The sequence below is a fragment of the Cibotium barometz genome, chromosome 61 (genome assembly GCF_041138505.1).
Source record: "Cibotium barometz isolate CiBa-2024 chromosome 61, ASM4113850v1, whole genome shotgun sequence".
Lineage (NCBI taxonomy): Eukaryota > Viridiplantae > Streptophyta > Polypodiopsida > Cyatheales > Cibotiaceae > Cibotium > Cibotium barometz.
The window spans coordinates 37136613-37208701 of NC_141106.1; the positions used below are offsets into that span (position 1 = coordinate 37136613).

The window sequence follows — 72089 nt, forward strand, 5'->3', positions numbered from 1 at the left end:
TCAGATCACTTGCAGAGTAAAGAACAAAGCATGATCCGGCGTGCTAGACTCACAAAAGAGAGGGCATTGCAGCACAAAGCTCACCTATCTCGGCCCTTATGCCAAGGACTTGAAGGGGAAAATGCTCCAAGAAGATATCTAGATAGATCAAGTTTGAGCGCAAAGATGTGGTTCTCCATCTTAATTGAGTGCATCCCCTTCTTGCAAGATTTCTTGGCCTCAAAGGTCGATATGGAATCTTCATCCAAGACTATGGTAAAATAAATGGACCCTTGACCACTACTAAAAAAGGAGGTAGCTTTCACATGGATGGATGAATGAATAGCTGAAAGTGGCTGAGCCAAAAGTGACCAGCTATATGTGGATCTTCACACAAGTATAAACCTCAATATGTAGCATGTACAAATGATGATGGACGCAAACATTACAAGAATATGATAGCAACAAATGCATTGAGTTATAAGGCTTGTCTTACCCCTCTTTGACCAAGGGAGAAAAAGGCTTCTATCATTAAAACTTCATCATTCTCATCGATAACCCCTCTTGAGTTATAAGGCTTGTCTTACCCCTCTTTGACCAAAGGAGAAAAAGGCTTCTATCATTAAAACTTCATCATTCTCATCGATAACCCCTCTTGAAAACATCTCTAAACAATGCCAAAGGTCATCACTACAATTGATAAAGGTAAAGCCATTAATGTGACCTTAACATTGCTAGCCCCTCTATTTAAGACCCAAGCCTCATCATTGATGTTGCCCAAAACCATAGAAGTTATGAGTTCCTCATAAGATAATTCCAAGAAAGGTACCAAACCTTTAGCCCCACAAAACCTCCTAAGCCCACATAATTTGTTGGCAAGAATCTGACAATAGTAAAGCTAGCAACCAATTTTTAGGTATTCTCATGTGACTGGCTTTCCCACTTACTAACTAGCCATCCCCTTTCCTTTCAGAAGAACAATGACCATTAAACATTCACTCAATATCCTGACCAACAACAATGCAACTTCTAAATTCTCCCCGCAGGAAAGTCTTCTACTCGATCACGAGGATGCGATCCACATCAGGGACGATCAATATTAGGAAGGGATGAATGACCGAAGAGCAACGATGCTGGCACTAATATTCCACACCAAAGAGAAAAGATAGACACACACAAGCTATGAAGCAATGGCATCCATATCTACAAATTGGACGAGAAATGAGTGATGATTCTCGATCCAAGAGCGTGTGGTAGCAAGCTAGGATGAATCCCTTAACAATGTACTTCATGGAGGTAGTATAACATTAAGCATTTTATAAGCAATAGACCACTTATAATCCATGGGCACCTCATTGACCATATTTTAAGTGTGTAAGGCCTTGTATATAAGTCAACTTTTCTCATAATGCAAAAATACTTTCCCATTGTACAATTGAGTCTTGCTTTTACCCTAAGTCTATTGCTAATCCTCTTTCGCTTGTGTGAGATGAGAGAAGGGACAAGAAACTAGTCCAACATGCTAGAAGAGAAGCTCCCATGGGGGAGCCATTAGAGTGGTTCTTGGCCACGCCTTGGAGGAGACTATGTCGGCCCTTATATAGCGATAAAAATACATACCTGATTTGTATTTTTAAATGGTGGGAAATCGCATACCATCAGCCCATATAGCTAGGGGCACATGGGTACATAATACCGAATGGAAGCCACGTTAAGGTGCAGGGTCAACTTGAGCTGCAGGGGTCAAAGCTAAAACAATTGAGAAAGAGAATACATAATGTATTGCGCGTTCACTCCTAGGTGTTCACAAACCTATAGATTTTTGATGCAGTGTGTGACTGCTCTCGTCTCACGGGAGGCGACATAGCCTTAAACTTTTTACCAAGCTATTGCCAATTGACTTTGACAGGGACAAGAAACTAGTCGAGTACGCCAGTGTGACAACGCTCTCGTCTCACGGGAGCGACATAGCCTTAAACTTTTCCATCAAGTTATTGCCAATTGACTTTGATAAAAGGTCGTCGCCTCTGACTAGCAGCTTGTGAACCTAGGCAATTGGGTTCTAAGTCTTGAGCAGGTCACGAACATGTAAGGGTCATTACACGTGTGATGAACGAAGCTCAAGTGTGTAACGGCCCAAAGCCAAGTCCCCTCTTCGGTATAAAACCACCCCCGCCGGTATACACGATGGGGCGATTAGACTTATTTAAGCTTGATTTGTGTCGAGATAATCTGATATTAGCCGGTCGTGAGCTAGGGGTCGATCCAGCTTCTTACAAAGAAACACACTCAAACGTCCCATGAATTAGGAGAGGGCAAACTGTGAGGGGCTTTCTACCATGGGCGACGAGGCCGAGAAGCGCAACACAGACTGCGTTTACTTCTTGGCTTCCCCTCTAACCTGCAAAAAGGTATGTGTGCACCCCGCACCCGCCATAGCGAGATTTCTCTCAGCAACACCTAATGAGGCAGACTATGAAGAATAGACGAATGAGATTTGTGGCAGAACATTGATCTTGCCTGGATTTTCTGAAGAGAAACATACTTTTTAGCAGGATTTTTTATACGTTAGAAGCAGATACTTGACAAGTGCAGCATGATTTGCATATGCCATGAGATATACTCCCCATGGGTTGAATAATAGAAAAAGCTCCATGTTATATGCAATATGAATTGCACATGCCATTGACTGGCCGAAAAAGCCCCTTGACCTATGTAGTATGATATGTTTATGCATAGGTTGAATGACAGGAAAAGCTTCAAGGCGTATGCAGCATGATTTGCTTATGGCATGGAGTGCATGCCATCGAATGATAGGAAAGGATTCACGACATATGCATCATGATTTTCTTATGTCGTTGAGTGTATGCTATCGAATGATAGCAAAAGCCTCATGATTGATTTGCATATGTTATGGGGCATATGCCTTTCGATAATAGAAAAAAGCCTCATGACATATGCAGCACGATTGCGCATGCCCTAGGATTTGTATGTCCTTGTGAAGATAGAGAAAGCCCCATGACATGGTTTGCATACGTAAACTAGTGTAGGTTATCCGTATTCAGGATCGCTTACCCATTATTTTGTTGTGATAGAGGCATATGCAGCATGTTTTGCATGTTTCAATTGTAGATGACTATGTTTTCTTGGTTTCCGCATACCAAAGGTAATGGTAGAGGAATCCATCATTATGCATTGAGATTCAAGGCATGTCATAGGTAGAGTTCTATGGGCTTTAAATCCACAAGAAAACCCTCATCATGTACATAGGCATGATTAGGGTTTTCTTATCAAGTTTTCTGTAATGATAGAGATGTAGGGGCATATATTAGGGCCAACTGTTCTGTAGGTTCAGTTATATCTTAGATCTTAATTAATTGCAGAAAAAGCCTCGTGATTTCTCCAATAGAACCATAACATACTCGTAATATGTTCTGATCTTGTAAAATTTCCCTCATATAGATATAACTTCCCATCCAAATTCAACAATGGGCTCGACAATGGCACACAGCCTTTGCAGGCAACTGTTGGGTTTCTATTATGTGTTTGACAGTTTCAGGCTGCAAAAGAGAGCTGAAACTCCACGGATCTTGTTCTCATTTGCAACTGAATTGTGTTGTTTTCAGTGGATTCTTATGACTACATTGCAACTTAATGATGCTTTCTATTGGATCATGTAACAGGGAAACGACTGTGAGTACAGGCATAGTGAAGCTGCCCGTATCAATCCCAGGGACTGTTGGTACTGGCTTTCTGGCAACTGCCTTAATGCTAACTGCTCTTTTCGACATCCAGTAAGATTGCAATATGGACCTTCCATGCACAATGCATGTTATTTCTTTAAAATTACCAAATGTTAATTTAAATTAAATGGTAATGGTTGGGTTACTCTAGGTGGTAACATAACAGAAAGTAGCTCAAGTGGAGTATAGTCAGCCAGATGCCTCAGAACTTAAAATCTGTTCATCCCTAAGCTGTTAACTACTTTCAAGTTGAAGCTTAAAAAGTAAGCATTTTTGGATGTCTTTGAAGTTTTCCTATTAGAGTGAAATTAGTTATCTCCCTTTTTATGCAGCCTCTTGATGGAAGACCAGCTGCTTCAGCATCAACTCCACTGCCAGTAACAGGAGGAAACTCTGCTGCAACGACATCAGCAGCTGCTTCTGGGATAGCATCATCATCATCAGCAGCAGCGCCAGCACCACCTGCTGCAAGCAAGTCTAGGATGCCATGCTTCTTTTTCTCTCAAGGGTTTTGTGCAAAAGGGGGTAAATGTCCTTTTATGCATGGTCCACCAGCACATTTCAGAAAAGAAGCTATGACCTACCGAAAACCTCAAGTAAGCGAGCAGCCAGCAAGCGCGGAAGGCAATGGGTTTTCAGCAACAAAACAGCAGCCTCAGGACATTAATCGTGCCTCTCAAATCAAATCTCCTGCCAAAGCCACTATCTCTTCACAGGAAGCGTGCCCTATCCCAAATAGTTCTTACAAACTTACTATCCCTGGTGGTTCTATGAGCTCGGCACCTTCTGGCAAGCACCTGGCACTCTTTGCAGGGGATAAAGCAGATCAGTTTTCTCGGACAGGTAGGTTAAAGCAAATACACAATGTGGATGGGGGGTCAAGACCGGATCAATCCGTTGAAAACAGGATACCTCAATCTCAATTCAGGGATGAGTGCTTGCAGGAGGTTCCACCTGGTGCTAAAGGCATTGTAAGAGAGCAGTTGTCACACCTTGATTTGCTCAGGGGAATTCACAAGCAAGGTAGACAAAGTAGCCTCACTTACAATATTAGAGCCAGTGAGGGGTTCATGAGCTCAGAGATGCATGAAATGGTGGTTGAACAAGAAGTTCAGCATGGTACTCGTGAGCTTCATGCTGGTGATCTTCGCAATCGCTTGGTGAAGCGTCGAAGGAATGAAAATACGTACCTGAGCCAACCAAACAGCCTCCAAGTGAAAGAGCACTCAGGGGACAGATTGGAAAGTGGGCGTTTGGCCTCTAGAGCTGTTTCAGTTTTAGAGTCAAAAGACTCTGTATCAATCAACAGTAAGAGAGCTAAACAAGACAAAGACATCTCAACTTTTACTGGACCAAAAAGTCTAGCTCAGATCAAAGCTGAGAAGAGAAAAGCTGGAGCAGAAGGAATCTTCAAAGCTGCGGAAGTGCTAGATGGTCTTAAAGACCAGACACAATGCAATTCTGATCACACTGTTGCACCAGATACTGAGACAAAGAGGGAGATACCACCAGCTTTTGAGCCTCATGACGAAATGCACACTGACGGTTCATCAAATGGGAATGGGAAGGAAAATCTGAGTTGTCATGGAATGGCTTCTGTGTCAGTTTACGAGAAGCCCAAATCTCCAAGTGTGCTGCTGAAGGTAAAACAAGTGTCAGTATCTAGTGACATAAAAGGATCAGAGGATTGCAGTCAGAAACCAGCAGTCATAAGACAAGGTTTGGCTACAAAAAACGTTGACTGGCTATCTACAGACTCAGTGTTCCCCGGGGTCTCCAAAGAAGCAGACAGTGGGCCATTTGCACGGAGTTTAGCAGTTCATCCTTCTGAGGATGCCAGGAAGCGTGATGGTCATCAGCTGGATGGAGGTCTTTCATGTAGCTTGATCTCACACGGTAAGGAAGGAAAACAATTGCCTAGGGGTTTTGGAAATGAGGGGATTGCTAAAGGGGGCACACGTTCTTATTTTGATATAGATGGTATAGAAGGTGGTGGCAATGCTACAGAAGCAAATTATACTTCAGCAGATGTTGCGATGGAAGATGGTACTGAAGCTGTTGAGAATGCCACAGATGCAGATTGTGTTTTTGATGATGATGAAGAGGATGATTTTGCAAGAAAACTCCGTGGCTTCCTCACTTAAGCTGGTAAGGTAATACTTGTTGGCTGCATCAACGGTAGACGCCTCATTTCTTGAATATCTTTTTTTATATGGGCTATAGCTGGCTCTGTGACAATAAGAGTTTGTGCTACAAATTTGCAGGTGCTTTTTGATTGGCTCATATTGATATAATGACCTTTTAAGAGATCCATGTCAACCCTGCAAAGCCAACCAGCTGATCTGTCAATAAAATCCCTCCAAGATCAATTCATCTGTGGCAAGGTGCTGATTTGTCGATAGCAACTCCCATCTCTACCCTTGCATCAGCCCCCATTGCCTGATCATACGTGTGAATGTCTTGAAGGCTATATCACCTCAGTAAGAGCTACCTCATTTGAGATGTAACCTTAGCTGCTTGAAGCTCTTGGTGTCATGAGCTACAAGTAAACTTACACATTTCTTCATTTGAGGCCACATTCTTTGTGGCCATATACCAATCAGGCCCGTCTGGATGCTTTGAGATTGTTTACCAGCTGACCTTTCAAGCCTTTATGACTGATTTTGGCATTTTTTGGTTCGGTGAAACATGGCCTTCGGTTACATCAGAGTGTGTAGGCATGTTTCGTGAGTAGACCATCATAAAGTTGCCTGGTTTTCCAGGCATGTTTTGGCAGTAGCTACACCTGCCAGGCAAGATCTCATGTTGTATTTTATTGTCGTTTTGCAGAGTTGTATTACACCTGTCTTAACAGTACAGGTGGAATAAGATGAGCAAGTTGCTGGCTATGGTTAAATGTTATTGGTGGCGCACCCAGCACAATCTGTTTTCTTCCTATCCTGGATAAACAGATAAGCAGGGGGTGATTGTCCAACGGACCACGTGAATGACATTCATGCAATGCTTTTCTCAATGACCTCTGCCAACTCCGGTTTGTGTGGTCACATGTGAATTTTGCCAAAGATTGGCTGTTGCATTAGCTAACCAAATTATTGGGATGTTGAGCTGTTCTTTGGGTTCTAAATCTTCAAGGTTGTTGCTGCTTCTTGGCTACAAATTTAGTCCTTGTCAAGCCAATGCTGCTCTTGTTCACCAATGTACGTAACATAGCCATTATTTATTTGTAGGCTGGATTTCTAGAAACGAACACCACATGAAATTTTACTAACAAGACCAGGAAGCAATGTTTTGATTTCTTTGGATCTTTGTCCAAACAAGTGTAGTGCAGCCTTCAGGAAACTCATCATTGCAAATCTCATATGTTCAGGGATTAGTAGTCGTGGCATGGTCTTAAACTTGAGTCCAGAAATTATGAACTCTGATATTGGTACTATCGAGCTTCAGATGAAGTTCTTATTTGCTAATTCTTTTGCTATGACTTTTGTTATGGACTCAGCACTGAGATGCCATTGACCCCAACAACCAGAGTTGCATTGAACTTTCAAACCTATCTTAAAAATGGATCCACGTAGGGTCTTGTCAGGCTGTGTATTTAAAGTGCTACATTTGAACCTTTTTTGGCGTGCACGTTTCTGCACTTCTACACTTCTTCGTGTCATACTTTGTGCCTTGGGGCTTCTTCTCATGTTTTTTCTGGTCTCCAAAATCTGCACTCTTCATGATCATGACTGCAAATCTTCCTTATAATAGAGGTATATGCATTACCTACTAACTCTGGACTAGTAAGCATCAACCTGCACATTGGAACTATGTGCCTCTGGTATAGATGCAACAACAGAAAGGAAGAGATGTACATGATGTCCCTGTGTCCTCTTGCAAGGACTCTGATGCACGTGATGCCCCCTTGTTTTTTATGCATCTTCATCTCAATGCCATGGAATGCGGTGACTGGAGAGTTTCCATTAAAGGACGTATGTTGAGCTATGCCAAATGCATCATCCACCGTATGGATGCATATGAAACTGGGAAAGAGATGAGGGTTTGCCATTTGTAAGCCATCATGGATGGGATATTTTCCTGGGTCATGAGTTGCCTGGCCCTTGAGTAAACCAAAAGACTGAATCATTTGAGTACCAGATCAGCCTCTGCAAGTTCTCGTATTAGTAGATCAAGATGATGGAGAATGGTATGAATAAGACATTGATAGAACAAGATGATAGATCAGCCTTTGCAAGTTCTTGCACTAGTAGAGCAAGATGATAGATCCCGTCATTGGTGGGATATTTTTCTGGATCATGAGGTGCCTGGTCTGCATCATTTGAGTACCAGATCAGCCTCTGCAAGTTCTTGAACTGGTAGAGCAAGATGATAGAGAAAGGTATGAATAAGACATTGAAGATGTCAGATATTTGGTTTTTTTTTCTTTTTTGATTTGAAAGTACAACTGCACTACTCGCACACAACTCACACTAATGCATTGCTCGCACGGGGAGAATTGAACCTGTATCCTTGGGACTCCGATCTTCAACCATACCACTGCACACTGACGTGATCTGCAACACATTTAGTTTTCCTTATTCACTGTTTCAATATTATTTGTTGAGAACTTCCCATGTTGGTAGGTGAGGAGTATCTGGTTCATCATGTATTCTAGCAGAAGTGATTATTCTTCAAAAACGGTTTTGTTTTTCATTTTTGACATCAAATTAAATATGCCCAAACCAAAAGATGGCATGATTCATACTAGAGCAGCCTCCGTGCGAATTCTTGTACTAGTAGAGCAAGACGATGGAGAAGGGTATGAAAGACATTGTGAAAATGTTGCGTAGTTAGTTTTCTTTCTTCATTGTTTCAATACTATTTTGTCAAGCAAATTCTGTAGGTGAGGAGTATGTGGTGGAAAATGCATTGTCAGGTTGTTCTAGCAGAAGTGATGTTTTCTTAAAAAAGATTAGTTTCTCTCAATCACTTTCAAGTCCATGCATGACATTGGCATCGGGTCCCAATGCCCCACGCACCCTCATCTTGTTGAGTATTTGATATACCGATATGAGAATTAAGTACGATGCTGAAGCTTTGGGCTAAAGTCTGAAAACATCACCTCACTGACCTCTCTCCTTATTGGGGTCAAGTAGCAATTGATGAAATCTTCCCCTTCAATCCAGTAGAAATTGTTTGCTGAATTTTCAGGCTTCAAGATGTGCTCCAGTTTGTTGTTGACTTGGGCTGGATTTGAATACCAAACAAGGGCCCAATATTTGGCTCTTCAGCTTGGAATAGAGATGAATGACCAATGAGTGTTCAAGGCTCTTGGAATATATGGAGGAAAGTTGGCCTATGGATATATTTTAGGCTGCTATCAATGTGGTAACACTATGCACAACATTGCACAAAGTCATGCATCATCACTGTATTTTTTTAAATTGCATTTGACTCACCATTGGGGTTAAAAAAGAAGTCCATCATGCTGGCACAACACAACATTGTTCATAAGTGTCCATAAAACGAGCAGACATTCATTCACTAGCAATGACCATGGGCCCTTTGTTGTGGTGGTGAAACTCGCAACCAACTTCCAACTGGTTGCTAGTAGTTTTTTTGGAGTGGATTTCAGCAGCAATCAACATTTGAATTGGAATTTCCATTAAGTTGATAGTGGCTGTAGTTAAAATTTAGACAGTGTGGCAATGGTAGAATGGTTTTAATTCTTGAAAATTTGAAAAAGGAACCTTTCTAGTGAAAAAAGCTTCAAAAGAGAAACATGATTTAATGATGAGGGAACTGGTTGCTCATGATTGCCCATTTGATATTTTTTGTGTTGGCTAGGGCAACTAGTGAGGAGTGCCTTAGTAGACTTACTTTTTTTTTTTGGGCTTGAAATGATTGGGCTATTCTGTTGCTTAGTAGACTTACTTGCAAATTGAATTTGTTGGAGTATGGGTTTGGATTTTAGTGAGTTGTAAGGATTCACTCTCATATGTATTTGATGTGGGTTGGTTCTCCGTTTGAGAGGAAACATGCTTTCCCTCATGAGTTGTTGATTAAGGAGAGGCAAGTGTTCTCCTGATGCATGTGATTGTTGAATGGTTCGTTCCAACAAATATTATTTGTGTGTGAAGACTTATTTAAGGAAAAAAAGAGTAGAGACATTTATGGGACACATGAGCTTGGCACATGGAAAGTGCTAGTCACATAAAAAGTGCTTCGTTAAATGATTTATGCATCACATGGCTTGCATTACTCACATGGTGTGTGTGCATGTGTGCACGTTGAATACTTATTTTGAGCTCTATATGTTATTATACTTGGGACTCTCTCAGAGACCCCCATCACTTTAACCCCAGCTCTAGCTCTCTCATGCATGATTTGGAGAAGATGATACCAAAATAGTGAAGTAAATTTTCAAAATAGAAAGTATTAGTGTGATGTTAGCCACTCCGTAGGTTAACATGGTTTCACCCGCCAGTCCTACCGTAATGCACTTTGCCATCTTACCCTCTTGAATATGTACTTTTCTTTTGTAAGACAACACTAGAACATATAAAGCGGCCTTACCTTATGCTTAATGTTAAATAGGGAAAGCTTCGTGTACATACTTGCTTAAGACTAATAGTGATCCGATCATTTTTTAAGTTTGGTCAGCCTAGTAAGAAAACTAGTCACTTGTATATAAGTCATTTTTGACAATAAGCAAGACATAATCATTCCCTTGCAATATAATACTTGTGAGATCTATCTTCCCTCTTCTTGCTTGCATGTATGCTATTAAGTCTTGCTTGCTTTGATGAGACAGTGCTGGAACATACAAAGAAGCCTAACCATATGCTTAATGGTAAATATGGAAAGTTTTAACCTTCGTGTACATACTTGCTTAATACTAGTAATAGAGGTTAGACCATTTTAAGTTTAGTCAGCCTAGTGTGAAGACCAATCACTTGTATATAAGTTGTTTTTGACAATAAGCAAGACATAATCATTCCCTTGTAATAGAATACTTGTGAACTCTTATCTTCCCTCTTCTTGGATGAGAATTCACAAGTATTTGGAGCCTTGGATGTGCTACTTTTGTTGCTTAAATTGATTTTGTTTTGAAGTTAATTTGTATCACGGCATTCTATCTTTCTATCTTGGAAAGGAAAAACCTCGGTTTCTTGATTATTTGCATGATTTTGGAGCCCAAAAGGCTTAGATTTCATAGCATTTAGTCAAGGAATAGTAATAAGCTTTAGTAAGTGTGGATTAGAATGTGATAGGTAATATTTATTTGTACATTTCATATTTTTTAAATAAATTATTTGAATTCGTAGCTTAGAAGCATGCAAAAAATACTTAAACTCTTGCATAACCATTATTAACTAGAATTAGGACCCTTAGTTACCTCTGATCAAGTATAAAAAGTCTCCAAAAACTCTAAAAACCAAGCTAGACGAGCTCTTGGGTTGGGAGATGTGAGTCCATAGTCTCGTGAAAAAAGACATGAGTTAACCTGAGCCTAGAGAAGTGAGTCGTGATCCATAAGTATGGAGATGTGAGTCAACTAAAAGTGCTTTTAGAGGTACGCATACTTAATATTATACCAACCAATTAACCTACTCATGTCTTTTAAGGATTTTCTTGTCATACAGACAATACTACTTTCAATTTTAAAGGAAATTTCTTATCCTTTGTAATTGTTAGGATATCAAAGTATAATTATTACCAATAATTGTACACTAAATATATCATAGGCCTAGTGCATAAAATTATGTATCCTAGGTAGACCTATTTCATAAAAATAAAGTATGTGAGTCTAGTTCATACAAAATGCGTGAGTCTACATACGTGAGCCTACATGTGTGAGTCAACATACGTAAGCCTAGAGATGTGAGGCTGGAGGTGTGAGTGCATCAATGAGCAGAATAGACATGTCTGAAATCAATTTCAGATCTATTAGAGACTGTTTTCACGAGTGCAACCTGATTTGTACTAATTATTGGAAACAACAATACAGTTGACTGTAGTGCATCAAACCACACTTCCTTAAGTCTACCTAGTCTTAAGTCCTAGCAAACGACTAGTGCTTTCGTGTTTAAAAGGTAAAACTCCTTTGAATCTATCTTTGGGCAAAGCTCCAGTGAAGGAGTGGAAATAGGACCATAAATCTCAAGATTCGCTCCCTCAAGAATGGACACCATAAAGTTCCAAACATTTGGTGTTGATCGTACGGTGGGATTATCCAAGGCTTTTACCATGACCACCAAGTAGCTCAACAACCATAGTTATGGCAATCGAGACATGTCTCGTTTGTTGTACCATCGAGGATAAATGTTCCCCAAAACACATAGCAACCATAGTTATGGCAATCGAGACATGTCTCCTTACCATCAAGGATAAGTGTTCCTCAAAACACACAACAACACACACAATGCAAGCATGAGCACCACTTTCCACAGGAGCTCATTATAGAAGCACCTTCACCACGGAACTACGTTTCAGTTCTTCTCCATTCGATGAGGAGGAACAAGGAATATGGGGATTACCTCAAGCTAATGTTCATGACTACCTCAAATCGAAGAGATCCACAAGGACATTGACATAATGTGTCCTTGTTGGTCGGCGAGCTTGCAGTAGCACTAATGCCATTCGAAACCATAGATCCCAATCCCATGGGGCAAGAAATCCCGAGCCCTGAAATATAGGGTTTTATATAGCCACTCCCTTACGTTCCATCACCATGTGAATCTACCAAAAGACATGCTAAGGATGGCATTTAAAATGGAAAGGGGGTTTGCTACAAATATAGCACCTAAAGACTCATAGTTGGGTAAAATGAAACTAAACCATATCTCAAGGATGATGAGATTTGATGGAACTGGAGATCCCACATTCAGTATTTAGAGAAGTTTGATTAAATTTTCAAGGCCATGGGAAAGATTAATGATTCCACAAATATCTATTTATTCAAACTTTGCCTTGACCAATAGGCAAAATATCCTATTGTCTTAGGTGTGTTAATATTACCACATGAAAAGGCCAGTTGTGAGGTCTTGAGATACACATTCACTATGGGGGAAAACGTGATTCACGCCCCCCACCAATGGAGCCAGATGGATCCCCATCGCAAAAATATATAACCTCAAACAAGAGGAGGGAGAAAAAATGTGTGACTATATTGTTAGAACTAAGTATCTCCACATAATATGTAATCTCCCACGAGAAACTTGATGACCGCCTTGCAAGAGACTAGATGACTTATCACTCGTTGGATCGATTTATGATCGGTCTCAAAACAACAAGAGGCTTCACGACCATCTCCTACAAGTCTAGACACTACATCTTTGATAAGTGTTGCCAATGAGGCAATAGACCTAGTAGACAATCTACTAGGTCAATTGCCAATGAGGCAATAGACCTAGTAGACAATCTACAAGATAAGAATGTAGAACTTGTCCACCCAAACCAAGAGATAGTGGACACATTATCCAAATCTTGTCAGAATACATTTTTGCATGACCTTGTGCATTACAAATACTATCTCTTGTTGCTTTCAGCATATCTTGCATGTCCTCAAGGAAATTCTTGATAAACTAAATTTTCTCTTCTCTAGCCCTTCGGCTAGAGGAGATCTCAACTGGAAACCATACATTAACATGAATGGGCTAAATCCAGTCCGAATGTTTTGAACTATTATAAGAAAATTCAAAAAGTGGTAGGTACTCCTTCCAATTTGATTTCTTTTTAGTGACTTACACTTAAAGCATGTCTTCCAACACTTGGTTGTCTCTTTCTATCCGACCATCAAACTACGGGCCGTACTCATACACAGAGTAGTATCCAACTTTTTGAAGACTTCCCTCAAAATTGGCTATCAAACTTCCTATCTCTTTTAGGAAACTATATCTGCGCAGGGTAGGCCATACAGCTTGTAGAGATATTTGATAAACAATTTAGCTAGCTTAAGAGTTTTCACCTCCTTTCTAGTTTTAGGTAACCTAGTGATAAAATCCATGGAAATACTCACTCATTTCCCTTTGGATGGAGCAAGCCTCCTATTTTGAGAAGCTCATGCTTATTGACTTGGCACTTTTTGCCTTTCACCACAGTTTGAAAAAGCTAGGCCAATAGAATTGTCTTTTAACTAGTGCATAGGTCTTTTGTACCCTAGAGTGACCAGCACTTGGACTACCGTGACTTTCAATAAGAATTTAGCACTGAAACTCACCAATAGATGATACACAAACTCTAACTTTGTAAAGCAAGTGCCCATCATCAATAGAGAAGTTCCCATCATCAATAGAGAAGTTCCTAAATCTTCCTTCTTTTGTTTATCACACCCATTTGAAACAATGTCGAATGGTTGTGAAGGGTCTACCCTTGAGTTCTCCGTTCGGTACATAACCTAGGAGGCTTGTCTAGGCTCGACTAGAACTCCCTCTTCTTCTTATAGAAACCTCGGCTAATTTATTTGGATTAGCACTCCTCTTTGACAAGGAAGGCAATGGCTGCTCGCAAGTGTGCGTGAGCGTACAACAGGCTAAACCTCTGAATAAGATGGATCATGCTCACATAAACAACGTTGTGAATCCAGGAACTTGTTCTTAGATGTGGTGAAGCTAAGCTCGTTCACTATTGGCATGTGGCTCAATGCATCTGCTATTATCTCTTTGGTAACAAAGTTGAAGGTCAAACTCTTGTAGAATCTCTACCCACCTAGCTTTCCTACTTAGCATCACATAAATAACCTATTATTTCTAAGTAATTCAAACACTAACAAGCATAAATGCTCTATGTGCTCCTTTCTCGACTTACTGTAAACAAGTATATCATCTAGAAAACTCTACTATGAATTTTCCTAAGTATGGATGTAAAATGTTGTCCATCATCAGCATGTTAAATGTCACTAGCGTGTTAGTCAAACCAAATGGCATGACCCAAAACTCATAATGCCCAAATAGAGTTCTAAACATGGTCTTGGGAACATCCTGCTCCATGATCCTAACCTGGTGGTAGCCTGACCTAAGCTCAATTTTAGAAAAATAATGTGTACTATTGAGTTTGTCAAACAACTTGTCGATGCGAACTCATCAATGCATGGCATTGGATTCTTGTTCTTAATCATAATCTGATTAAGAGCAGGTAATGTATGCACATACACTTAGAACCTTCCTTCTTTTTACCAAAAGACCCATGACTAGCTTGATAGATTGTATGAATAATTACTTCAGGGATTTAGCTTCGACTACAACCTTTGTACCTAACTAAGTGGCATATCAATTTGGGGATGAGGGAGTTATGGTTAGCTCTAAGGCCACACCTAGTGCCACATTACACACGAGTCCCATGCCTGTGGAAACTTCTATCCACATGGGACCAATCTTGATTGGCAACTCGATGCCTATAGAGCAAAACCTCACCCAAACCTTGCTACACCAGACGGCAAGACCAAAGAGCAGGTGCAAGAAGTGGAAGCCCTAATCCAAGCTACTAGAGCAAAAGAGGAAGAGAAATTGCATCAAGCCTAGCAGCGATTAGGGGCCCAAACCACACCAATTGGGCAAGCCACCCAAGCTTCACCAATTGCCCAAGTGGCTGACAACCTAGAGAGTGACATACCACAAGAATGTGTGAGATTCTCAGACACATTATTGCAAACCGAAAGCTCGGAATTCCATGCAACCTAGGAAACCTTGATAGACTTTTCTATGGGCCTTATTTATGGTGTTAGATGGGAGGAAATCAAGCAAGCCATCTCTACTTCCATAGATGAGGAAGAGCAACTTTGGATGGTTGTGGAATGTATTTAGGCTATTGTAGCATGAGAGAGGCTTAGACATGGAATCACCATGCCCACTTCCTGTGGCATAGGTTGGGACAAGCAATGTGCGAGGCCCTACCTTGAGTAAGATGGAGACACCATCAATAAGCCCTATTTATCCCACATATGTAATGACGCATGTATCTACACGATGGACCAAGCCTGATTACTGCTATTGTTTCTCAAGGTTACACAGGACTCCAAGAATCTACTAGCACGGGCTTCACATTCCGAGACCACATCACATCCATTCACATTCATCACATTCATTGTATCCCCATTCCATCACATGCATTCTATCCACATTACATAACGTCCACATCATATCTCATTCATTCCACCCACTTTACATCACATCCACATCATATCTCATTCATACACATCCCATCTCATTCATCCACAATCATTCACATGCATGACTATCCACATCTATCCATACATTCACATCCACATATAATCACATCACATAACATTTCATCAACATCTCTTTACATCACATCACATCTCATCCACATCCACATCACATTCACATCCACATCTCTTTACATTACATCACATCTCATCCACATCCACATCCACATCCCCTTACATCACATCACATCTCATCCACATCCACATCTCTTTTCAGCACATCACATCTCATCCACATCCACATCTCTTTTCAGCACATCACATCTCATCCACATCCACATCCACATCCACATCCACATCCACATCACTTTCACATCCACATACCTTTACATTACATTCTTTCACATACACACGACATCCATTTACATCACATTCTTTCACATACACATCCACATCCATTTACTTCTCATCTCACCCTTTCACATATCCTCTCATCTCATCATTCACATCCACATCCATTTACTTCACATCTGATCCACATTCATTTTCATCACACCACATCCTATCACATCCCATTCACATCCTATCACATACCATTCATATCTTATCACATCCATTCACATCCTATCACATCCCATTTACATCTTATCACATCTATTGACATCCTATCACATCCCATTCACATCTTATCGCATCCATTCACATCCTATTCCCATTTAGTAGCTTTTCTTGCTTTGATACCGATAATGGGACTTTTTCTAAATTTCTGCCAATTGCTTGGCCTAGATAAAGGTTCTTTTTCTCGACGACTATTTCCATATTCTTTCTCAATTTCTCAATTGAATTACAAAAATCAATTCTACGCATGTTTTTAATTTTGATAAATATTCATAAATTGAATTATACTAAAAATTTCTCTTTTTTCCATTTGATTTCTTGGATCTCAAATATCATGGGAATTCCTCTTTATACATTTAATTATTTGAATTCTAAATGTCATGGGAATTCCTCTTTTATTATCAAATAAATTTATCTAAAATTTCTCTTTTCTTTAATAAATAAAAATATCCATTAATTCAATATGCCAAGAATTTCACTTTTACTATTTAAATGATTGAATTCCAAATGTCATAGGAATTCCTCTTTTATCATTTAAATATTTCTCATGCATAAAATAAATTTATCTTAAATTCATCTTTGAATTTAAATAAAATATCCATTAATTCCAAAATGATAGAAATTTCACTTTTCCCATTCAAATTATTGAAGTCCAAATGTCATAGGAATTCCTCTTTTATCATTTAAATATTTCTCATGCATAAAATAAATTTATCTAAAATTCATCTTTGAATTTAAATAAAATATCCATTAATTTCAAAACGCTAGGAATTTCACTCTTCCTATTTAAATGATTGAATTTCAAATGTCATGGGAATTCCTCTTTTATCATTTAAATAAAATTACCATAATTTTTTCTTTTCTTAATTATTTGATTATACATAAACCTTAAAAATTAGTTTTCCATTGAATGTGATGAAAATCATTCTTTTAGCCTAGGATATTCAATCCTAGAATATGGTAGGAAGTCCTCTTTTCACGTTATGCATAAGAATGAATTATGTATCAATTTCTTAAAATTTTTACCATAGGTTCGCTCTGCTATTACCACTTTTGATAAATATTCATAAATTGAATTATACTAAAAATTTCTCTTTTTTTCATTTGATTTCTTGGATCTCAAATATCATGGAAATTCCTCTTTATACATTTAATTATTTGAATTCTAAATGTCATGGAAATTCCTCTTTTATCATCAAATAAAATTATCTAAAATTTCTCTTTTATTTAATAAAAATATCCATTAATTTAATATGCCAAGAATTTCACTTTTACTATTTAAATGATTGAATTTCAAATGTCACAAGAATTTCTCTTTTATCATTTAAATATTTCTCATGCATAAATTAAATTTATCTTAAATTCATCTTTGAATTTAAATAAAATATCCATTAATTCCAATATGGTAGGAATTCCACTTTTCCCATTTAAATGATTGAATTCCAAATGTCATAGGAATTTTTCTTTTATCATTTAAATATTTCTCATGCATAAAATAAATTTATCTAAAATTCATCTTTAAATTTAAATAAAATATTCATTAATTCCAATATGCTAAGAATTCCACTCTTCTTATTTAAATGATTGAATTCCAAATGTCATGGAAATTCCTCTTTTGTCATTTAAATAAAATTACCATAATTTTCTCTTTTCTTAATTATTTAATTATACATAAACCTTAAAAATTAGTTTTCCATTGAATGTGATGAAAATCATTCTTTTAGCCTAGGATATTCAATCCTACAATATGGTAGGAGGTCCTCTTTTCACGTTATGCATAAGAATGAATTATGTATCAATTTCTTAAAATTTTTTCCATAGGTTCGTTGTCTGCTATTACTGATAAATTTTAATATTTTTGAAAAGAATAAGACTTGGTAATGTAATTATGATAGTATAACTACTTTTTAACCTTAAATCTAATTTATGGATTTATCTCATAATATTACCATAATTTACAAGCATATAAGTATAAAAAACCATTTTCTTAACCTCTAGCTTCATAAGCCTAGAGTTTAATTTATAAACTGAGAAATTCTCCATGAAAAGCATTAATTGAATAGAGAATTGGTCATAGGAATGACCATTCTTTGGGGGAGAGAGAGATAAACATAAAAAGCATCCTAATTAAGCATAAATGTAAACTTTTCTTAATTATTCATTACAACTCTTAAGAAAAGCTTGATTTGCATTATAAACACTTAATTAAGAAACTTCTCAAGCTTGAGAGGGGTTGAGAAGTGAAAACATTGAGAATAGTAGAGAAAAACCATAAAATTACACTTTACCTCTTGTTTTTTGCTTGCTTACTTCTCTATCTTAGAAGAAGCCCCCAACCGATCAATTGGTTTGTGTGTTGAAAGGAAAGCTCCAAGGATGGTTGAAGAGAGAGAGAGAGGCTCCACTCTCTCCAAAAGTAGAGGATTTTTAAGGGATAATAAAAAATATCATTATTTTAGTATAATACTGGCATGGTATAGTTCACAGATTTTTTTACAAAAGACTAAGGATCTATTTATAGATGAGGGAGGACTCTAACCAAGTCCAACTAGGTTCTAGAATTTTCCAGGTTCAGTTTGGCTGAATTTGGATAAGATTTGGACCTAGTTTGGCTCCCTTTTGATTTGGTTTGATCCAGGAGAGAGGAGAGATAAAAATATCACAATTTTTTTGAGTTAAAACCTCCACCACATGTGTGAAATAGGTGCCTCCTTGAAGTCCCCCCCTCTCCTTACCAAGGTGTCAAAAATGTATCATTATACCAAAATATCTCATTTTTTAAGTAATATCTCATAGTTTTAAACTAATAAACCTTGTACTCAGTCAACTCTTCATCTTATGTGGGCATTTACTCATTTTTGGATATTTTTCTTTTATTCATTGGATTTATCTCCTCCCCACACTCGGATTAGTCCTATTGGTCCATAGGAACCTTAATTGTGGACCATAATCCAAAAATTTATGAAAATCTAGACCCTTAGGCTAAGGTCCTTTATACACATTTTCAATTAATTCCAATTGCACATTGGAAAGTTCTTTTTGAATTTTTGTTTTAGGGAAAACCATTTTAGACACTGGGAGGATTTTTATATCAAAAAATATCTTAATTTTGAATTATCTCTCTCTAGATATTTTCTCTCTCTAGGCCAAAACAGGATCTTTCTTCTATTTCAGAGAGGGGAATAATTACAAGATCAGAAGGGGAGGTTCTTACACATGTATACCTCAAAATCAGAGGGAGGAATCTTACATCCTACCCCACTTAAAAAACCCGAGATGTCCTCATCTCGCAGCTGGAGCACAACTCTTTCCCTTAAGATCTAACTGATTCTGGGGTTCCTTATAGTCTGGTCACCCCAACAGAATCCCGAGATAAAGATCCCTTCTACGAGAAGAATATATAGAACTCATTATCAGATAACAATTCATTCAGAACGTATCATTCATATCCTTAACACAATAATGGTCCATCAGACCGGAATTTCTATCTAAACATTCCTCCACGGGAATTTCCATTATGCAGGTTCTCAATTTGTCATCCCTTAATTTGAGCTACTGAGTTTAAAGGTTAACGGTAGCAATCTGTCAGCACAATCCACTAATCTCATAGTGATTTGCTGAAGCCATTATCGCCATTCCAATTATTAACATCATTATTTGGATTCGTCCCATTCATCGTCATTGTGGTTTTGTTCAACTTATCTCCTATAAACCAGAATTCAGGAATCATTATCTTTCAATCAGAATCCAAATCAACTCATCAATTCTCAACTAGAATTCTAAAATCATATCAACCAGCATTCGAATTCATCATCGGGATAGTATTTTTGCTTATAATTCTTAGATTTACTCGTATATACTGCCAGTAAAGAACTGCAGGTATACCCTCGGTATATACGGGTAGTCACGGTCCTTGGAATTATAAGGTAAATACCATCATGTCTAGGGCTCAAGCAAGTCAAGAATTTCATACAATTGCGGTACTTCCATCTAAAGACCCAATTACCAATTTATGAATTTTATTCTGAATATCAATTTGTATGAATTTCATCACACAATTACAACCTTTTACTGCTACTTCATAAATTTTTGACATTTCTGGCTTCTCTTTTGATCCACTACATGCATCTTTATATGCGTAGAATTTAATTTTAATGAAAATAACACTTTTATAATAAAAATATTTCTACTATGCATTTTTCTATACCTAGAATGAAAATAACACTTTTAGAATACACAAATGATGGGGATTACTCTTTTTGAATAATAAAAGATAAAACTTATTTCACAAAATTTAAGAAAATTTTGCCATAACCTCATTTATATGGCTGATCATTTTTCAATTTTTCCTAACCTTAAATTACTTAAAAATTATCCCCAAATGGTTTAAAGCATTCTAAACTAATCAAATTTCACTTTTAAAAGAGAAACAATATGAAAAGTTTAATTCTAACAATTTGATTACTTAACTAGGATAAAGAAAGGCTGAATTTAAGAATGAAGAGGGGGGGAAAGCCTTTTCAACAACGCATAGCATCAATTTATCATTTTAAAGATAACAAAAATTAGAAAACCATTAAAAGAATAAAGAAAAAGTAGGATTTCTAACTTACATGAATTTCTGGAAGCTTTCCTTTGGCTTGATGGTTTGAGGGATCTACTCTTGTTTGCAACAAGAGTGGCCACCAATTCTTTAGAAGAGGGAATGGTCAAAAACTAATGAATTATTAATAGATTCACAATTTTTGGCTCTAGGGAGGAGTAGAGTAACAGTGCATAAAACTCTATTAAGCTTCAACAAAGGGAGAGGCTTCTATTTATAGGAAAAAGTGAGCTTCTAACCAAGCAAACTAATTCTAGAATTTTCCAGATTAGTTTGGTCAGTTTTTGACCAAACTGATCTGTTTGGTCAATTTTTGACCATTTTTGGGTCAATTTAGCTTACTTTTTGGAACTAGACTTGAATTAGGAGAGAGGAGAGATAAAATATCTCATTTTTTGGGAATTTAAAACTCGACCAGACATGTGAAATAGGCACCTCCTTCATGAGGGGGAATTCCCACTCTGAGGTGTCAAAAATTCATTTTTTTAGTATTTCCTTTGGTCCTTAGTCCACTCTTCATCTTATGTGAGTATTTACTCATTTTTGGGGGGATTTTCTTTATTTCTTCTATTTATCTCCTCCACACATTTGGATGAATGTGATTGGCTCCTCAAAACCTTAATTTAAAATTTTCAGAAAATTTGGACCCCTAGGATAAGGCCTTTCGAACAGATTATAATTAATTTCTAATGCACCTTCTGAAAATCTTTTTGAACTTCTGTTTCAGGGTTCTAGAATTTTCCAAGTTCAGTTTGGCTGAATTTGGACAAGATTTGCACTCAGTTTGGCTCCCTTTTGATTTGGTTTGATCCAGGAGAGAGGAGAGATAAAAATATCACAATTTTTTGAGTTAAAAACTCCACCACATGTGTGAAATAGGTGCCTCCTTGAATCACCCCCCTCTCCTTACCAAGGTGTCAAAAATGTATCATTATACCAAAATATCTCATCTTTTAAATAATCTCATAGTTTTTAATTAATAAACCTTGTACTCAGTTAACTCTTCATCTTATGTAGGCATTTACTCATTTTTGGATATTTTTCTTTTATTCATTGGATTTATCTCCTCCCCACACTTGGATTAGTCCTATTGGCACATAGGAACCTTAATTGGACCATAATCCAAAAATTTCTGAAAATCTAGACCCTTAGGCTAAGGTCCTTTATCACATTTCCAATTAATTCCAATTGCATATTAGAAAGTTCTTTTTGAATTCTTGTTTCAGGGGAAACCATTTTAGACACTAAGAGGATTTTTATATCCAAAAATATCTCAATTTTGGATTACCTCTTTCTAGACATTTTCTCTCTCCAAGCCAAAACAAGGTAAAATAGGATCTTTCTTCTATTTCAAAGAGGGGAATAATTACAAGATCAGAAGGAAGGGTTCTTACACCTGTACACCTCAAAAGTTGGAGAGAGAAATCTTACATCCTACCCCACTTTAAAAATGCGAGATGTTCTCATCTCGCAGGTGGAGCACAACTCTTTCCCTTAAGATCCAACTGATTATGGGGTTCCTTATAGTCTGGTCACCCCAACAGAATCCTGGGATAAAGATCCCTTCTACGAGAAGAATATAAAGAACTCATTATCAGATAACAATTCATTCAGAACATATCATTCATATCCTTAACACAATAATGGTCCATCAGACCGGAATTTCTATCTGAACATTCCTCCACGGGAGTTTCAGTTATGCAGGTTCTCAATTTGTCATCCCTTAATTTGAGCTACTGAGTTCAAAGGTTAACGACATCAATCTGTCAGCACAATCCACTAGTCTCATAGTGATTTGCTGAAGTCATTATCGCTATTCCAGTAATTAACATCATTACTGGGATTCGTCCCATTCATCCTCATTGTTGTGGTTTTGTTCAACTTATCTCCTTTCAACCAGAATTCAGGAATCATTATCTTTCAATCAGAATCCAAATCAACTCATATATTCTCAACCAGAATTCTAAAATCAACTAGCATTCGAATTCATCATCTGGATAGTATTTTTGCTTATAATTTCAAGGTCTTAGATTTACTCGTATATACTGCCAGTAAAGAGCTGCAGTTATACCCTCAGTATATATGGGTAGTCACGATCCTTGGAATTATAAGGTAAATACCATCATGTCTAGTCCTCAAGCAAGTCAGGGATTCCATACAATTGCGGTACTTCCATCTGAGGACCCAATTACTAATTTATGAATTTCATTCTGAATATCAATTTGTATGAATTTCATCACACAATTACAATCTTTTACTGCTACTTGATAAATTTTTGACATTTCTGGCTTCTCTATTGATCCACTTTAGCCAATTCGCTCTGTGATACCAGCTGAAAGATCCCTACCCCCTCCGCGTAACGAATTCGGGGGTGCTAGCAGCGGAAGTAGCACTTCTTGCCCGGGAGAGAGCCTCTCACTCGGGGCCTCGCCCACCACACGGATATCCGGACAAGAGACTAATCCCTCGGTTCTTCCAAAATCGAACCCGGAAAAACTTCCCTCGCCCAGAAAGCACGGGCGATTCCTCCATAGATATTTTTATTCTAACGTAGTCAAGGTTTCACTAGCCAAACTGATCCGACCGAACCCGTAAGTCACATGGTCAGATCAAGGATAAGACTTGCACTTGGATCATAGAGACCAACGCTTTTTTCCTCATCTTCGAGAGGCACAGCCGTTGATTCTTTTCCATAGAGCAAGGTCTGTGCGGGATTTACTTCATCTATCATACCATAATAGAATTAAGTCTCATTTCAAGGATCCATCAGTCCAGCCTCAGTCCCATGGGTTAGCCAACCTCCCAACTACTGTAGTGACAAGATCCAATTAGGAATTTGGTTAGGTTTTCTCCCGAGTACCAGGGAAAAGAGTTCCTAGGTCCCCTAGCCGACGCTTCATGCAAACTTCAAGATAGTCACACCACTTACATACCCAATATGAAATTGCTTGTTTCACATATTCAGCTAACTTTAAAACAATCTTTTAATGAAATCATAGTATCATTGATCATAATCCTCCAAAATATCCGGTTGGATTCTAGTTTCCAATCATTCCTTCCTCATTGTAATTGTGGCATCATTTGGCAACCATAACGCTCACCACCTGTCGACATAGGGGCCTTTTCAATAGTTCCTAGCTCATAGTACTCGGAAATATATTCACTTATAAAAATCCAGATGGACTCTCCGCCGCCGTTGAAGATCAGCAAGATCAACAAACAGATCCATATAAAAGAGCCATGGACTCATCCGTTGAGGACCAGCACGGTCAATCAACCAGATCCATGCCCGAATTCAGAAAATAACTCTCACTCCTTGTTCCAGTATCTTCCTCGACCCACATGTGGGTATCTTCGGTGACCTAGAGCCCGAGCACCGTATGGTCAGCACCCTCTAGGATCCTTCACACATCACCTAGCACTTCACTCATAGGCCACTTCCTTGGTCCCTCATCCACCGTACCATAAGCTCACCATTTAAATCGAACCAAGGCTGGTCAAGACCTCGGCGGCCGAGACCGTGCTATGCGAGATGTCCTCCGTTGACTCTCCGTCAGTTGTTGCAACTTTATCACTTAGGTCTCCACGACCTCATTCACAAGATGGTCAAAATGCTTCCCCAGCATTCTTGACATAAAACAGTCATTTAAAAACAGGTCATAAATACAGTTTCTATAACGAACTCTCGTCTTTCCACATTGTTCCACATCAATCCACATTACTTAATCCAAGTCCACATTGTTCCACATCAATCCACATTACTTAATCCAATCATATGTATTCCCATCGTCCTTCATCCATTCTCATCCAATCACATCATTTTCCATCTCATCACATCTTTCCACATTTATACTCATCACATCTCATCCATTTGCATCTACCCATATCCACATCTCATCACATCACATTCATTCACATCTCATCCATTCATATCTACCCCCATCCACATCACATCTTTCCATTCTCATCCAATCACATCATTTTTCATCTCATCACATCTTTCCATTCTCATCCAATCACATCATTTTCCATTCTCATCAAATCACATTATTTTCCATTCGCATCCAATCACATCATTTTCCATCTCATCACATCTTTCCACATTTTCCATCTTATCACATCTTTCCACATTTATACTCATCACATCTCATCCATTCGCATCTACTCGTATCCACATCTCATTACATCACATTCATTCACATCTCATCCATTCATATCTATCCCCATCCACATCACATCACATCCATTTCACCTCACCTCACATCTCATTCATTCACATCTATCCCGATTCACATCACATCCATTTAAATCACATATCATCCATTCACATCTATCCCAATTTACATCACATATCATCCATTCACATCTATCCCAATTTACATCATATCACATCAGATTCATTTCACATCATATCTTATTCATTCACATCTATCTTGATTCACATCACATCATATCCATTCACATCACATATCATCCATTCACATCTATGCGAATTTACATCATATCACATCACATTCATTTCACATCACATCTCATTCATTCACATCTATCCTGATTCATATCACATCACATCCATTCACATCTATCCCAATTTACATCATATCACATCACATCTCATTCATTCACATCTATCCTGATTCACATCACATCACATCCATTCACATAAGTGTGAATGGGTGAGATGTGATGTGATATGAAGTAAATTGATTTAGTAGCTTTTCTTGCTTCGATACCAATAATGGGACGTTTTCTAAATTTTTGCCAATTGCTTGGCCTAGATAAAGGTTCTTTTTTCGACGACCATTTCCATAATTTTTCTCAATTTCTCAACTGAATTTTATTCAATAATCCTCTTTTGAATAAAAGAATTCATGGGAATTACAAAAATCAATTCTACCCATATTTCCACTTTTGATAAATATTCATAAATTGAATTATACTAAAAATGTCTCTTTTTTCCATTTGATTTCTTGGATCTCAAATATCATGGGAATTCCACTTTATACATTTAATTATTTGAATTCTAAATGTCATGGGAATTCCTCTTTTATCATCAAATAAATTTATCTAAAATTCCTCTTTTCTTTAATAAAAATATCCATTGATTCAATATGCCAAGAATTTCACTTTTACTATTTAAATGATTGAATTCCAAATGTCCGTGTCTCCTCCCAAGGAAACATGCTATGACTAGCCTAGGTAGTGTCAACTATACGGTGGGCCATGCAGCTACGTGGTATTTTTGAAGAAACTCGTGCTCAAGGGCAAGTGGGTTCCAATGGTTTTGTTTCAAATGTGTTGAATGCGTTGAGCATGAACAAGGATGTGATTTTGGCACCATCCAATCGTGCAAACCTGGTACCAAGCTTTTGTGGAAGAGTGTCCATGGTTTACCAGAACTCGAATCCAATCCTCAAAGTCAACATTCTCAAGAGGGGTTCATATAAGATCTTGGTCCTCATCTTCACCCCATACCACATCTTGTTACAAGCTCTAGAGATATTAGTTAACGTGGTCCATATATCATAATCATTTGGCGAGAATTCCTCAACCCATGGGATGATGCTTCCCTATTTTCAAATTTATTTTTAAAGATCGGTTACCTTTACGTATGTAAATGTGATTGGTTTTCAAATCATGAACCATCCTTGTCTCTCTATTGTAAGACCCTATGAGGATCATTGTGTATGACCCTCTTCTTTGAAAATCAATCATCATGAATGTGTGGTGGAAAGTCTTAATCTTTGCATCGTAAGAATGAAGTCTAAAGTTTAGTTGTGTTCCCATTATGGTAAGCTTGACCACGAGGCTTGTGCAGACGAGAGTGGTGGGATCTCCCAATAATCCTTGGTGATGATGCTGACACCAGCACCACCATCCAAGATTGGAGAGACTATTATGACTTTATAAACAACAAGTAACATAGTGTTCATTTCATTATAAATATCATCATGTCTTTATAAATGACCAGTAACATGATGTTCATCACTTTTAAAGTAGTTCCCCTCTTGTTTATGGTGGATACTTTTGGCTGTGGGTATGGAAGAAGAGATGAAGCCTTTGTCCATCACTAAGGAGACTTGGGAATTTGTAAGCGACAGTAGTGAGACTAGTGGTATACAGTTATGTTTTGGAATACAGTTATGTTTTGGTATCCAAATACAATGGTTACCCTCGTCGCGTAGCCTTGAGATTTTAATAAGTATTTAGGTATCCATTTTGTGGTAACCTGTAATTTGGACTTCTTGTCGATTATTATGTTGAGGCCTTCTTTGCATGGTTGGTTGAGATGGTAAAAATAGAGAAATCTTGAGAACCCATTTCAAGGTAGATTTGGGCTATTACTTTCTAGCCCATCATATTTTTTTGTCCTTCTGACACATAGAGGTGTTTGTCATGTGGAGGTAAAAGAATTAAGATTTCCTTGAATAGTGGATGATGAAGTCGAGGGGGTTTCCTTAGATTTTGTGGATGTTGAGGCTTCCTCCTTGCTGTGACTCTCGATAAGAGTGAGAGGTAGTAGGGGTTTTATGAGTAGAATGTTTAGCCATGGGTCACCCACATAGACATGCCCTGTTGTGACCAGTGTATCATACATCTAGTAGCCTTCATCCATGTGCAACCAAGTATTACCAGTTTAGGTAATGTTCTTGTAGGCATAACTAGGAAGTCTCCCACTAAGTGCTTGTTGCCAATATATTTATTTTGTAGTATCCTAAGAACCTTGTTGTTTCTACCATTGGTATCTTTCACCTTTAAAGAGGTGTCTATGAGTTGAGGTTTTCCCAACTAGTTCCATGCATTGAAGGAAATTAAATTGTGACTAGCCCCTTGTATCATGTAATGCATTGTAGAGCACTTTACCATAAGGGCTAGGCAATTGAATGGATGTTCGTAGAGGTTCTATGTGCTCCTCTGTGTCTCCTTCAACTTCTTCCACAAAGACTTGTGAGGGTCCAAGGATAGCTTGTTGTTGTTGATACTGCCAGATTTTCCTTTCTTTAACTTCTTGTTGAGCTTTAGCTTTCTTTAATTCCATTTTTTCCTTGGCAACCTTTTTATCATGTGAAACCCATAAAGCTTCCTCAGTAAGAGGACCATAATACTTTTTGAATTTATTTCCATTAAGGAAGCCTACATTTTCAACCCTATCAAGGGTTTCAACACACATGGTACCTTGAGGTGTTATTTGCAGACTCAAAATGGTCCTTTTCTAGTATACTTTAGTTTCTTTTTTTTCAGTGCTGCGGACTTCGTACATAAGTACAAGGTATCCCTTATTGATTTCATTATTCTTGACATTATTATCAAACCACTTTTTTCAACGATCCTTTTCTGTTAACATATTCTGCATAATAATTTATCTTTCTTTCTCCAATGGTTCAAGAATGAACAATTGGTCAACCCAACATGTTACTCTCAAGTCTCTCAGTCCACTGCTACCCTTAAGCTGGGTATCATGAATTCCCATCGCATTACCGCCTCAGCCCCATATACCATCTTAAGCTGGGTATCATGAATTCCCATAGCATTACCTCCTCAGCCCCATATACCATCTTAAATGGTGTACAACGAATTAAAACTTTGTAAGAGGTTCGGTAAGCCCATAGAGCTACTGTGAGCTTGAATTCCCAATCATTGCATCGAGCTTCAACAACTTTTGTTAATATAGAAATGAGGACTTTGTTGGTTCTCTTAGCTTGACCATTTTCTTGCCGAGTAGTATGGAGTGAACTTGTGGTGTGACATCATGAACGTTGTGGTGAAAGGACAACTAAAGAGGGTAATGATATTCTCATAAAGAAACTTAGTTATTGCCACAATATCTACTTTTCTTGAAGCTCTTACTTCAACCCATTTTGTGACATAATGCGTAGCTATTAAATATACCTTGCTTGGGTACTACGTGCACCAGATTGATGGGTCCCACAAAATCAATGCCCATTTCATAAAGGGTTCTAAAACTTTAATAAGATGCAAGGGCATCATGCCCTTCTTTTGTGGTTTAGCACATCGTTGGCACTCTCATCACATCATGTCACAAATAGTCTACAATATTTGAAGAGTGTGGGCCACCAATACCCCAATTGGAGTATTTTTCTTGTAGTAATATCTATTGAAAATTGCCCACTAGGTATCCCTTGGTGTTCTTGCTCGATGATGTATATGTATTCATCCTCCCTAGGGCAGTTTCTTTATATGTCATCCTTACCTCTTCTATAAATAGTTCTAGCAATCAACTGGTAAGGTTCTGCTTCTTTAAGCAACTACCTTGCTAGATCTTTCCTTATCTTCTTTGCCTCTAGAAAATCATTAGCTAGAAAGTTAACGATTTTCTCACTCGACTCTAGTATAGCCTCAACTTTAAATGGTGTAGTGTCAAGTAGATCATCATGTATTCAAATTGGTGCTTCACCATTAGGTACACAAGATAGATGATCAGCCATGGCATGTTTCTTGCCAAGACTTGCCACCACTATGATTTTTTTTTTTGAGAAGAATCAACAACCACCTAGTGATTCTCCATGTGGATCAAGGTTTGTTGATAAGGTATAGCAAGCCTTGATGATCAACATAGAAAACAAATTTATTAGCTAAAAGGTAATGTCAGAATTTCTTCATGGCATATACCATTCCTAAACCTTCATGCTCCGTGGTGGTATAATTCATCTTAGCTTCACACAACTATCGACTGGCAAAACTTATGTAGTCCATTTTATGTTCACTTGGCTAGGCTAGGACGCATCTAATTGCAACGCTAGAAGCATTAATATGCACATGGAAGATAACATCCTAGTTTGGAACTTGTAATATGGAAGCACTAGCCAAAGCTTATGTTAATATATCATCGGCTTGTTGGCATTCTTCTGTCCACTCAAATATGATGAGAAGCTTGTACAAGGGATGTGTAATCTTGACATAGAAGAGGATGAATCACCTGTAGTAGCCTACATGTCCCATAAACCTCTGGAGTCCCTTATAGTTTGTTGTGGGGGTAATTCTAACATAACTTTAATTTTACTCTCATCTATGGAAATCCCATTTTTCGACACTATATGTCCTAAGATGACTCCATGTTTAACCCAAAATTGACATTTCAATGGGTTTAGAGATAGGCAATAAAGTTTGGGGGGATTTTTTTTGGCGAGCAATTTTGGGTGAGAAATTTCCAAAAATGGCAAGCGGGATGACTTCTCCTTCCATGATGAATGAATGCACAAATCATCTAAGAAAGCTTCGCGAAACGTTCTTAGAAAAATCTTTAAAGGTAGTGTTCATAAGCCGTTCGAATAATGTGGCTGGTGCATTGGTCAAGCCAAATGGCATAACTCTCTAAGCATAAAATCCATGTTCTGTGATAAAATTAGTTTTACCTTGATCCTTTAGAGCAATTGAAAATTTGGTTTGAGTATGTGTTCCAAATACGGCAAGGGATAATGATCTCATCTTGTTACTACATTGACCTTTTGAGATCGACATATACTCGCAATTTTCCATTCTTTCTAGGCACAACCACGATGGGTGACACCTAGTTCAAATTTTCAATTGCATAGATGAATCCACATTCGATGAGATTTTATATCTCTTCTTTTTCAATTTTAGCATACTTTGGATTCATTGGATAAGGTTGCTGATGGTGTAGGTTTATCATTTAGTATCATGGGGATTGTGTGATGCACAACCTCAGTAGTAGGTAGTCCCTTCATATCATGGTAAGTCCATGAAAAACAATCTTTATATTCCTTGAGAAGATCAATGAGTTCAGTTTCTTGATTTGGAGTGAGGTCTTTTGTTATAAAGATTGGCTTAGGTTTTCTCTCCTCTTTAGGGTATGGCAGTGAAGGAATGGAAGTTTCCTCATCTTACTCACACCTCTTATAGCTATGCTCAATCACTTGATACTAGTTTAAGCTCTTAAAACATGTTATCGTATCAGACCTTAAGTCATTGATAGGCATCTTGGTCACATCTCTTATAGCTATGCTCAGTCACTTGACATAAGTTTAAGCTCTTAAAGCATGTTATTGTATCAGAACTTAAGTAATTGTTAGGCATCTTGGTCACATCTCACACCTCTTATAGCTATGCTCAATCATTTAACTTAAGTTTAAGCTCTTAGAGCATGCTATCCTATCAAACTTTAAGTCATTATTGATAGGCGTCTTTGGTCCACATCTATATAGGAATGTTCACCTTGATGGTACTATCCTTCTGTTGGAGGTAGTCTATGTCATCTCCTCTGCAATCAAAATTAACATCATTTGATGCATAATCTCTTAGATCATGCTATCATATCAAACCTTAAGTCATTGATAGGCATCTTGGTCACATCTCTATAGGAATAGCTCTTTAGGTTCACCTTGATGGTACTATCCTCCTGGTGGAGGTAGATGCTAGCTCTTCCCTACCTCCTGGTGTGGAGGTAGATGCTAGCTCTTCCCTAGTTAAAATTAACATAATTTGATGCATAAAAGGGCATCCAAGAATCACGTTGAAATTGGTGGGCCTTCCAAAGTCAATAATAACAAATGTATGCTTATAGGCTAGGCTACACAACATTACTTCCACTTATTTCAAGATTCCTTTAGGCGTTCCTGAATTACCATCATCGAGGATCATTTTTGAAGTTTTTAGGGGCTTGTTTCCCCATCTTTGCCACATGTTTTTGGTAGCTATTCTCACTCTTGCTCCCCCATCTAAGATCACAGTCGTGGTCACACCCTTCTGATTGGAATGGTGGCATTCATATGATCACCTTCAAAGTATTTACCCACTACATTGATAAGCATGTCTTTGTATGTCTTTAGTGGGTTTTCTTGGGTTTCCAAATCGATCTTACTTGCATATCCTAATTGCTTAAGCTGACTTTTCATCCATCAATAGACTTCATTCTAGGCTTCTAGTTTCCCTTTTAATTATTCAGTTATAGAGATAGTCATGGGGGTCATAGAGATAGTCATCACAGTGGTAGAGAGGATTTCTCTCTTGCTTTCAAGGCTCTCGTTTCTTCTTTAAGTTATGGCCTTATTAAAGGCACATTGGCTATGGTCATTGACTCTTCTTCTAAGAGAATGTATGAAGGCATTGTCCCTAATGAGTTTTCTTTTGACTGTTAAGAGACACCCACATACACTTCGACTTAGTTTCCTCTGTATTTACTCCTATCATGGATTCTCTGAGCACAAGGTAATTCTTGTGAATCTCCCTTTCTTGGGGACATGGTCATGTAGCACTCTCAAGTTTCTCGCATCTTTAGGCTCTAACACGTAGAAGTTTTACATGTCTCATCTTTGGTTTTAGGCTTTCTTATTGGTGCATCCCTATTTTACCATTGTTGTCTTGAGTGGTCCCATTATTATCAATATTTTTGTGATTTCTAGCTTGAGAGACTACATTCATGAGATGCTAGGCTCTAGAGGTTAGGTATCAGAGTAGGAAATCCTTTGTGGAAACACTATCATAGGTCTTGAAAGTCCCTCTATTTATAGCTAAGTCTGTAGTCCCAAGTCATGTGCCTTGCTTAACCTTGAGATCTCCTCTCTTGGGTTGAGATATTATTGTTGTAGCATTTTAGGAAGCCTAGGTTCCTCATGTCTTGGTCTCGGTTTATATCATCCCTTTCTTCCACTACTTTCTTGGCCATTTCTAGGAGCTCATCCATTCTATCCACCACTAGGATCAATCTGGCACTGCATTTCACCCCTCATTCCTCATCCAAAGTGATTTGAATAGGAGGTTCTGGAACATCTTCAATCTTAATATATCATGGATTATCCCTTGGATTCTTGTTTTGTTCGCACCTCTTGTCCCTACGGGCTTGCAATTCTCATTTGGATTTCTCCCTAAGTTCTTCTGTTATGTCTATGAGAATTAGCTCATCATGGTGTCTGGTGATTGGGTGATGGCCTCTACTACACCACTAGTAAGCACACAAGAAGAAAAGTAAAAGGGATCAGAACTAGGGGACACTAAAATCCCAACACAAATCAACCTGGCTCCTATCCCAGCTGACACCTCCGCACACCTAAACACACCCCAATCTCTCCAATCAGATCCAAATGACTCCTCTAGCTGTCCTCCCAAGTCAGAACTAACCTTTAACACCTCTGATATTCCACCTAAAAGCCTCTCATGAGCTGACATCAAAAAGCCTCTCATGAACTGACCTTTAACACCTCTGATATTCCACCTAAAAGCCTCTCATGAGCTGACATCCAATTGACCAAAAACAGTTCCTAGCTGGACACAGAGCTGGTCAGATTTTGACTACAACCTTATTTGAAAGTCGGCTACTGCTGATTCCAGTCAAAAACCCATTTTCCTGACTTCTAGAATGTCCTTCATCATCAAAAAACTTCACAACCTTGCTTCAGAGCTTCACTGAACCCAACAACACTCCTCTGGTGACTCCTTGTTGACCTTTTGACTTAGTTGGTTTTGTGATGGATACCTTATCCATCACAAACTGACTCAACTTATTTCTCTAAATGTCTTTCCAAGTCAGTTAAGGTCTCCTACAACCCTAATCTTAAATCCTCATAAGAGCTCATACCACCAGCACTATTGTATGTATTACCACTTTCCAACAAAAACATATCTTTTATTCTATCTACTGCAACCAACACCCCATTTCGCACAGCTGCAAACTCTTCATTTAAACAAACTACATCACCTCCCACGTTATCCCTAGTAGGATCGCTAAATGAGTCAATCATCATGCCACACATCCTCGTGCTCGGCAAGCTTTGTGTAAACACCCTTCATATTTTCGTTTTCCAAGGAATCATCTCCCATAATATCCAATGAAGGCAAGTCATCATTAGCAGACAAATAAGGAAAATCCAAATAGCACCTATTAGCCATGTGTCTGTACTCACATCACTCTCAACACAACGTCACTTCTATCTCTTGAGTCTCGTTTTCCTGCATCTTTAGCTCCAAGACCTTAGGCACCTCTTCAAGGCTCTCCATACCTTGCAAAGCATATTCAGCCTCGTCTAAGCTCTCTTGACCTGACTCCATATCAACACATGTATTGTTTCCCACATCAGCTAGTAGTTGGTCATCATCATTCTCAACCAAGCCTTCATTTTCTTCATACCCAAACACTGTGCTAGCAGCAAATTCATCATCAAACTTCAGGTCACATGACATCGCATCCATGCTCACACAAAAACATGAGACATCTCATGATTCATCATTGAGTCTAACATTCCAACTTCCTGTACACATGCAAACTTTTTGACTCCGATATTCCATCATGAGGTGCATTCACAAGCTCAATTTCCTGAATAGCTGGTGGTCGGGTGACTCAAACCGGCATAGAACCTCAACTTCTTCTCCTTGCTGCAAGCAATCTTAATAAGAGATTCTTTCAAGCTCGTAGGTCTCTTATACTCCAGCTTCTCCCTCAAACCAGCATAGAACCTCAACTTCTTCTCCTTGCTGCAAGCAATCTTAAGAGCTTCTTTCAAGCTCGTAGGTCTCTTATACTCCAGCTTCTCCCTCAAAATAGGGTTCAATTGACTGATCAACGTATGCAACTTGAACATCTTCATATAAGCACCATACAACTTAGGCAAAGACATCTCTCTAGCATGCATATTTTCTCTCTCCCATGAATGCCATGAATTTTCAAATCTTTGACAGAAATTAGCTACACGTTCATCATCATGCATTCACACAACCACCTTCCTCCAAGCTTCATGTGGAGTCAATTTTCTTACAAACCTCTAAAGAAACCTTGCCCAACTATCTCTCACATCATTCTGCAAATCCTCATACCTCCTGCATGTATGGTCCTCCAGAAACAAAGGAAATGTCCTCAACCATTCTGCTTCACAATCTTTATTTCTTAAAAGACAAAACAACTGCACCTATCTCCGAAACCTAGTTGGATCCTCTCCATCAACTCCCCTAAACTTTGGACAGTCCATGATCATATCAAAAGGCTTGAGCTGACTCCCAAGTGGTTTCCTACCTGGAAAACAAGGCCCTAAAGAAACTTTTAATTCTCAATGGGGGTACCAAAGCATGTGTGGTGACTAGGTGATGGCCTCTACTACATCACCAACAAGCACACAATAAGAAAAGTAAAAGGGATTAGAACTGGCTGGGGGACACTAAAATCCTAGCTCCAAGGGCACCAATCAACCTGGCTCCTGTCCTCAACCCTCCAGCTGACACCTCTGGACACCTAAGCACACCCCAATATTTGCAATCAAATCTACCTAACTCCTCCAACTGTCCCCCTAGGTAAGCACTCACCTCCAAAACCTTTGATATTCCATCTAAAAGCCTCTGGTGACCTCAGTTGACATCTAGCTAACTAAAACAGTTTTTAGCTATAGCACAGAGCTAGTTAGATTTTGACTGTAACCTAATTCGAAAGCCGTCTATTGATTCCAGTAAAAAATCTGTCCTCCTAACTCTCATAATATCCTCCATCATTTTAGCAAACTTCACAACCTTACTTCAAAGCTTCAATGAATCCAACATCACTCCTCTATTGATTCCCTGTTGACCTTCTGACTCAGTTGGACACCTTATCCACCACAAACTGACTCAACTGATTCCTATAAATGTTCTCCCAAGTCAAACCAAGCTTCCTACTACAACCCTGATCTTTACCTCTCACAACACGACTGACCTTTTCTTACCTAAATACATCTTAGTTGTTGACACACAGCTGATACAAAATTGCCTCCGAAATCCTCCCCTTAGTCCTAGTTAGGTAAATATCCTCTAGGCTCTTCAACCTTCCTCACTATCCTCCTCTAACCTCAAGATTTGACCCTTAGATCCTCTCTAAACTAGCCAACTACTCTCTATTGACACATACTGACTCAGATCTGACCTAGCTAACAGCAGAAGCTGACTCATAACTAACTTAGAATTCTTCACCCCAGTGTCCTCTGACACTTCTATACCCTCACACACCTCAGAACTCACCAAGACCCAACACAACAAACCCTCAGCTTGCTGACTGCCTATTGACTCTCAGACACCTTCAACCTTCTAGTCCTTTGACTGCTGCTGACTGCTATACTGGCAGTCTTCTAACTGTCAAACCAAACCCCAAATAGGTTCTTCTCAACCCAAATAGGCTAGTTCTCACCTTCTACACACCCAGTTGACAAGATCTGATATCTGACCGACTCAATCAACAACTGACAAGATAGGCTAGTTCCTACCTTCTACACACCCAGCTGTTGACAAGATCTGATATCTGACTTAGTCTGACTCTATTAACTCTCAACTGAAGATGACTGACTCAGTCTGACTCTATAACCTCTCAAACAACTAAAGATGACTAACTCAGTCTGACTCTATAACCTCTCAAAGATGACTGACTCAGTTTGACTCTATAACCTCTCAACTGAAGATGACTGACTCAGCCTGACTCTATAACCTCTCAACTGAAGATGACTGATTCAGTCTAACTCTATAACCTCTCAACTCAAGATGACTGACTCAATTCTGACACAACTGACTATGGATTTGCACTCACAAGGGTTCCTCTTCCATAATCTCAATCAAAACAACATAAATAAAGCACCATGGCACAAAAAATCTTCAAATCACACAGAACTCAAGCTCAATGCACTATTCTTCATTGAAACAAAGACAAATAGTGTCAACATCCTTGAGACTTGGGACTCAAAGAAAAAGAAGAAAAAACATAAAACCTTTGGGTCCTCCATTGATAGACCTTAGCGACAGCTCTTCACAGAGCGACAACTTCAAACTTCATAGAAGTCAGCATCCAGTTGACACTCAGCACATACATTGTGTTTAGGAGGGGCTCAAGATTCTCCTCACAATGGTTTCCCACTCTCGGCTCTTCTTCTAAGGCAATTTAAGTGGAGAAGTCTAGAACATCCTCAATTTGAAAATAGCCTAATAGGTCCCTAGGGTCTTCTTTTTTAGCTTCCATTACCACCTTAGAACTTTGGGAGTTCTTGGCTTAGGTGGTTTTATTGTAGGCTTATTTAGCATGGCCTATGCCTCCCCTTTGTTGTGGTCCCTACTCTTTCTTTTCCCTTTTTTACTTCTAGGGGTTTTTCATGTAGAAGAAGCTCTGTGGACAAGGCTGCCTGATCTTGTAATTGCTTAGCTTGGGCCCTTGTCACAATATTTAATAGTACATCTTATTTACATCACAATTTTTAATGGTACTTCTTTTTCATGAATGATCAAAAGATGATGTCAAACATGACATGCTTGATTGTGCCCAACCCTGTGGTGGCGGTAAGAGATAATGTTACTCATCGAAGGATTTAAATTTGTTGGCTTAAGGGGAGGTCTCATTGATTAAATGATCAATGCTACTTCATACACACCATCTATCCAATGATGATGATGGACTAGCAATTGTGTTGCTTTTGCTCTCCTTGGGCAATCAGCCACTTTGTGAGGGCCTTGGCATCTAAAGTAGGCTCTACGAAAGCTCACCTTGGTGCATTGATATCTCTCAGTCTGTAAGTTCCTATGATGCTATTTACATTAAGGTGGTCAACTGGTGTGTCTATATTATCAAATTTATAGATTAGGCCATGTAGTGTTCACCCCTTGGTGGTCCAACTGCTAAGTCTGGGTACTGAACATAGAATTCTGGTGTAAACTGCCATCTACCCATAAATCAACTTCCTTCTTCTCTTGTGCACAATACTTGTGTAGCTAATAAAACAAAGATGGCTTGCTTAGTGTTTAAACCTTTACATGCTACATACTCCTCATCAACATGGATGTGAATATCAGCTTTATGCTTGTGATTCATAATATTTGCAAGTGCTTCCATGTTACTGATTTAAGTAATCAAATAAATGGGCAACAATTAGAAGTTAAACACTACAACAAAAGACATGAATGAGAAATGATTATAAATGAAAAATAGAGGAATGTAAAGAAAATGAAGAATTTTGTAATTTCAAAAGAATATCAAAGGAAGCTGTGGAAAAACATGAGTTTCTTGATTAAAGATGTAGCAAGTGGTTAGAAATCTTGTAATAGTGTGATTTAGGTGGTTAAAATGAGGATTTTGAGATAAAAAATGCAATGTTGGGTTTTTTATAGGTTTTTTTGGATGTTTTGGATTTTGTAGATTGAAAAGGGGGAAATTTTGAGATGTAAAAGATTTGAGCATCTAGTGTGGATTTTGAGGTGAAAAATGTGATTTGAGTTTATACATAGTTATATAGGAGGTTTGTAGATGAGACATGCTACTTTTGGGGAATTTTTTTTTCAAAAAAATGGGTTAGTGGGCACCTTGATAATATGGCATGGAGGATGGGACCCAATGGTGGGAGGGGGGAGAGAGAAATGGTGAAAAAGTAGGAGGGCGGTAGGGAAAAAGAAAGGAGAAAGACTAGGGGTCCACTAGAAAAGTAGGGGTAAAGCTAGGAAAGAAAGGAGTAGGGTTCTACTTTGTCTAGCCATGGGCCCATTGGAAAAGTAGGGAAAAGTAGGGAGTAGGGGGACAAGATTGCCTTGAGCCCATTAGAAAAGTAGAGAGTAGGGGGACAAGATTTCCTTGAGTTAAAGCTCTCTTCATGGGTCCATCTCTACACTAATATGTTTTTAAACATCTTAATCCATTCCTTATGAGGCCCTTTTTGAGTCCATACCCCCCCTAATGCATAACGAGCTCCTTGTACTCCTAATGTGTATGCTTGCTAAGTGATTTGTGGAATGCTCATCCCTAATGGTACTACAATTGAGACATGTCTTTATTGTCGTAAACTATGGTTGTTGGGCTGCTTGTTGGTCATGGCCAACCCCACCTCAGGATTTCCACCAAACGTTTAAAACACTATGGTATTCGATATGATTAGAGAACTTTCTGAGGGAGAAAACCTTGAGGTTTTTTGGTCATACTCTTGATCCTTCATCGAACTTTATCTAAGATATCATGGTCTAACGCCCTTTTCAAAAAGTTATTTATTGAGCCAGCTAGTTGATCTGGGGTGGCTTGGAGGATTGTCGGCCATTTTCAGGGGTTCCATTGTTCCTCCATTTAAGTCTTCATTTTACTGGCTCACTTCTTCCCAAAGCTCCTCGCTTGAGGTAGATGCAAAGAAAGAGTCAAAGGGGATCTCTCAATTGAGCAAATGCTCACAACTTATTTTAAGGAGGTAGATTTGAAGAAAGAGTCACAAGGGAGCACTCTTTTGAGACTCTGGCTAAGAGGTTGAACTACAGGAACTTATTTAAAAAGTGAAAAGGTCACCATCTTAGATAGGATGGTAAATTTTAATTCATTGAGCTATTAATGTTAGTACTACATATCAATGTGTGTGTGTGTGTGTGTGTGTGTGTGTGTGGATACGAGCTCTTAGCAGGTTATCAACATAGTTTCTTTTTGATGGGCATGAGCGAGTGGATACGAGCTCTTAGCAGGTTATCAACATAGTTTCTTTTTGATGTGGGCATGAGCGAGTGCTAGAGAAAAACCTTTTTTTTCTAGCTAGTGAGAAAAACCTATAAATTTTATCGATTTTTATAAAGACAAAAGTAAATTCAATGGGTTTTTTTTGAATGCCCGTGAAAAATTATGTTAAAATACAAAAAATTTGCTATGTTTCACCAAACCCGTCAATTTTCAAGGGTAAGGTTGTTGGTCAAAAATCAAGCCTAGTTATCATCTCACCAACATTTCGTTCATGCGGTTGTTATTAAAAAAAACAAAAACATCCTAGTGTAAGTGCGTAGTAAGACTACAAGGTTTGGAGCGATTTTGAAAAATACAAAAAAAAATACACCAATGTAGATTGTGTGCACACGTGCGCGCATGCGTGTGTGTGTGTGTGTGTGTGTGTGTGTGTGTGTGAGAGAGAGAGAGAGAGAGAGAGAGAGAGAGAGAGAGATTCACACAACAAGAAAATGGGCATAAGTCTAAACAATGTGAGAGGGATCTTATTTATATTTATTTATATACAACAAGAGCCAAGTGGTCAATGGCCATGTACACTTGGGCAAAGAGTTCTAAAAATCAACATTTCAATCTTGCACCTAACTTGACCATTATAACTAAATTTACTTGAAGAGGTGCACCCTGGAGACTCTCTAAACTTTCCACACAAGCATGCATCAAACTAAAATAGTTCCCACGAAGAGCCAAGTGGTCAATGGCCATGTACACTTGGGCAAAGAGTTCTAAAAATCAACATTTTAATCTTGCACCTAACTTGACCATTATAACTAAATTTACTTGAAGAGGTGCACCCTGGAGACTCTCTAAACTTTCCACACAAGCATGCATCAAACTAAAATAGTTCCCACGAGTGTAAAATTTTATTTAAAAAAAGAGGGGTCTGAAGTCTTTTCAACACTTAATTTACCACATACAATCATTTTCTGCTATATGAGTGCTCGCTGCAACATGCACAAATTTAGAATTATTTCAAAATTGATTTGTCTCATGAGATGCTTGTAAAGCATGCGTTGGGTTCTCCAAAAGATATTTGATGATAAATCAATCCTTTAAACCTTATTCAAACCAAAAATCAAAAGTCACAAATCTTTCACATTGTACATGGCATGGGTGTGCTTCACATTCTGGATATAACATGATTGGTCCTTGATACATGTCATCAAATACTAAAGTTGTTGCATATATAACTACTAAATAATCCTATTTGTTTTTTCTGATTGAGGTTTTAGAAACTTGTGATATGTTCACCATGTTTTATAAGTTGTAAAAGAGATAGGATATTGTTTAAAGATAAGCAATAAGAAAATAAAGTAAACAATAAACAAGTTTTTATCAAGTATAATAGGTAGAGGATATCTTACAAAAACAAGGCTATAGAAAGTTGAGGAAAAATGCTTGAGTTCCTTTTGTATTAATAAGGGTTTTTTGCTAGTAATCTAATGGTGTATACACAAAGCGACTACTTCACACTCTTATATGCACCTTTCCTCTACGTTCATGCACTGTGCACAAAACTAGAATGAGAAAATTACTTTCCAACATACATACTCTAAGTTATTCCCATGGCATCTAGTTTTTTTAAAAGAGTTTTCCTATTAGGGTGTGGCTTAGTAGAAGTATTTGCTAGCTAAAGATGTATGAATATTGAAATGGTTTCTTATTCAGTCTCCGTTTGTCTATACTATGATTTATAAAGTGTTTCCTAATGTTTTAAAATCACATTATTTTTTATTTTGGAATAATAATTATATATATTTATATTAACATGTCAAAAACTATCATTTACAACAAGTCCTTTTAAACTACTAACACATCACTTCTACTCCCAATCTCTATTCAATAGATCACGTATTAGATCCCACCTCTCATCCTCCCATACAAAAGAAGACATCTCCCAAGATATGTGGTAACCGAAGTAGTCACCCTTAGTCTAAACTATCATCATCGACTCTTGCCCAAAGGGTTTTCAATTAAGGCCAGGAAAGTATGCATTGGTTACTTCTCTTTTTGGTACCACCTTTTAGTTTTGGGAACAAAATTACTCTAAAATCACATAATCTTCAAGTTGTGTGATATAGTCTATTTTCTTACTCAAGGGATGAAGATTGAGGCTATGTATTTATTATGGATATAGATATGTAGAATGCTAACATACATCTTCAATACATGCAAAGTCCTTCTATCAAATAAATTAGGTTACTTTATAAAATCTCATAATTCATTCGCCACATTTACCATTAGATATATCTTGTGGCCCTTTTTCTTATAAGGCCATTGTGTTAAGAATTAAGACCTTTTGCATTTTTAGTCAATTTAAGAAATTTCTTTCTTTATCAATTATCATCCTTGGCCCTTGCTTGGAAGTTTGGAGATGCCATCTCATGGAATGTAGTATCTCATTTGTTATTTGAATGAAATTTCATCATTATAAGAGATAAAATCGTAATATATGCTATTTGTTTGTAAAGAAAGAGATCAAATGATTTTAACATTGTTTCATTACATTCCTAATCTAGCTTAGATTTATTTGGTCACAATTTTAAATGAGAATATGAACCTTTCCGTTTATGTGGTTCGATATGAAATGGCACATGGCATGATATTAGTTTGTAAGCTAGTAAAGAACCATGTGAACTTTTTGGAAGTGAGTAGGCATGTGGTAGCTATGTAGAATTCAATTCAAGATCCATTGTTTTGTACCCTTTTGAAGGTCCACTAATGTAAGTAGGCAAATTTTACATGGACCATTACTTTGGTTTCAAGTCCATGCTAGCGATGTGAAATTCAACCCTCAATGGTTTGATTATTTGTTGAAGCTTGTGCACGCCAACATTTTTGGGTTCACATTAATGGTGTATTGGGCCTTGGAAACTTATAAGACTTACTAAGAGAATTTATTATTTTTTATGTCATTAATAATGGACTAGAAAACATGACACTTGAAAGGCTCTAAAATGCATGAGGGGTATTCATCTTTAAAATTCTTGAAAATATGTGTGTTGGTTGAAATACAGAGAAAGACATGTGGGTGTTCAAATGCCAAAAAGGACATTACGGTTGTCAAATCTAGGAGCAATTTACATTGTAGTAATTTGGCACCAAGCCCGAAGGCTCAAGATGTTCATGAACAATCTCTAGTTTGTAGTCACTTTTCTCTCACTCATACCTGAAGTTGTACTAAGACGCCATACTAAAAGGGGCACTTTGCACCATGAAGACAATGTACTAAGACTACATTCGCAAGGGGGCACTTTGCGCTCTAACCCATCAATTAGTTTCATAACTAGAATTTTCAAAATTTTAATCAATACTTTGAAAGAAAGCAAAAAAACTCAATGGGTTTTTTCAATTTGAGCCTAGAAAAATACTCTAAATGATGGGTTTGTTGCCTTGATTGTGATGATGGTATAGAATTAGCAACATAAGCACTAATCTTTGTTTAAGAGAGATTGCATGGGCACGCATGTGAGCGGGCCCTCCTGATGCCCCCTTGTCTGCAAACTAGAGCTGGCAAGGATCGAACCTAGCATGTCTTCTTCGAACCAAGGCATGGAGGGACACCATACTGAGCCTTGAGGAAGTTGGAATAGGCCCTAGGGCCTACAATACCCAAAGTTGAGGAGTCATAACTTAAATGAGTCATGCATAATAACTCAAATAAGTCATACATAAAAACTCAAATGTTTGTTTTTGTTTTTCGAACCGGGGTCAGAAACAAGCATGCTCTTTCTGAGACTCGAACAGAGAAGCGCTTTTGTCAATAGCTTCGTAGTCTTTGTTGTAAAAACTCAAATGGGTAATACATAATAGCTCAAATGAGTCATACATAATAACTGAAATGAGTTACACATGATAATACTAAGTAGGCAAAAGATGATGCATGGGCCACCACCACGTGAAGGGCAAGTTAGGATGCGACAGTGTGATCCATGCAGCCAGAAATGCAGCTTTTGTCTTGTTGTCTAAAGGGGGGGATGCAGGTGGCATGTGGGAGAGAGGAGGACGTGCAGCATTTAATCCCCATACCCCCACGATTGCCCGGCAGCCCGAATACCTAGAAACGGTTTGCTGGACATTGCAAACAATAATATATATATATCGCCTGTTAATCCGTTATTATTATTAATTGTTAAAATTATATTATTTTCATCAACTCGCTTGCCTTAGCCACACAGTGGCTCAAGGCGGCCACAGCCGCCAATTTTCCTCAAAGTTGGGTTCGTGCAAAAAAGAGAAAAAACACACACACGCATGCACACACAGCCACACAGACCCAAATTTGAAATCCTAGCTGCAGCAGCTCCCCTCCACCTCCACATGTCAGAAAACTTGTTACTCAAGCCTTTGCTTGCCTTAATCTCTGATAATAATCATCTCTCAGTACCTCTCACCTATTCATCTACCTCCACAATTGCAATGCATGATCAGTTTGGCATCCTTCCTCCTGCTCGACCTGCCCAGCGCTTATCCAACAGAAGCTGAATGATTTTAGCACTCTTGAAGCATTTCTGCGTTCTTGGGGTTCGATGAAGTAATTGGATTACAGGGGAGATTTAAACAAATGCCTCTCTTGATTCTGCTCTCCATGCACAGAAGATTATACAGCTGACACCCTTTTCTTCTGGCATAGCCCCAAGCATGGCCGCAGCAAGGAAGGAAACGCCCGTCCATGAGTATCATCACGAGTCCAAGGGTACTATTGCAAAGGAAGATGCAGCTTCTGGCAGCTTTGCTACGCCCACAGTGCTTTTCTCATCAAAGAATCTCCTCAAAGGGTTGGTTTCTTCTGTAAGGCATTCACGGTCTAGAAGGTAATCGGCTTATAATCTCCTTCTTTCATCATCAATTAGTTTAAGTGTGTGGAGAGAGAGAGAGAGAGAGAGAGAGAGAGAGAGAGAGAGATACTTACCTAGGGCATGCACCACATGCTCCCAAATGAGAGGTATGCATATTGAGTAGGAGTGCTAAAAATCCATCCCAAAAGTTATGTATACTTACTTACAGGATATCAGTCTCATATTGCAATGCTGATCAGATGTGGAGAAACATGGCTTCAAGCTGGCATGCAGTGTCAATAGCTAAATACATATAAATCAGACCCACTTTTTATTACCCTCTTTTCCAGAAGTGAGACCTCTGGTGCTTGTGGCATGGTTTGATCTAGTTACATTCTTGCTGGGTTTTTAGCTCTCACTATACCAAACAAGCAATCAAGAACCCTTGCCAGAAAACTAGGGGTACCATGTCTCGGCATAGAGACAAATTGAACACTTCAAATCCTAAGAGAAGTAGAGTTTTCTTTTTAATTCACGTCAGCCAGGGCCTGTCTGAACCTGGATTTGTGCATTGGCAGATGGAGCAGAAACCACTCAAGCTAGGGCCAGCTTGGTTGTTTAGGTTGGTAGATGTGGTTGTTGACCCCCTGCCAGAAAACTGTTGAAGCCACATGCCTTTCTCCCATCTCATCCCTGAGCGATAATAATAAGCTTGATCAAAGACAGAATGCATGGCCACATTGTCTCAAGCAGAGAATTTTTGACCCTAATGCGGTTATTGATCCCCTGCCACAAAACTCTTTCTCCCATCTCATCCCTGAGCGAACAGCCTTACATAATATTATAATAATAAGCTTGATCAAAGACAGGATGCATGGTCACAGAATCTGCAGATTGGCCAATCTTTCCAGTTGTCTTCATATGACTTGCTTCTGGGTTGGCAAATCTCTTCATATGCCATCTCGACGTCAAAAAACAAGTGACATGCTTTTTGTGTAGTCCCAATTTTTTTTAAAAAAAATGGATGCACTGAACATGTACATGCAGGAGTGACTACAACAAGGGCAGATCACCAAAAATTGACAGTGGACAAAAGTTGACGAGCAACTGAGAGAGAGAGAGAGAGAGAAGAAGAAGAAGAAGAAGCTCTTTTTAATGTCGTAGGAACAATCCCGAGAGAGAGAGAGAGAGAGAGAGAGAGAGAGAGAGAAACTTAGTTAACTTAAAAGGCCAAAATGGCCTACAAGAAGGCACAATGTGTATACAATCTGTAAGATGCAAAAAACAACCCTTAAAACTATTACAACAACGAAGAGAAGAAGATAAAGTGTGCAGGGCATGATAACAAGCCATACGCCTCAGTAATTCGATGAAGCACTAATGGCTATGACCATGTTTGCCTTTGCTAGGGCTGCAACTCACTTTGTCAAAGCAATGGGGTTACACAGGTAGCTGAGAGTCCATCTTTTGAGGCACGAGATGGTGTGCCCTCCATGTTTTTATGGCACATGTCCACATGGCACAATCCTGTTGTGCACTCTGTGTGTGTGAGAGAGAGAGAGAGAGAAAGAGAAAGAAGAAAGAAAGTCATATTAACATCCGCGGAATGCCTTGAAGGCACATGGGACCAAAAGACATGACATCACAATCATTACAATCCACTTCGGGGTGCACTTAGGCGCAAGTGTGCATAAGCACGAACATTGAAAATAAAAATAAAAAGCTAAGGGTCAACTACCATGTGTTATATGAATGCTTGTGTTATGTAGGAGAGAGCTAGTTAGTGGGGTTTAGGCTTCCGGAAGTCTTCAATTATTGCTCTTCCTTCGCGGTAGACAGCCCACTTTCCAGCTTGGCGGGCTTCTCGAACTTTAGCAAGTTCTGCACTTTTGTTTTTGAGCTAGTTTAGGCTTCCGGAAGTCTTCAATTATTGCTCTTCCTTCGCGGTAGACAGCCCACTTTCCAGCTTGGCGGGCTTCTCGAACTTTAGCAAGTTCTGCACTTTTGTTTTTGAGCTGCATAGGTGTAAGCTCGTCTGCTAGCCACAGCTTGGTGCCTTGGATCGTCGCAAAACCTTGATCTTGTTTTTCTTGGTTTCATAGCATAGGATGGCCTGTCCCCCTTTTGGGGTAATGAGATATGGATTGCCTATGTCGATGGAGGGGAGAACCATGCTGATTCTCCTCTTCCAGATGTCCGTATCCGGGATGTAGTCATCTGCATCAATCTCGGTTTGCTCCCTTACCTCTTGCTTGTCCCAACCCTGTGGGAGTCCCCCTACCCGAATGTCTCGGGCAACCGACACTTGAAGTTTTTCTTCCTTGATGGTGGAAATAACATCTAATTTCACATGTTGTTGCATACCTTTGGTGGCAGCAATGAACTCCTTGGCTTCTTGGATTGCTTGTCAATGTGTGAGAGAGAGAGAGAGAGAGAGAGAGAGAAAGAAAGATATATTAACGTCTCCTAAAGGCCGAAATGCCCATGAGACCAAAACAAGGTACAACTGATGATGATGATGTCTCATCATAACAAATCTGAAAGAAAGAAAGAAATATAGTAACATCCTAAGAGAGCTAAGAGCTGAAAGCTGAACTGCTGAATCGTTGCGGTAAACTCCTCTGGTGGCGGGCAATGATGGCTCGAATCTGCCGATGGTGAGGGAGTCGTGGTCGCGATCCTCGTGGTCGTGGGTGTCTCGCTCTACAGATGGCAATGGCTCTGTCCAGGGTGACTCCTCTGGAGGGTGGTCTGCCAGGTAGGCCTGTAGATGGGGGAGTAGAGGCTGGTGGGGTTACAGTGCTGGCTCTGAAAAAATCTGTGAGGGCTCTCTGTCTAGGCGGCTTTGGTCCCACTGCCCTCCTGTCCCTCAATAGGCTCTCTCTGTGGCATCTAAGCTCAAGTATGAAGAGCCCTAAGCACCTTTGGTCCTCAAATTCCATGATCTGATGCAAAGGTCCAAAGCCTGTGAAAGAGAGAGTGCTTGTGGACTGTGAAATCCACTCTTGGGTAGAGGAAATGGGGGTGCTAGGGATTCTTTTATATAGGGCTGGGCCCATCCCCAGGTGACTAGTTTTCTCCACTGCATCTTTGTGCTAATAAGGAGGGCTCTGTTCTTCCATGTGGCTGGAACCACAATTTTCTATTTACATTTACAAACTCATGTAAGAAAATGGCGACTAGACAAACCTCTTTCTAGTCATCAGGCTAGATGACAGGGGATGTGCATGTATGCTTGAGAATAAAGGCATGCTCTCCTGTTTGGTGACACATACTCTGGATATTTAGACCTTCTCTTCCTCCTGTATCAATTCCATCTCATTTTGTCTTTGCATTTAATCGGATTGATGAGACTTGCAGCTGTTCCAAAGGTATCCTCAATACATGTGGCATCCATATAAGACCCTACATTGTCAGTGTTTTCAGCAGAGATAGAGCTGCCATCCCTGACCACTACATTTGTGTCAAGTACATCCCCTGCACTTGGATGCCATGGACATGCCTTGTGGTCGAACATCTGGCACGTCGTGGCCAGGGATGTGACAGCCAGTGTGCCACCACAGGAGTGTCAGGATCAGTTGTGCACGTCGCGCACACATCAGTTGTGCTAGTCCCACACAGTGATGTAACCCTCTTGAATGATGTAATGGTGTCAGGATGCACTTGTTAGGCTACTTGGCCAGGTGAACGGGCACCTTTGAAATTCAGGCCATTGTCAAAAATGCTTAGGTGTGTATGAACTCATTAATAATGGTAGTAGTGACACCAGGATTTGGGGGCAGAAGATAGGAACCTCTTATAAGGTTTAGCAAAGGTGATTTACCACTACATTTGGCTCCATGAGTCAAAATATCTGCCCTGCTTTCGTGTATTGGAATGGTGCTGGCTTGTCTATCTGGCTGTTGTGCACGATGTAACAAATTCATACCAATAAGCTTGGACTCTCTAATAAGCAAGTTGAATGGAGGAGATGATAGGCCATAGTAGCCTCTATTTGCGTTCCATGCATCTCTTGTGGTTTACTCTCTGTAAATATGCCACTATTAGAATGAGGCATGTGGGCGGCTGGAAAGTAAATCAGAGGGCTTATTGCAGATGAGACACAAGAGCATGAAGCACCATTGCTCTTGACTTGCGGCTGTAGTTTTCATGGTCTCTACTTATCCCCTTTTGAATGTGAAAGTATCCTTTTGCAGAAACCCCTGTGACCTGTGTGGAAGAAGATGGCCTTGGTTTTACGAAGGTGGGGAGTTCGGTCCCCCTCCTTGCAAAAGCCTCCAAAATGCAAACAAGCATCTGAAATTGTGTGTGTGTGTGTGCACGCGCGCAGATGCACAAGTGTGCATGCATGTGTGGAGAGAGAGAGAGATTTTATTAATGTTTATGAAGCCCCAAACGGACCAAACATTAGTACAAGTGTTCCATGAATTGGCTAAAAGGTGGATTATGGAAAGAGAAAAAACACCCGAAATAAAAGGTCTGAGCCCCAACCACAAATGACTTTTATGTAGCCAATCAAAAGAGGGAACTATGTGTCTTTCTAATCATAAACCAAGTACATATCCTCAAAACCACCTCTCACATCGGTCACATGGGAACATCTCTATGTCACTGGAGTATGTCCCTAATCCAGGGCTGGTGGGCTGACGAGAAGAGGGTCTGGACCAATGGTGGGGCTGTCTGGCTCAGAGATTGTGCCCTCTTTGGTGACTCCCTCTGCTGGAGCTGCTAGCTCACTCTGTGTAAGAGCAATGGGATTACAAAGGCATCTGAGAACTTCATCTTTCAAGGGATGAGGTGGTGAGCCCTCCATGTGTCCAAGGACCATGTCCATATTCTCCTCTGCACTATCTGTGGTCTTCTTTGGGTAGTACATGCAGTTACTTGAATCCTTTGTCCGTGGGATGTTGTGGATCTCTATTATGTCCGAAGACAAGTCCCTGGGCATCTAGATGAAGCTAACTGTATTTTGAGAGAGAGAGAGAGAGAGAGAGAGAGAGAGAGAGGGAGAGAGATTCTTTAATAATGTAACTTTCTAAAATCATAGCCTTGAGTACTTAAAGCTAAGGTTTGCATTCTCATGGTCTTTGCAGTGCCCCTGAAAATAGTTTTGACATGATAAACAAGGACCTGACACCCATGAACTCTCAGCTTACACAGGTGGGTTGCAATTTTTTACTTAATATAACATACTAATTCCATACTAGTACCTTTAAAAACTTCTTGAACAGGAAGTTGAAATCTTAGTACTTCAGTTATCGATGCTCCACCCTGAACATCTTGTGCTGGCTACATTTGTATGTCCTCTGTCTTCGTAATATTTAAACATCCTAGACACCACCGGAATGGGTCCATCATGGGCACCTTCACCTCAAGCTAGGTATGTATGCACCAGCTAGGTAGATGGTCTTGCTTTGAGGAGTTCTTGATGAGCAAGCGAATGTCCTGGGGTTATAAGGCCATAGAGGGCCTTGATAGTTCCTGCTTTTCTTAGTCAAAGATGCGGTGCAATAAGGACAAACCAATTTGGCTGACATACTGAGAGGTCTATATAATGTACCGCTTCCCCCCTTTCTACCATCCATTTAGTTGGCTGCTCAAAGGTCATGTACAGGGCTGCACACTGCTGGTAATCTGTTTTGCAAAGTCTTGGAACCTCTAGGATTTCTTTTTCTAAATGGTCATTGGTAAGTAGTGGGGTGTATTACTGTTGACTTGCTGGAAGGTGAAAGAAGAAAAGCCAGGATCCATAAGACTGTGTAGGGCAGGTATGCATGCTCAGCTGCTGGTGTCTAGTGTGTAGACACAAGGTTATGGTTTCTTCTCCTCCGGACTAAAGATATCACAATGCTGGATACTGCAATGCAAGAGAACGAAGAAGACCAGCTAGAGAAAATTTCCCTCATTGGAGACGTGGTTATACGGTCTGCCAAAGGGAGACGAGCTGAAGCTTTGTGTGAATGGTCTTAAGAAGGAGGGCTATCTGCTGCTCCACAGATCCACTCCAACATGAAATCCTATATATGGAAAGGAGTTCTTCCAGGGATCCATTGCAGGGAAATCCGTTCTCCTCATGTTGGAAGAGGAGATTTGCTCACCTACAAGCCACAAGACTTTGCTCAATTAATCCTATATATGGAAAGGAGTTCTTCCAGGGATCCATTGCAGGGAAATCCGTTCTCATGATGGAAGAGGAGATTTGCTCACCTACAAGCCACAAGACTTTGCTCAGTTAATCCTAGTACATGGGGCCGTGCAGTAAACATCAGTGGCAGCTGGAAACTGCCTCAAGTTGCCATTCATGCTGGCGAAATTCAGTGTATTGTCACCAAGTCCGAGAGCTACTTGGGGCTTTGATTGGGAGACATGACGAACGTGGTGCTCTGATACCAATGTCACGTGCAGAAGCCTTGATCATATTTAACTAAGTGCAACTATTGTGGTGCAAAAAACACTGACAGAAGAGAGGAAAGAGAGGGACACCTTGGGCACCCGATGGATACCAAAACCCACTGAAGGACCCGGTGGAATATAAAAACCACAGAAAACTCGAGTACAAATACACCATGAAAAAGCATGTAAAAGCCATAAAGCACCAAACGCACCAAGGTAATTGAGAAGAAATCTGAGAGAAGAAAGGGCAACTCTTTCATTTTGTGAGACCGCTCTTCCTCTTGGATGTAGCAGTGTTGGAGGAGCCCTGTACTCTGGTCCAAATGGCCAGATTCACAGTATGAACAATGTCACCTCAATTGCAACAAAGCATCTGTAAACGGGTAAGTCTAACTACCCTCAATCACCTGTGTGCATCTAGCTCTCCGTATGTTCCACCCAGTATAGTCTCCCAGTATATGTTCCACCCAGTGTAGTCTCCCAGACTCTGTCGATTAGTGTCTGTCATGCCCTGAACTGAGAGACTCGCACCTGAAAACTTAAACGTGTGACGATGTATCCTGATGGCTCTTGATGAATCTTCTCTCTCATAGAATAGCTCAGGATCTGACTGGGTGAGCCAGGTATATAAACCCCAAGTTATATAGGTGATGCATGTTACAAATCTACCAATCAGGCTGCCCATCCCTAACGAAATGATCCTTGCCTGTCCAAGTCCCATAAACAATGTTGGATGGTCTTTGTCTATGCTGAGAAACATGGTGCATCACTTACCTTTATTCCCTTACCAAATATATAGACCAAAATAAGGCATCTGGTTCCTTGGGTTGTTCTGATCACTCATTATCCATTCCATGCAAAGCGATGGCAAGCATTCTGTTTCTTCCTTTGCACATAAATTCTTGGCATGATTTACAGTTCAAAACATTTCGTATGATATACAGTTGCCAGATGTGAACAAGCGGCTCAAAGTTGATAGGAGTGTCAGAAATCCCCTACAAAAAGACAAAATCCAAACATCTGCTGCGCTCTTACGTCGACATCGCAACATTACCCCAGAGGTAATGTACATCCTGCACAGGAAGTAATCAATGATGAAGCCTAAGTGCATCCGTGCACTTCTAGCCATGTACGGAATCCATTTACCATAAAAACTTTTGTTTGCAGGCCAAAGAGCTTATTGATGAGATCGGTTTCCTTGAAGAGGAGATAGCAGACCTTGAACAGTATGTTCTTACACTCTATCGTGGCTTCTTCAATCGATGCCTCTCTCGATCCTCTTCAATTTTCTATCCAAACCACAAATCTGACTGTCCAGATGTCAAGGATGGTGGAGGATGGAAAGGGAGCCCACAACAAGACCAAACTACAAAAAAATCACCAAAGAAAATGCCGTTGGCTGCATCCCACGACAGTATATGTGTATCAGTTGCAACAAAAAGTAGCAGCACCAGCAAAGTTACTTCCCCAGCCCAACCAAAGACAAGGCATGCTCCCATGTTGTGTGAATCCATTGATGTGGCAATGCATTCTCAAATACCTTTATCTCAAAACCCTCAGCATTCTAAGGTATTTGCATCCTCCTTTATGTTAACATGCAAATGCTTGACTGGTTGCTTGCTGAAAGGATATCAAGCATCAAGCTTTTTCTCAATCGACCTTTCAGGCACCAAAGTGTAATGCTGTAAAGAGCAACATCGTCTCTTTGGATGAAGATGGTCCCCGCCGGTTGAGAGACTACCTTTCTGAGCCACCGAATCAGCTATCAGAGGACCTGGTTCGTTGTATGACAACTATCTATTGCAAACTTTCTGATCCACCTCCACTTTCATCACTCGGAGTCCCAGAATCACCATTATCATGTGCCTCCTCTTCAACAAGCTTATCTTCGATTCATGGAATTTTTAGTGATGGATGGTCCCCGGGGAGTCGAATAGAGTCTACTTATGATGCACCATTGATAGATCCCTTTCACGTGAAGGGAAAGCTTGGACGGATAGGGGCTTACAGTTCTATGGTAGAGGTTCCCCATATCTGTATGGAAAAAGATAGGCTTAACCATGCTTCCCGCATGCTTCGTGACTTCAGGTAAAGCAGCATGTGTCATATGCAGCTTGTTTTGGTATCACCATTGTGACTAAAACGGTGAAAACTCCTTGAAAAGCATCATGGTCAAGGAGTTAAGTGTATGTTGTGCATATGTTGTTTGACGTTTTCAGGTCGATGGTTGAGAAGCTTGAGAAGGTTGATCCTAGCCAACTGAAGCATGATGAGAAGCTAGCCTTCTGGATCAACATCTACAATGCTCTTCTCATGCATGTAAGATTCTTCAATTCTTGGAACAAGGATATACATAACAAGCTTTTTACTGGCTAATGAGGTGAGTTGATAAAGTTTCATGGAAATTGCTTTCCTTTGCAGGCATATTTAGCGTATGGAATACCTCGCAACAACCTGAAACGAATGGCCCTGCTTCAGAAGGTGAGGCTTTGAAAAACTCAGAGAATGCCTGGTTCAAGATTTTATCTGTATGCTCAATAGGGTTTAATCGATGACATAGCTAGTTTAGAGCTACCTACCATGGCAAAGTAGAAAGTCAGAATCCAGATCCATGCATCTGCGCGGGAGGAGAGAGGTCAACAGAGCCCAAGTCTTCCCCATATACCCAATCACCAAAGCTGGCATTCCCGTTCAAAACCACTCGAGATAAGCATGCCAATACTTCCTGAGGCTCAACACAATGCTGAGGAAAACTCAATAGCCTGGTCTCCTTAACATTGGGTACCCTGCCCTCACACCTGGTGTTATAGTTCAATTTGTCATTTATATTAGAACGTGTTTCAAATGCTAGACTGTCATTTACAGGAAGACTTCTTTAGAATTCTATTCAAGTAATCAGCTCTCTGCTGCCACTTAAATTTGGCACTAAAGAACTGTATCATGCAGGCTTCTTATAAAGTTGGAGGCCACTCTATCAATGCGCACACCGTAGAGCACTACATTTTGCGCTGCCGTTCGCATCGGCCCACCCAGGTTGGCCATTTGGTTCACCCCATGGTATCAAACAACTGAAATTCAGTGCTTTTTGGCATGTGCTAGAGATGTAATCTTGGTTGTTGTTTTTATATGTAGTGGCTGCAAAACCTGCTTTCACCTGGGTCCAAGTTCAAGTCTGGTGATGGAAGGCGCACATTTGCGATCGATAGACCAGAGCCACTAGTTTGCTTTGCACTTTGCTGTGGTGGGCGATCAGATCCAGCGGTAAGGTGTCCTCAGTAGATCACAGTATAGCTGTAGAAGTGGCATGCTGCCCATTGGCCAAAGGACTCATCAAAGTGGAATGGGTTGAACAGGTACGAGTCTATACAGCAAAGAATGTGCATGGGGAGTTGGAAGTTTCCATGAAAGAGTTTCTACAGGCGAGCATTGGTTTCCACAACAATCGTAAGGTTCTCCTTCCCAAAATTCTAGAGTGGTACACAAGGGAAGCATCACTCCCATCTAGTAGCCTTCTAGACTGGGTTTCCCAGTATGTGTATGATCAAGACAGAGAGAGCCTTCAAAGATGCATCCACTCCAAGCCTCACAAGAGTGCATCTCATTGCATAGAGTGGGTTTCATACAACTTCAGCTTCAGATACATCTTCGACCGCGACCTCACGACAAGACTCTCATCCCACATGCATTGACATCACATGCCATGGCATCATCTTGTGCTGGCACTTTGTGTTGTTCTAGTAGATGTGGAGCTTGTGGGATTTTTTTTTTTGAGGAAATAAATTCTGTGCAATTGTATCGATAGTTCTTGTATAATACAAATAATTAGTTATTGAATGATAGCTCAGATGAAGCATAGTTGACTAGGTTTCATGACTTCTCCTGCTTTGGTCACACATGTCCATCATTGATGGAGCTCATTGTTCCTCTGTATCCTTCCACATCAACAGCCCACATTCTTCTACATCACCTCCACTCCAAGTTCTCACTTCACTGCCATTATCACTTACAATATTCTTGAAGAAGAGGCAAGTGGAAACCGGAAGGAGTTGTCTTCTTTGAAGGCTTTAGGAGATTTTTGCACATTCGAAGGGAATCCATGTGATAGCTCATACCAAGGAGTAGGCCTTTGCCCACCATGTCCTCCCCCATCCACAAATATACCTAGATAGTTGTCGATGATGAGACTTCGTGTAAGTGTGTTCAAGACAAGAGCTTGCCAAAAACCGTGTTAGTTGGTACTTGCCATAGAGCCTCAAATACAACTTCCCTTGTGGGTATCCTAGCCCGTCTATCACGTCCTCACTCCGTTGTCACACTTGGAAAGCTTCCATTGCGTTGGGGTGCGGAGGTAGAGCTTCAATCACACAAGATGTATAGGGAGAAGAAACTCATGCAAGAGAGTCAATCAACAAACCTATCTAGCAAGCATCCACCAAGCAAGCAAGATTCAATTAGAACACAAGCAAGAGGGTAGGACAAAGGAGGAGTTCATAAGTATTCTATTGTAGAATGAATGTGTATTACTTAATTTGACTTACTTACAAATGATTCACCACCCCTAGGTGGACTTCCAACCATTGAGCCTGGGTATTTGACATAGCATTTAGGTGCGTTTGGAGGCTCATAAGTAATTGGCTGTCTCAAACTAGCCTGGTAGGAGTGGTGGTTTAATCATGGGGCTTTACTCGTGGGGCTGGTTGAGGAATCTCTGTGTCCCTGTAAGAATTCCTAATTACAATTGGGTTCCTTCTTGAGTAAGCTACTTCGATACCACTGGAAAAGCCAATGATTGTAGGGTTGCCGGCAATGCTGGCACTCAAGTCATTCTCATCATTTGTTGGTGGGCGTAGTAGTAGTTGGTAGATTCATAATTTTAGTACTCCCAATCTTTTCTACACTTGGCTAATCTCTAGTGAGCTCTAAACCGGATTTTTGTTAGTTTTGCAATTGGATGCTCGGGAGCCATTGCAACCATGTGCCTAGATTCCATTTTGGGAGCTAGAATGGTCCCACCTCGGTCCCACATATCCGTAGGATGGCATGCTTCTTAGTTTTTCAGGAGATACAACACCTAAATATGTCAATGGAATTCCACATCTGGTGCCTCGAAGAGCTATTGGTATACTTAAGGCCCTTTATGTGGCTCTCAACTCTCATGGTTTCCCATCCTAACTAAATTGTCACTACTAGTTCAATCGGGGTTATCGATCTGGTTCTTTCCAAAGGACCTCACTTAATGGTTCTCAAATGTTCCTTCCATATCGAGTCTAACATGGAGGAAAGCTTGAATTTAGCTTCGGTTCTGCAGGTCGTTTCTCTTGTGGAATAGAAAGAAAACTCTCTAGTGGTCGTTGTGGTCTTGCGTTGTGGTCTTGAGGTGATTTCTTCAGGAGAGGTCCTCACTTCACCTGACCTGAAAGTCCCATGTTCTAGGTCTATAGTGGATGTGACAACTCATCCCTCCCCAGACATTTCCATCCTTTCGTTTCCTCGGCCACCCTTGGGATGTATGTTTTATCATCCTCATCCGCATATGTCATTTGGATCAGTAGTAGCGAGATGATAACACCTCCTAACTAGAGGTGCATCCGAAAACTTGTGATTTCTCTTTGTGCCCCTTTGTAAGTTGGTAATGTTAAAGTGATTGCATTGGGCATCCTTGTACTGGTCTAAATCGCCTTGATTGACTCGAACTCTCCTCAGGAAGAATCTGTGTGTACTACGTTTGGAGGTTGATTCACAACTAGCTTTGTACAAGCTCTTGAATTCTTAAGGACTCTATGAGGTCCTTGTGCTCTTATTGCCACACTAAATAATTGGATACTAGAGGATTCTTGCATTGGGATATACATATGTCCCTCTCAGTCTACATAGAATTCGTGTCCGTCAATGCAAAGTCAATGACGATAATTTTTGGGCTGTCCAAGATCTCTGGTTCACACCATGATAACCATAGTGATGTAGCACATAGGTTTCACTTGTCGTTCAAGTGTGAAGTTGTTTCCCACCATTTTCACTAATGGCTCGTCTCTCTCTACTTGACAAGCAACTTGAGCTCTTTTAGCCCTTCTTGATGACTCACCCATGAATACATGATGCTCACTAGTATGCTTCGGGCGAAAGCTTTACAGGGTTCAATATTGATCTTGTCTCTTCCATTTTGTGAAGGACTTTGGTCAGTTTCCAAACTAGTGTTTGGCATAATGAGGGTGGTCAATTCCACTCATGGTCCACTACCCCTCCCTAATGTCAAAGCATGAGAGGAAGTCTCATATTCAAAGGTTGGGTTAGAAGAAATAATTTAATATGATCGCAAAATGCATAAGCACTTAATCCACATCATCAAAAGTGTGAGATGAAGTCTCGTATTCAAAGGTTGGATTAGGATATAATTGGGTCCAGAGAGCAAAAAAACACAGTTTTTTGAGGATTTTTTATTTTTAGGATTTTTTAAATGTTTTTTTTTGTTTTTTCGACATGATAAGGTTTCTTAGCAACACTCCAATGCCATGATCTTGCACTCAATTTTACTTAAAATAATAATCATAAAGATTAATATCTTGATTAAGCTAATCTATGTACACTAGCTTCCTAATTAATATAAGGCTAGTGCTTAGAGTAATGATGAAATCAACCAAGTGGAGAGATAACCTACCTCAATCACACCCGAGAGATATTTCTCTTTATTCTATCACTCTAATGAGGCAAAGAATAGACAAATTAGTTAACAAAAAACACAAAAAAGGTTAAGGTTAGAAGTAGAGCCTAATCTAGTCACACAAATCCACTCTTAAACACCCAAATGGTACACATAATCACTCAAAGCAACTCAATCATACTCTAGAACACATCTCCTTAATATTCTACCACAAGGATTTACATTCAAGGGCAAGATAGAGTGAGAATAATATAATATTTTTGAGTAGATGATAGCTCTACTTCCTTACCTCATCTAAGACTAATTCAATCTGGTTAGCAATAGTGCCAATTGTTCATCAAGAACCTTCTTGCTCTCTAGCAACAAGGAATCATAGTTCTAGTGGTTAGACTAGTTGTCTCCAGTCCTAGAAGTCCCATGTGTTGTTGTATCAGACCTTAAGCCATTGTTTGATAGGCATGCTGGTCACAACTCTATTTATTAACCCCATTTTGACCGTCTTCATAAAGGCGCTTCCTATTACACATGGCAGTAGCGAAATAGGTGTTATGTAAACATCACTTAAAACATTTTATATATTACGAGAAAAGCTGGCAAATGACAAAGCTTAGTAAATTAGGGTTTATTTTGGGCATCTAAGTGTGAATAAGGGCCAGTTGTATATAAATGAATTTTTCATAATAATAAAGAGACACAATACCCCTTTATGCCAATTGAGTTTTGCTAATCTACTTTCTCTTATCTTGTTGTTGAGAGAAGAAGAAGAAGAATATATTATCATCCTCGGGAGGCCGAAAAAACGGCCCATGGGACCCCCACGAAGTAAGTACAAAAGCTGTAAACAAAGCCTCCTCCTTTCATGGGAGGGAACTAGTGTGTGGCCAATTGCGTTACAAGGTAGTCACGGTGCTTGAGAATTTTGATGAAGTATATGCCAAGGGCAGCAAGTTGGCCATGCGAGAGCAAATTCACTAAGTCGGTGTATCCTTCTAAAGTGGTGCTGAAATCTCTCCTAATGTGCTGATATTGTGGGCATGTTAAAAGAACATGCTCCTCTGTATCCACTGCTCCCAGACTACATAGCCGGCATAATCTTTTCTCTCTCGAGACACCGCTCCATGCTCCTCTCTCAATCTCGAGAGTGTGTGACCGGGTGCGGATGAGCACAAGACCACGCCTGGCATTAGCAGGAATGGGTGTGCTTATGTATTTCTGAGCATTATCTTCTTCTTGCGAGTATGTGACCCAGTGGTTTGGATTAATGTGCGAACAATAGTATTCATATTTAGCCCTTTTTTTGTTGATTGCCATTGGCAATGTAGTGCTTCCAATAATGCTTGGTGGAATGCTATCTCGTCTACTTTGTCTAGTGATGTATCTAGGTACGAGGCTACACCCCATCTTTGGAACCAGCCCTTGATGTCATGCATCCATCCTGATGATAGCATCTTACTTTTGTTTGTCTTTTGTGGTCTCTTGCTTCCCATGCTTTCCTCGGTAGTCTCTCTACCTTCATGGATTTGACCTTCCTTATGTACTTAAAAACCCTTTCAAGTGCTCGGATCTCAATGGGTCTGCTACCTGTTTCAAGGAGTAATATAGAGTAAGGAGTGGTAATTTTGACTCCCAAGTGTCTTCTAAGAAATGCCTTTTGCATTTTCTCAATGTCATTCCATGTTGATGGAGAGATACTGCCACCCCATACCTCAACTCCATAGAGCACCATTTGTAAGACATATGCATCGAATAATATGCGCCTAATGTGCCATCTCTTGGTGTTACTGCTGCTGCAATCATTCTCAAAGTGGTAATATTTCCCCCACCCAGCATCAATCCTTCTTTGTACACACTGATTCCACCTGTGATTTGCCGGGACATCAACTCCCAGATACTTGAATGACTGCACCATCTCAATTTGCTGTCCATTATACAGAATGCATGGATATTTGGTAGGCTGAATTGTTTTCACTACCATCATTTTAGTTTTGGTGACATTGACTGCTAGGCCACTTTCCTTACAAAACTCATGGAGCATGTGCATCATCCGCTGCATGTTTTTTGCTGTGTATGAAAAAAATACTACATCATCTGCATATAGTAGCAGTAATATAGTGTATCCAAAAATTTGAGGGTTATCTTTCAGTTCAGCAGGCTCTGTTTTCCTAACCAACTCTTCCAATCTATCAATACATAGGCCAAACAAAGTTGGTGATAGAGGGCAGCCCTGTTTGACACCCATATTGCTGTAAAAAGAGGTTGACATTCCATTTGTGCCTTTGAGTTGACAGACCACCTTCTCATAGAGTTTATAGACTGCCACCCTTAGGTCTTTTGGCACCCCTAAGTGCACCATTCTCTCCCATAGGCTGTTCCTTGGCACAGTGTCAAATGCTTTCTTAAAATCAACAAAGCAACAAAGGAGGGGTTTTCCTTGTAAACGGCTCTCCTCCATCAGAACCCGTATTGTGACCGAGAGAGAGAGAGAGAGAGAGAGAGAGAGAGAGAGAGAGAGAGAGAGAGAGAGAGAGAGAGAGAGAGAGAGAGAGAGAGAGAGAGAGAGAGAGAGAGAGAGAGAGTAGAGTGTGTGATTCTTGGTACATGTGCCTCTTGCTCATCGTGTGAGAGTGAGTGATAGAGGTAAGTCCTTGTAGGGAGGTAGATTTCATTGTGAGTGAGTGAGTGAGAGTGAGAGAGAGACGTAAGTCCTTGTTTACAAGGAGGTAGACCATCTTCTTGGTGGTAAACTACAAAGAGAAAAGCATAGGAGCTCGGAACTAGCCACTAGTGGGGCTTGGAGTCTATGAATCTTAATCTGACGGTAAGACCCCAACGATGTGGTTGTTGTTTATTCCACATTTTCTAGAATGGTAGAGCTCTGGTGAGGCTATGAATGAGCCATACATTTTTGGCGCTACTATCGGGAATATCTATCTTGCTTCTTCCAACTCCTATGAGTTCTTTGCTCCTTCCTTGCATGCTTACGTTATGATTTTCTTAAAAGATAATCATATCATGATTTTCCCTTGAGATAAAGTATTTATTGATGATGTCCAGTCTAGTAAACTAAGGAAAAAGTACTGATCAGAAGGGTAACCTTGAGTTAAAGATAAGTGAAAAAGTCCGACATGAAAAACCAGCGTTATTCACGTCGTCAATAATAACTAAACCAAGTTTGAATAGCCAAAGGTCCCTAAATAAAATTTTGGGTCCGAAGATTAATATTTGGCCTACTAAAAACCCCCTTGAATCATGCACTTGAGATCACGAAACATTTTGGAGATGAAGTCACTTTAGATGATAGTGAATCGAATTTCATAGGATCTTCTTCCCCAAAGGAGTGTTGGGTTTGGCCCTTCGGCCCTCACACATTAGAGTGTGTTTGTTTGGAGAGATCTGCACTCAAGCAAGACTAATAGTGATGAAGAGTCCATGGAGAACGTCATATGAGTGATGGGCGAGTGGAGAAGAGAGTTTCTAACTCCTCTACACTATCCACCAATGGCTTATTTAATATTGCTAAGGGGTTATTTGGGATGCAATTGGATATAAAATGGAGGATATGTTGGCCCAAATACATAAAAATCTACACTATCATCCATGGAACACTCTAGGTGTGAACAACATCTTAGTTAGAGTCAAAGATAGGCTTTGATGCCTATAAAGGGACATTTTACTTGATGGTTTGTTCATCTCTCATATCATTTCATAATACTATCACCTTGTGTTATACCTAACTTGCGAGTCTCTCTTGTGTGCTCAAGCTTTCTCTTCTCTCTCTTCTTCTCACTCCATAACCATGGAAAGATCTTATCCTCCATAGCTTCGTGGTTGATCTTGCAATTGCTAACATGGTATCAAAGCCATGCTTCTCAGTGATTCATGCTTAATCCCTGCTCATCATCACATACCCTAATCTTGATTAGTGAGAAATTACCTATTTTATCACTTCTTCACCACTTTTGCTAATTAGGTCATCTTCTTTTCTACCCCCTTTCATTGCATCCTTGTTTTCTCTCCATACACATAACCATTCAACAAACCATCAATTGGAGCCTCCCCCTAGCTCATAGGCGCACCCTCTAGCCATCCCAATTGACGAGATTCACACACGTAGCTAGCAATATGTAATTAGAAAAACACAACTATTTTGGGAAAAAATGCAATGGTGACTTAATCGCTTCAAATTGGCTCAATTCCCAGCGCACCCGAGGGTTTTCAAGGATCGTGAACACACTTGTATGAAGAAATGTCTACAACAGTTGCCTCTAGCCTGTACACTCAAAGAGAAGCACTTTTGGTAAAGATGAGATTAATCTTGATTAAGTGTTGTTATAATCATGTATGTATGAGTTTAAAACTCATCAATTGGAGCTTCTATTATTAGGATTGTGCTTAATTTGCAAAAGACCCATCATTTGGTGCCTCAATTGAAAGCTCCAATTTTCCCCTCCTTCTACACTACAAATAGTAAATTGCCTCCATTAATCTCAGTGATTAACTGGCATTAATCCTTGTGTTCTTGGACCATTAAGGGTTCAATCAAACCATTGGGGACTTGATACATCGCCAAAGGTTCATATTAAAATTCCCCTTGATTTTCCCCTTCGATGGTGCTCTCCAAATCACGGTATTTTTTGCTCAAATATAGAAAATTGCTTTCATTACTACCTTGATTAGTGCTAATCATCTAAGGTTTTTAAGACCATTAGTGATTCATATCTCACATTCAAGTGTTGCTAAGCCTTTGTAAAGTATCAAATTATTTTTTCCCCTTCATTTGAGTGATTATTTTGTTAATCCGAAACCGGATATAAATCTGTATCAGCATTTTTTGGGATAACAGGATTTTTGAGCTTATATGCTTTATGTACCTCATCTACTGTGCTTTTAAATCAATTTTACAAGGGCAAGACACTGGCCATTCATAAGGCTAAGACCCCCTTAAGCAAATTTACTGCATTATCATGATCTAGAAGGGATATGCATCACCATCATGTTAGGCTTTATGAACACATTGAGAATACGATCCATCTTTTCCTACATGGATTTTATTGCACAATGAAATCAAGGATGAAGAAGACCAAGGGAATCTACATCAACACAAAGAATACTAAGAGCTACATTGACATTCCAACCTTCATCAAGAAGATCTTCATTAGCATATTGGTCATCCAGGGGAGACTCTCCCTTTATTTCTAATTCCTATTTTATGTTGAGTCAAGGGTTCTTTGCCTGGGTTTCCTCTCAAAATCTGAATCTTTTAAAATTTTTGAGATTATTATATAGCCTTGATGTTATAAAAGGCATAGGTGGCTTCCTAAACTAGCCAAGGCCAGTCCACCTGTGGTCACCCTTATATCCTAAGTGAATTGTAATCATAACTAGATGTCTAGCATTTGACCATCATTGACTAGCTTTGTAAACCACCATGAGTAAGACCTATGAGCACTTGGATGGTCATCATAAATAACATTGTAAACATTTATTAGAGCTAGAATTGACATCGTAGTAGTAGACATAGATATTTTTTTGAGGGAGGGTGTTAGAAATACACTAAAATACCATGTGACATTGGGAATACGGGCATCTGGTCATTAGGTTTATAGCCCACTTAGTGTGAACACTCTAGGTATGAACAACCTCAGAGTCTTAGAGTCAAAAGATAAGTTTTGATGCCTATAAAAGGGTATTGTACTTGGTGGTTCATTCATTTCTCATGTTATCATTCATAATACTGTCACCTTGTGTTGTGCCCAACTTGCTCTCTCTTGTGTGCTCAAGCTTTATCTTCTCTCTCCACCACAACCATGGAGAGATTTCATCCTCCATAGCTCCATGGTTGATCCTATGATTACCAACACATCTAGCCCCAAAAACTTGGCACCATGTCTTATTTTATGCACTGAAAGTAAAAAATCCCTAAAAATCAATCAAATTTATTGTACCCCACAAAAAACTTTGTTTGTCTGTCTAACACATAATAGGAATGCTCTATGCACCCTAAACTATTCAAAGAAGATCTTTGTGAAAACACATCGTGGCCGTGAAAAATCAGACTAGTTTTTCATGCCAAAAATCACCATTTCACAAAAGAGGGCAAGTGAGCCAAAACAATAAATAGCACCTCCCAGAGCATAGATTTGGTGTTTTTATCACTCACAAATGATGGACATGAATATCTCTGTTATTTATGCTCATGAAACCATTAACTAGTTTTTCATACCAATCGACCCTAACCACCAATAACTAGCTCAAAGGACTTTTGACACCTCCTCTACCACTCTTTCTAACATCATCTCTGATTATCAAACTAAAATTCCTTAATCGTGATTTTCTATTGAAATTCACATGTGAAAAACCAATATGGTTTTTCAAATGCCTTTACAATCTCTACTGCATTTGTTCTTAACTGCATCATTTCCTTAACATGGTCATTTGTAACTAACATCATTACTTCTATAAAGGAAAATAACCATTCTTTTTTGTGTGATTATCTCTGATATTCATGATTGTGAAAAACTAGTCTAGTTTTTCACACTAGAAACATTATGCTCAATTAACATGATATCCACTAATTACATGCTTTTAAAGGTAACTCATTCATCTTTAGTCTTTTCAATGATAACTAACCACCTTATTGTTATTCTGAAAAAAAGATATCAAATTTTTTTGTCACATCTTTCCCCCCTCCCCAACAGACCCCCAAGCTTGTCTTGGGGGTCTACTGGCCATGGTATCCAAAGGTAAAACATCTTTAGCTGGTATTCATTGGCACGTCTAGGAACATCTTGACCATTTGCATCTTCCAAAACATAGGTGTTGTTTTTGAATTTTTTCTTTATCCTCCTAAAGGGACCCTCCCAACGTCGAAGAAGCTTCTTATCTAGTCCCTTCTCTACACGACCATCAAATATCATGACCAAGCTTCCTTCCTTGAGTTCTGGCTTCTTCTTCTTCTTTTTTGTAAGAGCGTCATGCCTTGCCTTGAACCATTGTTGTGCTACCTCCAAATGTTGAAGTGCTTGAAGCCATTTCTCATCCAAGGTCTCCAGTTATACTAGGTGTTGGGAATGAGTTTCTTCTTCATTACTTGATTGTGCAAAAGATGTGTGAAGGCTTGTGATTTCCAATTCTATTGGCAAAATGGCCTCCACTCCATACACTAGCTGAAAAGGTGTGAAACCAAGAGAGAGCTTATGAGTGGTTCTATAAGCCCATAGGACCTCTGATACTCACATACACATGCCACTTCCTTTTCTTAGCATCCACTAGCTTAGATAAGGATCCACAAATCAAACCATTAGTCTTTTCAACCATTGCACTCAGGATAAGAGGGGGTTGACATTACATGATTTATTTTTAATTTGTGCACCAAAGATTCAATCAAATCATTCCTAAAAGATCTCCCTCCATCTATAAGGATTTCCAATGGGCACCCAAATCGAGCACATATGTACTCCTTGAGAAATGATGCCACAGTTGTTGCCTTATTGTTGACCGTGGCCTTTGCTTGTGCCCATCTAGTTGCATAGTCGATGAAAACCAATGTATAATACTTCCCATGTGAGGAGCGAGGAAGTGGGCCTACAAAATCCAATCCCCATATTTCAAATGGACCATATGTTGGAATGAGATTTAAAGGTCCAGGAACCAATTGCTTGCGCCCATATGCCTCACACTTCACAACTTCAACACCATTCATGGAAATCTTTGTTGAGTCGAGGCCAATAATAACCTGTGCTAAGGATCTTTTGAGTAGTGCTAGCTAAAGCAAAGTGACCTGAACATTCATGACATAATTCCATAATCCTTTTGGATTCTTCCAAGCTCACCACCCTCCTAAGGACCTTATCCTTACCTTGCTTGTATAGAACGTCACCAAGGATTGTGTAAGGAGGATGAGTTTTCCTTGTGAGTCTTTGCTTCTATATTGAGGGGTAAATCCATGAGGGAAGTATTCTTTATCCAAGTATTGTTGAACATCTTGGAGCTCTAGCCAACCTGTATTCATCAATGCAAGAGTAGCTTCTTTGAAAGAAACCAAAGCTTTAGTAGCCAATACATTTGCCTTTTGATTATCCTTCCTTTGAATATGCATAAATTTACAAACTCAAAAACTTCTTTTAACTTCATTGCTTTTTTATATAAATGTTGCAAATTCAGACTCCTTGCTTTGTATTTTCCTTTCATTTTCCTAATGACTAGTTGAGAATCCCCTTTAACCTTTACCTCTTTCACCCCCTCCTTTTTAGGCAATCTTCTAATATAAAAATCAAAGCATTGTACTCAGCCACATTATTTGATATAGCTTTTGGAAATTTTCTACCCTTGTCCCATACCTCTTTTCCTTTTGGATCAAATAAGACTATCCCCCCCAGCCCCACATTGCTTGTTGGGAAGGGATAAAGGCTCCATCAAAATGCAAAGTGAAAGCGGTTGGTGGAGTCTCCAAATCATCACATACTTCTTCCTTTGTCCTGGTTTCTTCTTCTTCTTCTTCCCTACCTGTAAGCAAATATGCAAGAGAGGCTGTAGTGGTACTTTCTATAATAAAAGTGAAAGAGAATTCTTGAAGCTCACAAAGCCACTTTGTAAACTTTCCTACAGGATTGGTTTACGAACGAGAAATTGTGAAGAAGGCTGAGATGTAAGGAAGAAAAAAGGGCGAGGCAACAAGTATGACCTGAACTTCTTCACTACAAAGACCAAAGACAAACCTCCTTTCTCTATTTCACCATATCTCTCCTCGACATCAGTGAATTGTCAACTTGCGTAATATACTGGTTTCATGCATCCTTGATCACCCTTTTGCAAGAGCATAGCACCCTCTGAATGTGATGACACACTTGGATTCACATAAAAGTCATCCCCCCACCTAGGAGGCTGCATAATCGAACCTTGACTCATGTATTTCTTAAGCAAACAAAAGGCTTGATTTTGCTCTAGTCCCCATTGGAAGGAAACATTTTTCTTTGTCAACCAATTTATAGGATACATCTTCTCAGAAAACATGTCAAAGCGTTGATAATACTTTGTTTTACCTAAAATCCTCCTTACCTCCCTTACATTGGAAGGTGGTGGAACGTCCATACTTGCTTGTACCTTCTCAGGGTCCATCTCTATGCCTCCCTCAAGATAACATGTCCCAAAACAACCATCTTCTTTCATGCCAAGTGGCATTTTCCAGGACTGAGACAACCCTTTGCATCATCAACACTTTGCAAGGCCATCCTCAACTTTTCCAAGCGATCCACACAGCTTGAATACATGCAAAAATCATCTAAAAAGACTCATAAACTTTCCCAAGTAAGGTGCAAATACCTAACTCATGAACCATTGAAAAGTTGCTGGTGCATTGGTTAAGCCAAGTGGCATCATCCTATAGGCATACACTCCCCAGGGGGTAATAAATGAGGTCTTCCTCACAAATCTGAATTTGAAAGTATCCAGAGTATCCATCACACATTGAATACAATTCATGGCTTGCAACTTGGTCCAAGATCTCATCTTGAAAGGGTAGAGGAAAATAATCCCTCTTTGTACATGCATTTAAAGGGCGAGAATCCACACAAACACGCCATTTTCCACCCTTCTTGAGAGTGACCACCACTGGAGAAATCCACCCTGAATTTTCTACTAGAAAAACAAAACTAGCTTGAAGTAAGCTAGTTACCTCCTTCTTGAGCACCTCTTCTTGCACCACTCCCAATCGCCTCAGTCATTGCGCCACTGGCTTGCTTTGGGGTTTGAGATCAATTTTGTGCTCTACTAAGGTAACTTGGCGTACATGTGAGTAGCTGTTTGCAAAAAGGTTAGGAAAACCATCCAACATTTTCAAGTAATTCTCCCTCTCCGTACCTGTTATAGACTCATCAAGAAGAAGCTCATTTTGTTAGGCAAAGATTGGTGAGTTCCTCTTTCTCAGGCATTATTGAAGAAGCTTCTTCCACCAAGGTTCCCTCTCCTTCAGTGTCCCCGATCGATGCCTAGGAAAAGGCCAAACACAACTCCTTCCTCCTCTCCTTCTGAGATGGATGCCTCGGAGCTGCCACTTGTCTCCTCATCATCGGATGACTCTGACTCTAAACTTGGAAGTTGAAGATTCATCTCTTACCACTTTCTTGTGGTGACTCTTGATGTTGTAGCGGAACTTCTTATTCTCTCCTTAAACAATGAGATCACCTATCTCCCACTTCTGAACTGCCCTCACATGGCAAAGCCATGTCCTTCCCAAAATCAATGGGTAAGCCCTAGCATGTGGCTTTGTAGGAATAACTTGAAAAGTTGTAGGCAAAGAGATACCACATACATCTACTACCAGATTCTTTACCACTCCTAGTTTTTTCACCCTAGCATTATCAGCAAGTTTGATGCGATAGAGAGAGTTGACAGAAGACAACTTCAAATTAGCATCTTTCATTATTTTTTCACTCATGACATTTATTGATGCACCTCCATCAATGTATGCATTAGAAGTTGTTTACCCATCAATGATGACATCAATCACAAGAACATCATCCCCCATATCTATGTCTACCTTTTAAGCCATAGGGATCCCATTATCCTTCTTCTTTTTCTTGGACTCTCTTGCTGGTGGCTACCTTACCCCATTCCTTCCTGAGTTTTGGAGAGAGTGCCAAAAGTTTCCCAAATGTGATTTGTGCATTTTTCTCCCTAAGGTCTATTAAAAGGTCATAACTAAGAGATCCTTGTCCAAGAGGAAGATCCAATTCCAATCTTCCTCCTAGATGACTTTTTCTTCTTCTTTTGTTTCTCCTCTGTCTCTTCTTCTTCTTCTTCTTCTTCTTCTTCTTCTTCTTCAACACTCCTAGTTCTACTATTCCTTCTTACCATCAATGGCATTAAGGTTTCTTCTTCTTCTTCTGAACATATTTCTTCTAGAAGTGCTACACTTTTATCCTCTCTTTTCTTCAATTTTGGACATGCAGGATGATAGTGTCCCTTTTCTTGACATTCATAGCACGTAACATTACTTTTATCCCTAGGATTATCCTTAATACATGGAGCCTTAGGTGGCCTTGCATTGACTAAGTGCAACTTCAAATTAGCAAATTCTACCATAAGTTGTGCAATATTGTGATCCAGTGATGACGGAGCTGGTACCTAAGATGTTGAGGCTACCTCTACCCGAGGTAGTGGAGTTGGTACACTTGCAGAAGGTTGGAACACAATCTCAATTTGAAGGGCAGCCTCCTTTTTCAAAGCAATGCAAAGTGCCTCTTTGAAATTACTAGGATTCTTGCTAAGAACTTTTCCATGCAAGCCAAGATCCAAAGCCATGACAGACTTGCTCATTTTAAGGTGCTCCATTGCCAAAGAATTTTTAGAGTCCCCCTATAGAAGATGATGAAGAAGAAGCAACAACACGTAAAGCAGCCTATTGATACTTAATGAACAAGGCCTCATACCTCACTGAGAAGGTAGAAACTGACTCTCCTTCCTTTTGGGAAATCTGATCCAGCTGTAATAGTAAAGCATTTAGTGATTCCACTGTCCTAAATCTCTCCTTCATTGCCCCAATCAAGTTGTCCCAATCACTCTTGGTATATTCTGGCAAAAGTCTCATTCCAAGTTAATGCCACGTCCTCCAAGAAGTCTGGAAGAACTTCAGTCCGCTCCTTCGTAGACCAACCCATTAAGCGGCATGCTCGGTTGAACTCTCGGAGATAACTCCCCAGGTCTTCTCCTTCAAATCCGTGGAATACTAGAATGTTGAACATCTTGCACCAAAAGATAAGTAAAAGCCAGAAAATTTTTCTTTCAAAGATGACCTTCCCTTCTTTCAATCAAGCGGGATCGTGAGGTTATGATAGAAGGATTCTAAGCAAAACCTGCCCCCTCTCCACCAAACGATGTGACACCAAGCTGGGGGTTTAACTTTGGTCATGTCTTAAACCCAAAGGTTGGAGAAGGGGAGGCGGTCTTGGTGTCAAAGAAAACAACAGGAACAAAATCTCACCCTCTATCTCCCTAGATCAAAACAAATACATAGACATCGGAGGTGAGATTGTAGTCCACAAGAGGAAATAGGAAAGGCTTTGGGAAAGCATTAATTTGAGCCAAGCGATCTCCTCCAAAAGTGAGGGAAAGTCTTTGCTGAAAGAAAATTTTTCAGCTCAATACGATGTGAATTGAAGTGAAAGGGGTATATTGATATGGCTCATTTGGATGGATCGAATGGTTGGGCCGCATCATTTCAAAAAAAAAAAAGAAACCAATAAAACTTCCAAAAGTGAATAATCTACTCTGATCAGATAGCTATAACTTTCTTTGTGCTACTAAAAACAAAGTCCCAAAAACATCAATGGATAGATCTTGAAAAAACAAAGATTTTGATATAAGTTTCATTAAAATCGGAGAAGTGAGCACAAAATTATGACCATTTTAGTGAGAAGTGTCAAAACTGTTCCAAATACACAGTCTACTCTGATTAGACAGCCATAACTTCTTCTGTGCTGCTTACGACAAATCATTGAAAACAATAATGTATAGAGCTTGCAAAAACAAAGATTTTGATATAATTTTCATAAAAAATAGAGAAGCGAGCACAAAGTTATGACTATTTTAGTGAGAAGTGTCAAAATTGTCCCCAAATACATAGTCTACTCTGATCAGACAACCATAACTTTTTCTATACTGATCATAATAGAGTACTAAAAACATAAATGGATAGACATTAAAAAACTAAGATTTTGATATAAGTTTAATAAAAAACAGAGAAGCCAGCACAAAGTTATGAGACTGTTTTAGTGAGAAGTGTCAAAACTGTCCCTAATACACAGTCCCAAATACACAGTCCCAAATACACAGTCCCAAATACACAGTCTGCTCTGATCAGACACCCATAACGTTTTTTGTACTGCTCAGAACAAAGTACTGAAAACATGAATGGATAGATCTTGAAAAAAATAAGATTTTGATATAAAAAACAGAGAAGCGAGCACAAAGTTATGACTATTTTAGTGAACAGTACCAAAATTGTCTATACCTGCCTACAGCTGTGGGGAGAGGCAACGATTTCCCTCACTAGAGAAGTAACTTCCAAGATGCATGGTGGGTTGATGTCACCCAAGAGATTAAAGGATCCTTATAAAAAAGATCTGGAAGCAAGTTACTCATGTGGACACACTACACTCTGAAGCGAAGAGGGAAAAGATCGAGAAAGAAAGCAGAAGCTTGATTCATGAAGCAAAAGAGACTTCCAATTGGAGAGGACTACAAGAGTAGGAGAGCCTAATGCTTAAGGGAGATGGAAAAGCATAGGAGGATCTAGATACAAGGCTATGGCCTAGCTAAAATGAGAAACCCATTGCTTAGGTTAAAGGTGTTCTTCAAGGTTTTCATGCAAGTGAGTCCATTTAAAACAAGATTTTTTCGTGAGGCCTACAGTTAGCCTACCCTATGCCCCCTATCCAATCAAAGCACCTATGCCATAATGGGAAGAATTAATTTGCCAATGTAAGGGTAGGGTACTCTATGGGAGAATGTGCCAGTATCCACCAAGTTGCCAGACCCATAATTGCAAGACTTGGTTGAGATCTACCTTGTCACCTATATGATCACATATAAGAATCAGGTTCCTACTTAGGTAATCTTATGCACCACACTGGGAGGTGGCACTTACAAATCTAACGGGGTTGTGGGGGTGCTGATAATGCTAGCACTTACAAAGCTAATGGGGTTGTCGATAATGCACACTCCATCCACACACACAAGCATGCTTCCTACAATCAAGTAAGCAAGAAGTAAGAGCTCAAGAGAATCAGGGAGTTTTTCACTTAAGAAATTATTGAATTTCCCTATTTATATTATCAAAAGTTGTATATACATAAATGGACTTTGCTCGGTTGCCCAACTTAAGTGGGTGCCCGCTAGAAGAGGGGGGATCAGATATACATAATAGAGTTAACAGGAATAATCTTCTAAGCAAGAAAGATTAAGTATATGATTAGGTTAGAACTCTAGAGTCAACTCAAGGAAATCAAGTTAATCCCAAATATGATAGATTAAGTCAATATCTCTCAATGGAAAGAAGATTTTTTGAGATAGAAAGTCTTAGATAACTCTTAATTAAAAATATTGAGAGTCCTCAAATCAAGAGAAGGGGTGTATTTTAAAAGCAAAGTCTTAGATAACTCTTAATTAAAAATATTGAGAGTCCTCAAATCAAGAGAAGGGGTGTATTTTAAAAGCAAAGTCTTAGATAACTCTTAATTAAAAATATTGAGAGTCCTCAAATCAAGAGAAGGGGTGTATTTTAAAAGCAAAGTCTAAGATTCCTTGAAAAGGCTAGATTAATACACTTTTGATGGAGAATAAGGATCAGGACTAAAAATCAAGATAAAACAAGTAGGGATTGATGTGCTTAATTCAAAGAAGCCTAAGCGTGAGGCCCTTGTCAAACATGTATATGAGGGCTACATTTTGGGCAAGATGTAATGGGCATCATTCTCAAAACATGGATTAGTTATGGCTAACCAAAAATTACAGCTTACACACAGTGATGTGAGGCACACTTGGTTGTATCTATTGAGAAGACAAAGTCAAAGGTCTTTACATGTGTTAGATCCTTTATTTCTATGGTGGAAATGTGTCTACATGTAAAGTTAACACCCTTTGTACAGATCAAGGGGGGAGTATATGACAAAGGAGTTTCATGTATATATGGTTGAAAGAGGCATAAAACATCAATGTTGCATAGTGCCTTATACACCTCATCAA

General features: G+C 39.4%; 2 protein-coding genes across 13 annotated transcripts; both read left to right on the forward strand.

Annotated features, from left to right (window-relative positions):
* The first annotated feature begins 2160 nt into the window (after window positions 1-2160).
* Window positions 2161-7061, forward strand: LOC147604858 (uncharacterized). 11 transcript variants are annotated; one of them, XR_015265278.1, is made up of 6 exons: window positions 2161-2390; window positions 3663-3773; window positions 4055-5618; window positions 5700-5875; window positions 5987-6106; window positions 6552-7061. XR_015265278.1 is itself a non-coding variant. In XM_086794466.1 (5 exons), the coding sequence occupies exons 1-4, from the start codon at window positions 2319-2321 to the stop codon at window positions 5864-5866; spliced, it is 1914 nt and encodes a 637-aa protein (XP_086650592.1). In that variant the 5' UTR covers window positions 2168-2318; the 3' UTR covers window positions 5867-5875; window positions 6552-7061. The 11 variants fall into 11 exon arrangements, 7 of the variants coding, with proteins under 7 accessions (XP_086650587.1, XP_086650586.1, XP_086650592.1 ...); XR_015265277.1 differs by having other exon boundaries at window positions 2168-2390; window positions 5700-5870; XR_015265276.1 differs by having other exon boundaries at window positions 2168-2390; window positions 4055-5875.
* Window positions 7062-43727: 36666 nt separating this feature from the next.
* LOC147604859 (uncharacterized) lies at window positions 43728-54535 on the forward strand. Of its 2 annotated transcripts, XM_086794864.1 has the most exons (10): window positions 43728-44332; window positions 49390-49456; window positions 51634-51750; window positions 51857-52258; window positions 52356-52777; window positions 52909-53008; window positions 53111-53170; window positions 53636-53722; window positions 53822-53950; window positions 54043-54535. In XM_086794864.1, exons 1-10 carry the CDS (start codon window positions 44160-44162, stop codon window positions 54376-54378), a joined length of 1893 nt encoding a protein of 630 aa, XP_086650990.1. In that variant the 5' UTR covers window positions 43728-44159; the 3' UTR covers window positions 54379-54535. The 2 variants fall into 2 exon arrangements, with proteins under 2 accessions (XP_086650990.1, XP_086650991.1); XM_086794865.1 differs by lacking the exons at window positions 43728-44332; window positions 49390-49456 and adding an exon at window positions 49493-51072 and having other exon boundaries at window positions 54043-54534.
* The last annotated feature ends 17554 nt before the right edge of the window (window positions 54536-72089 follow it).

Excerpts from the sequence above, each read along its gene's own strand:
- LOC147604858 (XM_086794461.1), top strand. The coding sequence starts at position 2,319 with ATGGGCGACGAGGCCGAGAAGCGCAACACAGACTGCGTTTACTTCTTG. Across the intron at positions 2,391-3,662 it reads CCCCTCTAACCTGCAAAAAG|GGAAACGACTGTGAGTACAG; the intron begins GTATGTGTGCAC and ends ATCATGTAACAG. Across the intron at positions 3,774-4,054 it reads ACTGCTCTTTTCGACATCCA|CCTCTTGATGGAAGACCAGC; the intron begins GTAAGATTGCAA and ends CTTTTTATGCAG.
- LOC147604859 (XM_086794864.1), top strand. The coding sequence starts at position 44,160 with ATGGCCGCAGCAAGGAAGGAAACGCCCGTCCATGAGTATCATCACGAG. Across the intron at positions 51,751-51,856 it reads ATCGCAACATTACCCCAGAG|GCCAAAGAGCTTATTGATGA; the intron begins GTAATGTACATC and ends TTTTGTTTGCAG. Across the intron at positions 53,171-53,635 it reads GAATGGCCCTGCTTCAGAAG|GCTTCTTATAAAGTTGGAGG; the intron begins GTGAGGCTTTGA and ends TGTATCATGCAG.